Genomic DNA, 66204 nt, shown 5'->3' with positions numbered 1-66204 from the left:
TTCCCAAAGATTCATTGTGCAAAGTGGAAGAAGTCAGTGGCAAAGTCTACACATAGGTTGCATGTGCAGACAGAGTTTTCCCATCCTGTGAGTTGCTTCCAAATTACCACACAGAGACTTACATTAATTGTAAATGCTCAGCCAATAGCTCAGGCTTATTATTAGCTAGCTCTTACATTTTAAATTAAGCCATATTTCTTATTTACGTTCTGCCAAGTAGTGGTACCTTTATTAGCATGGCACATTCATTTCCTTCTCCCTCTGCATCTGCCTGGCTACTCCTGACTCTGCCCTTCTTCCTCCCAGCATTCTCCTAATCTGGCTCTCCTACCTAACTCCTGTACAGCTATTGGCCAGTCAGCTTGCTTATTAAACCAAGCACGGTGGTACATCTTCACAGTGTACAAAGGGGCTATTCTACAGTATGTGTGTCTCTTTATATAAACAGATGTGTGTACATCCAGAATAACCACGTTATATTGATGAAAAACCATTTGGGGTATCTAGGGTGCAAGGCTTTGTTTTAGGATACTAAAAATGTTCTAAAACGATTGTGATGATTGGTCACAGGTGTGAGTATGCTTTGAACCACCGCATTTAAAGGGTGCACTTCATAATGTCTAAACGACACCTCAATGCTGCTATCATTGCAACAAATATGTCTGAGAAATTAGCACAGGATGTCACAGTTACTTTTGCTACAGCAGATCAAACTGTCCCTCTTGGGCATTGGGTCTCGATGGGCTGAGTGCATTTATCGTCCTTCAGAAGGTGGCACTACTGAAATAAAGAGACAGGAATGGTACCTGCGTTAGAGAAGAAACAAACTCCTGGTCAAGAGAAAAGAATCTCTGGCCTGGGTGAGAGCCAACACTGCAGCTGGACTGGTTCAATTTCCAGGGAGCACCCCTGGGAAGGCGGGCTCACCTTAAGCCATGCTGAAGACATAGGCGCCATAACTAGCTCTTAATAGAATACTGTCCATTCCTTCCCAGAATCCTCAGCCCTAGTGCAGAAGCTTGCACAGACACAGAGGATCCTTATTTAGGCCCCCTTTGCAAAGTTACTGAGAAAAGGATAACTTCTCTTTTGCTATCTGTCGTCGAAGCTTGCCTCTTTAGGCCTTCCCTCAACATTGTAGGATTCCTTCTTCTTTCTCTTTCTCCCTCCCTGCCTTGTGGCTGTCTGTCAGCCTTGTGTTTGACCTTCATGCCAGCCAAAATGCAAGGCTCTGTCCCTCTCTCTTGTATTGGTCTTCTGCAGTAGTGGAGGTTCACAGCTTGCCTGTCTGTGATTTTCCTGCTGAGTAGTGATAAGGCTGCCCGTGCTTCCCTTTGAGTCCAACCTTAAATTCCTGTATTGATGAGACCAAGAATTCCAACAGGGGGCCTCAGTTTCCCCTTATCAGCTGGAGTACCTGGTTTGAGTTGTGGCATGAGCTCTTATTGAGTCACGGGGTTTGGGAAAGATTATTTTTCTGCATAGTTCCCTTATTCCTAAGCAGATGACATGTGGTGCTGTACAATAGGGGGGTGTGATGTTTATAGCTCTGACGGGGCCTGGTTAGAATAAAGCAGGGTGCATGCATGCAAATATTTGGCATAAATGTTGTGACACAGGTTAGCAAATAATTCAAAGCATAGCTTTCTGGTGTTGACTGAAGTCCAGAGTAGTGAGCAGCCAAGCACTTGCCAAAAGGAGAAAGAAAGAAAGAAAGAAAGAAAGAAAGAAAGAAAGAAAGACAGATCAGGTGGTGGTGCACATCTTTAATCCCAGCACTCGGGAGGCAGAAACAGGCAGATCTCTGTGACTTTGAGGCCAGCCTGGTCTACAAAGTTTCTTCCAGGACAGTTAGAGCTGTTACACAGAGAAACCTGTCTCAAAAAACAAAAACAAAGCAAGCAAGCAAACAAACAAAAACAAAAAAAGAGGAAAAGAAATGGATGTGTAAGAAACAGTTTTCCGAGAGAGTAACAACAGAGGAAGAAAGTGTTCCCCCTTGCCTCCCTCTAATGTCATGTCTGTATAACTGGGTAAACATGCTTGGGGAAAGAGACTAGATGCCTGCATTTACCTTTTGAGACTTGCAGTTAAGGAGTCCTCCAGCTTCTAGCTTCACTGCTCAGTAGCTAAGGTTCTTTACAAGGAGGCGATTGCACTTCTCTGTCCTGAGCCGCAAGTCGCACAGTTTCTTGTGACGGGAGAATGGAAAGGACGACTGAAGGATTAGGGTTGCTAACCGGAGCCGAAAGTGTCACCTAGTGATGGGAAGAGAGGCGAGGCAAGGACCTCCTTGAGGACCGGGGGCTCAATCCTGGGAAAATGACATGGATGATTAGCGAGATGGCTGATGTTGGGGCTCAGCAAGGGCAGATGGTGCCACTAACTGGCTGGCGATGCAGAGACCCTAAACCTACTCCCAGGAAAGGTTCTGTCTGCACCAGGAGGATCTAGATGAAGACTCAGGCCTTTGGCACTGGCTAATTATCTTGAGGTTTCTCACTTTGACTTCAGGTACCATTCCATGACCATTTCAATAATTGTGACTAACTTTTCCTCTTCAAAACCAAAGAAATTTTTTCTGTTTTCTCTTTCTTTCTTTCGTTTGATGTTTGTTTGTTTTAAGGTAGGTAAGATAGCGTCTCTCTGTATAGCCCTGCCTATCCTGGAATTCGCTCTGTAGACCAGGCTGGCCTTGAACTTAGAGATCTGCCTGTCTTTGCCTAAGTGATGAGATTGACAGCATGTGTCACTAGTACTGGTCTTTATTTTTTATCCAGAAATCATTTATAGATATTTATAATCTCTTTTCTAGATTAATAAAAAACCTGCGGGTTTGGTATCGAGAGAGAGTGTCTGCAGATTTACGCTCTCGTTTTCACAGGTCCACAGCTGCGTTCCACTATCAGGGTGGTAAATCCAAGGGGCCTGAGAAGCAGCTGGGCTATTGCAGCTTAGTGATTGTTTTGTGGATTTTGAGTATATAGAGATAATTTTATGGCTCTTTTCTAATTTGACTGTAATCATAGTTAATTGTTTACAGTGTAACAACCCCAAGCCCAGTGTTAGAATGAACTGCAGGCTACTCGATTTCTCCTCTGTCACTGTAAGATAAATCAAAGTATAAAAGAAGCCTCCTAAAGAGGTAGAGAGAGGAAGGAGATAGCAAAATGTGTGGTGTCTATTTAGAGTAAGAGCATGCCAGAGTCTGTCTGTTATCTTGTTTTGTCAAAGGGATTACTGCATACCTGTAATCCCAGCTCAGCTCTCAAGAAGTTGAGGCAGGTTAATCAGGTAGTCAAGTGTAGCCTTGGCTACACAATGGGTCATGGGTCATCCTGGGCTACTTGAGATCCTATCACACACACACACATACACACACACACACACACACACCATCACCACCAATAACAACAACAAACAGAAATCAAAGACAGAGAAAGGAAGAAAGGAAAGAAAGAAAAAGAAAAGCAATGTAGGCTGCTTTGGATTTTAGCTGATCTTAGGCACAGGCAAACATGTCTTGTATGTGCTCGAACCCCTAAATGCTTTGGGGCTGTTTGGAAGCTTGGATAATGAGTGCTAAGGGGTTGTATAAACAGAAGGCTGCGGTATCTGGTTTCAGATGTATTTAAATGGTACTTGGTGCTTCCGGGTCTGTAAAAACACACAAACACTGACCATTCTGAAGTGGAAAGGCATGAATAAACCGGGATACACACTGCACTCCCATTGAACTTCGTTGGTGGACTTCAGTTTCTGTGTCTTCTCCTAGGCATGGAACTTTAGGGGAAAAGGTGGATGATCTTGTTGGTTGAGTTCCTGAATGAGGGTGGAGGTTTGTGCTAGGACCCGTTAGGAAGGCCAGCTTGGTCTATATAGTGAGTTTCAGGAAAGCGAGCGCTACATAGTGAGACTCTGTCTCCAAAACCAAAACTGGGGGTGGGGGTGGGGGTGAGGGTGGGGGTGAGGGTGGGGGCGAGGAGTAGTGAAGATTTGCTGGACAAAGGGGTAGCTAGCTGACTGAAGCACAGAAGCGCAGGCCTTGTGTCAGTGTGGATCATTCAAACACTTGGCTCCTTTCTTCCCCTAAAAGATTTGAGATGAACAACCTATCATGTTTATTGTTCACTTCTAATTAATCTCAAATCCGTCCTATTTTTTTTTTACCTAGCAAAGTCTTCAAATATTCTGTTTATGATCCCCCCAGCGCTCAAGTTTTCTGTTTGTTCAATTTTTATTAAATCCGTTTATATAACTTTGGCTTTGTTTTCTCATATGACACCAAAACAATTGTAAACCAGGAATAGTTTATTTATGAATTAAATGGTGGCCTAGCCGCCATCTGTTGTTGATTTCCCACGAAGTGGCCACACTTCCATCTGAAAACATTGAAGTCACAGACCGCTGCTAATGATCAGTTCGGAGATAAAAATTCCTTCAGCTCTAGTCAGCGCCTGACATTCCCTAAGTGCCTTTGAGCCAGCACCGGGGATTAAATCCGTCTCCCGCTGTGCGCCTTCCGAAGTGGAGACTGACTTTCCCTGCCTAATACTGACCGCTGAGGAAGGCTGGATGAATCGGGACTGTTCGAGAGACTCAGGCTTTGTTTGTTGCCGGTTTTGCCTCTCCGCACCCGCTGTCTTCTGACGCTGCCGTCCCTCCGCTCAATCATTTTCCTCTGCAGGGGCACAGTGGTTGGGCCTCCGCACGACTTCCCACGTACAATGCTGTGGAAGCCAAGGGGGTCTCGGAAGGCTTAGCCTGTGAGGGATCTGTTTTCTATTTTCTCCTCCGGATTGAACTCATCTGGATGAGAACCCTTTTCCTGTTTACGGGTATTATTACCTGTGTGCGGTAGTTTGTCCGCACGGATTGTTTCTCCATGACATGAAACTGTCTGTGGGAAGAGTGAGATAATAAATGCAGTTTTCAGTGAGAAAACTCGGCGGCGGGGGTGGGGGGGAGAATCCCAGTGCTTTAAAGTGGTCTCCACTCTTAAGGTTTTAAAAAAAAAGAAAAACTCAAAATTCCGAATCTACAGTGCAAAGAAAAACTTGAAGGAGGGAAAGGAGGAAAGAAGGAAAGAAGGGAGAAGGAAGAAAGGAAGGATAGAAGGAAATTCTTGTTTCTTGTTCCTGTGGGTCCATTTGTATTCGTGCATATTTTTTACTCCTTTGAGGGTCAATTTCTCCACAGTTACTTTAATCACAGACCCCTGGCGTCACTAGCTCTTGTAGGATGGGGACCCACCACAGCTCTCAGGGGGTTGCGGTCTCTCCGAGGTAGACATTTAAAGTGACTTCGCTCGCGCCTTTCACACTCTGTTCTGACTTTGGGCAGATAGAGATAGCTGTTCTCTGGTTTTCAGTGAGGGATTAGCTGCGGAGAGAGAGGGTCATAGCGGGCTCCCGGGGCGGGGCCAAGGGCACTCCGTGGGTGCGTTGAGACTGTTTCTCCCGTGGGGACCAAGGGTTCGTCTCTGGAGCCAGAGCCCCGAGTGGAGGGGTAAAGGTGCGGGGCTGCTGTCGGGAGCTGCTGTGGGTTAAAGCATCCTAACTATTAGCAAGGTCCCACCTACCCACCAGTCCCCTGAAAACTCACTGCCTTCCGGGAAGGAGGAGCCGGAGGGACCGGGGCCACGGGGTGGAGCTCGTGTCAGCCGAGGTAGGAAGGCGCAGCTGCAAGCCAGGGCGCTGACCTCCCCTGAGCTCCTCCGGCAGCTCGCAGGATCGTCCCGACCCTGCAGGACTTGGCAAACTCCTACCTCCGCTCCCAATAGTTTTCCCCAGACTCCTCCCTCCGGGTCCCCCATCCTTCTCACTTTGCAGAATTCATTGCTTCTTCCAAAACCTTTTTGCAACACACCAGAGCTCCGAGTCCCTTAGCTGAATTCAACTTTTGTTTTTATTTCTCTCTCTGCCTTTTTTTGCCCATCTCATCTGATTGATGTGCGAAGGCTGATGCCTCTGCCAGAGCGAAAGGAATAAATAGAGCCTGCCTCGCCCAAAGGCTTAGACGCCTGGGAAGAGCAGCCAGCGCGGAAAGGACCGGGCTCCGCCAAGCGCGTGGACGGGACCGGAGGACTTGGACCCAAGCGAGCTGTGATTTTCCTAGGGGACAGCTCCCAGGTCGTTGTGCTCACTCCCGGAGTGCAGGAGACCGCCGCCCGGCTGCGCCTTGTCCCATCCTGCCGGGATCATGGTCTGCGGCAGCCCGGGACGGATGCTGCTGTTACGGGCCGGGATGCTGGTCCTGGCTGCCCTCTGCCTGCTCCAGATCCCCGGAGCTCGGGCAGCAGCCTGTGAGCCCGTCCGCATCCCCTTGTGCAAATCCCTGCCCTGGAACATGACCAAGATGCCCAACCACCTGCACCATAGCACCCAGGCTAACGCCATCCTGGCCATCGAACAATTCGAAGGTCTGCTGGGCACCCACTGCAGCCCGGATCTGCTGTTCTTCCTCTGCGCCATGTACGCACCCATCTGCACCATCGACTTCCAGCACGAGCCCATCAAGCCCTGCAAATCGGTGTGCGAGCGCGCCCGGCAGGGCTGCGAGCCCATCCTCATCAAGTACCGCCACTCGTGGCCAGAGAGCCTGGCCTGCGAAGAGTTGCCGGTGTACGACCGTGGCGTGTGCATCTCTCCCGAGGCCATCGTCACCGCTGACGGAGCGGGTGAGTCCTGAACTCTGCCCGACCTCTGAGGAGGAGTTAGTTATTCGCCTTTGCTCTCTCCTTTGCTCTTCAGATCACTTAATCCGATTGACCATCGAGTCCTGTTCTTTTACTTAAAAACAAACAAAAAACTGACTTTATGGTCCTTCCAAATGAACTTAGTCTCTTCCAACAGGTGATGTGATTTGTCCCCCACTCCTGACACTGAGTCTCTCCATAGCTCCCCTTCCCTGCCCATGCTGCGCATGCGGGGTTAGCGAGCCCTCTACACTTGACTTTCTTCTTCGTTTCTTGGTTGATTCTTTTGCATCCCAGTCACCGGGTTGCGTTATCTCTAGTGTTTTTGCCACTTCCAATTGTATGGAGACTTCTAAGGGAATGTCAAGAAACTTCTGACACAGAGATCTGCCAGTGACATGTATTTGCCCCAAACCCAATTTCGTCCATACTATCACCTTAAATTCTCCTCTGCTGTCAGCGAAGAGATGATAATGCCAGTCAGAAACAGCAATGGAATATTATTGCTAATTATCGTCTGTGGCTCGCTCCGGCCAGAGAACCGGGAACGTAGCCTGCAATAACAGGCCCTTTCCACATGCCCACGTGACTCCAGGTCATTCTGTAAATGGCACAGGGACAAATGGAGTCATGTTTTAAGCATGTTATCTTTATAGCCTTATGTGACTTTATTCTTAATCTCATCCTTAATCCCTCCCATACCCTATGTGTTTACAGTACTGGCACACTCACGCTTTCTCCACTAGAAAACTGATTTGTTGAACCCCTATTTGTTTTGCCGCTGACGGTCTAATCGAGGCATTCATAATCTCATGGCCTCTATCTCAGTCCAGCTCAGTATGGTCTATTTTTAGTAAACTCAATATTTCCCTACTGATTATCCCACCCCTCAGGTTTCTCCCTTCGTGTGCTTTAGAGATAACACTTAGGCAAACTGGTTGTCCTCTCTCAGACTCTCCCGGTATCAACTGTTTTTAGGCTGGGTCTCACTTGTTTTATCATTTCTGTTCATTTATTTCAGCACCGGCATTTCCTTCTGTTTCCCAGCTTGCTCATACTAGGCTCGTGTCTGCAGTTTGGAGTCAGTGAATCAGTTATTACGGGGCTGATTCGTTAGCTTAGTGTGGGCGGAAGGGAGAAGGTACAAAGAGCCGAAAGGCGAAGACGGAGCAGAAAGATCTCGCCGCTTTCTGGCGATCACTTTTCTTAGCTTAACACCATGAATATGGAAATTGTCTTCTGAAGGCCAATTGACAATCGAGAGCTGGTTTTCTAAGGTAATCCAAAAGAAACATTCCTTTTGCTGTTTGGCTAAAAGAGAACTCTTGAGCCCTTGCGCCGACTGCTGTCGCAGGCTCTGCAGACACCGCTCCAGCTCAGTGCCCTTGCTATCCTGGCTTGACAAACACCGTTAAAGTCAGCTAAATGCTAGCAGTCTTCTCAGGCCAAGCGCTAGGAGTGATGTATTTCACTCTGAAATGCATGCTCCCCTGAGAAGACAAACTTTGCTTCTGAGCCTAAATCTAGAGAAGGATGCAGAATGAGTGGGGTTTGGCAAGTCTAGGCGCTCTCAAGGGCACAGTCAATGGGGCTAGGAAGCAGTTTCTTAATTGTCCTTGAGTTACCTGTCTCCATAGACCAACTGCGGTACAATTGCCTTCTTGAAGCCCTCCAGAACTTGTGTAGGGATACTTTATCCATCAGGAGATGGCTGCTGGAACGCTTTAAACTTCCATAGTATTTGTTTTGCTGACACCATCTCTGGAAGACAAGCACCTGGGGGGGGGGGGGTTGTCAGGATGCTCCCATGCCTCCAATGTCATATGAAACAGGGACAAGGACCTGAGCACAGGGTTAGAGAGGAACACGCTGGCCCGAAGGGCCCCCTGACATCCAGTCTGCTGAAAACTGCACAGTCCCTCTGTTGGGTGAAACTGTCAGATACCTACAATTATTTAAAACTGCCACATGGAGCTGGAGAAAAGGTTCTGTGATTAAGAGCACCGATTGCTCTTCCAGAGGACCTGGGTTTGGCTCCTAGTACCCACCTGGTAGCTTAACAACAGTCTGTAACTCCAGTTCTGGGAGATTCAGTGCCCTCTTCTGGCGTCTGTGAGTACTGCACTTAAATGGTGCGCCGACAAACATGGCAAGACAGTCAAGCTTCGAGGGAAGAACCCAGTGCTGATGCTGACTCTCTACTCCATGGGCAATTCATACATATGGTGCACAGACATACATGCAGGCAAAACACCCATATGCATAAAAATTTTTAAAAACTACCACATGTCACCATTTTAATTAGTTTATTGGAATACAATAGTTTACCAAACAAGTTTTTTTTCTTCCTTTAGAATCTCTGTGTCTTAGCACTAGATCCTACCTAACCAGATATACAATGAGATCTCTAAAGAGTGGTACAAACCTTCACATGCCCGTGTCAAGAGGATTTCCGTCCATTCATGTCATGCATACGTGTGTTTATATGTAACAAGTTGCGACTCAACAAATAAGCTTAGGACATTTATCAAAACGAAGTCTGAATGAAGCTGACTGATGCTTCAAACTACTTCTGCTTCCAAAACACTGAGAATGCGCATATGTTTATAGAGAACACGTGACATGTCGGCCACAGCTAACGAGTTCATGCTACGTTTAGCGTATATGTCATGTTTACTGTCAAGTGGGGCTTTGAGCGCCACCGTTTGAGAGCTCAGCTCACCCTGGCTATTCTGCTGGTGATTTGAGATATTTAGGCAAATCTTTAAGATTGTCTGCTGAGTGAGGCTTAGAGATCAGGCACATGGGCCCATGCCACTCTGCCTGTTGGAAGATGATGTGACCTCTTTAGCCTTTGCAAGTAAGTAAAGCCCAGCCTGTCTGCATCCTGAAGGCAAGGGGAGGACTAGACAGAGTGTGGACCTTGGGACCTGTCACCTAGAGACCTGAACAAACTGCTGCTCCTGTTTTCCTGTTCTTATTGCTCTTGTATTGAGCTGACTTGTTTTTCCCTTTCATTGGTTTTTTGAGCTTGGTAATGCAGACACCATCTTGAACTCTTAGCACTTTCGCTCTGGGGAGCATGGTTTACCCCAGGATCCAACTGCAGAAGCAGCTTTTATTTCTCCTGAATATAGAAAATTAATGTTTCATTTCCTACAAATCAAGCTGGAGCTCATGCTAAGGAACAGATTTCTGTGGCAGCAATAGAGGGGGAAAAAGTGAGCTTGCCTGATGCCTGTTAACTAGAACTAGTCTATTGAGAGGGACTCACAAGCCTCTGTCTTTTCCTGAGGACCTAAGGGGTTAAAGGTTGCTGGGAGCAGGGGTGTGGGTTTATCTGGAGGCTCCACCCCTCCTTGAGTATCTGTAGGCTGGTGGCAGGGAAGAGAGAGATATTTTCTTCTGTACTCTGGCTACTGGGAAGTGGTCCATCCTGATCTAAGTAGCCCCTCACCCATGCTCCTATAACCAGTCCTAATTAAACTCACAAGTTCACCGAAAGGAATGACTTTTAAAAAATCGTATAAATGATAGGGTATTGTACAGCTCTTTCTAAAACACCTATAGTTGCTGTGCCAAGAGCTTTATAATTGCCCTTTAAAAGCACCCCATTATTGCTGGCTTCCAGTTAGGACCAACATACTCCCCGAGCGCTTGCACAATACAGTCTTCAGGCGCTGGCCTGGCAGAGCCCCGCCACCGTTCACATGCAGAAACGGCTATTTAATCATCTCTCCACTTTCCCAGGAACAGGCAGCCTTTTCTTTAGTACTAGCCCTGGTCGACAAATATTTGAGGGGCCAAATACCAAGAAGCGAGGATGTGAACAAGAACATGGAATGGAAAGAAGTAAAAGTTTTAAGTTAGAACTAGAGAGAAAAAACACGATTCCAAGGATCCTTCATCGTGTCGATACCAGAAGGCATTCTGCCTGGCTTTGGGAGAGAGTCTGTGTTACTAATTTTATTTAGCGATAGCCCAGTTGTGAGTGCTAGTGAAATCTTAGATTGTCCCTAACTTATTTTAATCGGTCACCTTTTGTCTCCCTTTTTTACCAAACTTTGAAATAGTTGTTTGAAGAGAAAAATTGACTGTGTTTTCTTTGGCCCTTGTCTTTCTGTTAGGCATTTAGGAAGAATGTAAGAGCCATTGTGTAGACATATAATTTTGAATAATGAAGCACTAACTGTAGTCAATAAATTTAGAGACAGTCATAGTTCAGAGATGCAGACTCTTAGCTGGTTTTGTCCTTCATTTTCAGCAAGTCACTTGCCTGACATTGGTCAGCATCGGTGTCTCACAAGGGGAGTGAATGGTTGGTAATTGGCAAGGCACAGAATGCATGCTTAATGACAGCCACGCCAGGAGAGGACTAGGATCCTTAGCAGTGGCCGAATAACAGCTGACTACACATACTATGTTCTAGGCATTGTCATATGAGTTGTGCATATGAGTTCTCATGAAAGTACTGTTACTCCTGTTTTACAGGAAAGACCGGCAAGGTACATAGAGAAGTGACCAGTCACGTGAATTCAGTGTGTGAGAAAACAGGGTTCAGACCAGAGTCTGTTCAACACTACTCTTCTCTTGCTAAGAGAAAGGACTTTGATTTTTTTTTTTAGGGGGGAGGGTTCTGTCTTTTGTTCATTAGGTTAAAGTTAAAGGAGCAAAGTATTTTCATTGTGTCAATTTATGGTTTAAAAGAATAAAAGGGCACCCAAGACCATGGGTTCTTTAAGACCATGGGTTCCCCGAGACCATGGGTTCCTTAAGACCATGGGTTCCAGCAGATAAGGGATGATTCTTTGGCTGCATTATTGAGATAGGAGAGAATGTTTGTTCCAGATTCATCTGACCCAGTCTCAGGCTCAGTGAGCCCCAGAGTTCAGGCTTCCCTGCTCTCCCCACTTACTCTTTTTATTTATTTATTTATTTATTTATTTATTTTTTTAAAGATTTATTTATTTATTATGTATACAACATTCTCCCTCCACATACGTCCACACACCAGAAGAGGGCACCAGATCTCGTTACAGATGGTTGTGAACCTCCATGTGGTTGCTGGGAATTGAACTCAGGACCTCTGGAAGAGCAGCCAGTGCTCTAAACCGCTGAGCCATCTCTCCAGCCCCCCCCCCCCCCCACTTACTCTTCTCTAGCTTTCTTTACGCTGTTGTGAGGCTTTGCTACTGTAGTTGTTCAGGTGTTGGATCTGCCTCCCCTGCCTTTCTTCCCGCCTGGTGGTCAGGAGGTATCAAGAACTACCCCTCTATTCACAATCAGGCTTCTTTCCTTCTCTGCCCGTCATTCTCTCTGGGCTCACCACAGCTGACAAGGATATTGAGAATGCAGCCATGGCTGGATCGCCTTTAGATCCACCCTATCTTCCTTGCTGTCTAGACTCACTGTTTGCTTGCCCGAGTCTCTGTTCTAGCCATGCGGGAAGACATTTAGGTCCCATGAAGAGTACTGGATTTGTCACCTGAGTCCCTCTGCCTCACTGTTCTCACACAGGCTCTTCCAGAAATCTCTGTGACTTCACTAGAATCTCTTGAGATACAAAATCTAGCATGCACCCAGCATCTACCATTTCAATTCAGGATAATTTTGATGGTGGAATTTCAGATTTTGACTACCGGAGAAATGATCAGAAAGCTCTGATTTTCTCTTAACAGTTCTGACAATTGAAACCTTTACATTTTAGAAAAACATAGAAACATCTCTGGCAATAAGAATATAAAATCAAGAAAATGTTCACCTTGGTTCAACTGTTTCAAAGAAGTCCCTCCCCGCAAGAAGCTTTGTTTTTGTCATCTCATATAAACCTTAAATGCTATTTTTTTTGTTGCTGCTGCTGCTATTGTTTTGGTTTTTGTGTTTTTGAGGCAGGATTTTTCTGTGTAGTTCTGGCTGTCCTTGAGCTCACTCTGTAGCCCAGGCTGGCCTTGAACTCAGAGAGCTCCACCTGCCTCTGCCTGGGATTAAAGGCCTGTGCCACTGCTGCATGACAAATGCTAAATGTTTTAAATGTGGACCAATATAATTCATTCATACTGGGAGATTATTTTATATAAACAGTATGCATTGTATCTCATCGTTCTTCAGGAATAGAAACACTGGTGTATTACTTTACAACTTGGGTACATTTATCATGAATAAAGTCTGAATAGGGCAAATGTCATCAAGTTAACGACTTACGTAAGATGCTTGTGGAGCCCGTGTTTGTTGTTTATTCATCTATGTGGAGACCTCTGTCTTTCCTTAGATACAGCTTCTTTGCATGTTAGCTTATGGCCATGGGTGTAGCTCAGTAACATGCACGAAACCCTGGGTTCTATACCCAGCATCCTAAGCCCTTCCCCCATGTGTGTTTTATATGACCTATGAGCAATAAGGTCAGAGGAAGAGTGCTGGTTTTGTCGAGCTCAGTAGAGGCGCTGAGCTTGTTTAGCATTAAGTGTTAATACAAGTGTGTGCAATCCTTGTATGAGAGTGTGAACTGAGTGCCAGCAAGAAGAGTCCATGGTTAGTTACTGTCTCTCAGCGTGGTACTCTGTAGGGGCACACAGCACAATTCATTAGAGGCTGTCTCCTAATTAGAACACAGAAGGCCATTATCATTACCATTTTCTGGAATTACAGCCTCGTGAAAAGAACCAGTGGCGAATCCTAATTATTGCCACATCCATTAACTGTACTGGCTTGAGTGATCTACCAGCGCTAGGCTTCCTTTCTGCTCAACTGTTCAGTCTGCACTTAACACAGGGCCTGGAGTTCTTTCTGGGTTTCCCAGAGACACGGTGCCAGTAGAGTATGACCCTGCCGGTCATTGACAAGGTGTATTTGTTTCTATCTGTCACAAGGTCACGGATGTTGGGTCAGTGCCTAATATTTATGTGCTTATGAAATGCAAGAACTCAATATTTATGAAATGCTAACATTTTGTGCACAAGTGATGAGGGTTCATGAGCAGGAGCTTTCAATCATGTCCAAGAAAGGCCCTCATCCTCACTCAAACCCCAGTAGTGGCGCTCATGAAGGACCGTTTCCTGGAGACGCCTGGCTCTCACCCACGTCAGGCTGTCATGGAGTCACGTTTATCTGTGAGTTCCTGGAGTGCTAACTTTGCTATCATTCTCTATTCTGTCACCTTGCAGATTTTCCTATGGATTCTAGTACTGGACACTGCAGAGGGGTGAGCACCGGTGAGTACAGGGTTGGCCCTGGCTTTCCTTTGTGGGGTGATCCATCTTTGATATGGTCTTCACATGTACGTTGTTCTTGCGGACACTTGCGTCCTGTTTTAAAAATAAACATAAAAGTGATTTCCTTATCTATATTGACTTTATGTTTAGTGTTAGTATATTAAAGTTGACCTCTTGGTTTACAGTTTGGTTTACAAAATGTTAATGAATATATAAATTCATGTAGTCACAGTTCAGGATAATTCGTACATATTATATATATTCGTTATATACATAATATATATTATATAATGCAAGTTTTACCTGCTTATCTCTTTACTCTTTATCTTTTTGTCTTATACTTATCTCTTTATCTCTTTAATACTTGAATAATATTCAGGTTGTTTTAGCTTGGGGCTTGCATAAAAGGAGCTACTATAATTATTCGTGTGCTTTTATATGAATATTAATGTTCATTTCTCAAGCGTAAATATCCAGGGATAGGATTGCTGGTCATGGAGGTAAGAGTTTATTTAACTTGGTTAAAGAATGCAAAACGGTTTTAAAAATACCTGTTCAGGTCTAGGGCTGTAGCTCCGTTGGTATGCTTGCCTCGCATGTATGGAGCCCTGGCTCCAGTCCCCATTCCCACATGCTAGTGCACGCCTATAATCCTAGCACTCAAGAGTTGGAGGAGAAAGATCAGAAGTTGAGACCAACCTGGGCTACATGCAACCCTGTCTCAAGGCAAAACAAAACCTCAGATATGACTATTAGGTTCCATACTACCAACATTACAGGAACTGTAGGCCTTCTGTAGTCTCATCGGTGTGCGGTATTGTCAGGTTTTTGTTTTGTTGAATTATTTTGATGTCTTTGTCATCTGATTGTCTTTATCATGAAAGTTGAGGGTTTTTTTTTCCCCATAATTCCTCATGTGGACAGTTATTTAGGACTGGATTCTGGGGAAAGGCAAATCAAACCAAACCAACTAACCCAACAAACAGAAAAAAAAAAGATAGGTAATAGTACTTGGGGTTCCATTCAAAGTCCTACAGAGAGGCTGGTCTTTCTAGCTTCCTAGGCTCAACTGCGTCGGGCTTATGCTCTCAACTAGTCTTCTGCAGGCGATGATTTCAGCACTGGGTCTATTTCCAGTCTTTGCAGTACCTTTTTATCCAGGTATGCCATCCCGGGGATGTATAATCCATCCTTAATTTTTCAGTCTGTGGAACATTGTTTAGTCAAATTCACACATAGCCACGGGCGAGTCCAGCAGCCTGCAGTCACTGATGCTAGGTCATGTCCCAAGCTCTTTCCTCTCTGTGAGCTCCCTGGTACTTTGCAGTTCCTTGGAGCATCCCATTTGGATCCTTGGTACAAAGTTAGGATCTTATTTTCTCCACTTTGTAGTTCATTTCCTGCATCCAGGGCCAAGAAGTGGATGGATAGGAACAAAACAAGATCTTCTAATGCCTTAGCCTCATTGGTCCCCTAATCAGGAAGGGTTAGGGTTTTAGGCTCACTTGACACACTAATACTGTTCCTGCTGCCCTGGGCTGGATTGCAAGAGATGGGGTCTCCACTTTGGGGGCCAGATCTACAATGCTCACTTCCAGACTGAAGGTTGTACGGAAACAGATTGGCAGATAAACGCACCGTCATCTGATGATGGGCCCGGTTTCCTTCCCTGAGCTTTCTGCTGCTGTTGTTTGAGCATTCCCATCCTTCATGCATGCTACTCGGGGTTCATTTGTTGAGAGAGAGAGAATGGGGTTAATTATTTCATCTTACCACACAATAAACCTTTTAATAAAGTGCAAAAAAAGTACAAATAAACCAAATAAGTCAGTGTATTTTTGTAGGTACTGTCTTGTAAAGACCACACACCAGGATAGTTAATGCTAGCCGTGTTCTAGAAGCTTCTGAGTCACATTGCTTTACCATGGCAGCTGCTAGTCAGCACTCCAGCACAGCCGTTAAATTTTGCCTGGCCTTGAATGGCCTGTGAATAAAGCCTGCCTTTTGTTGCCCAGCGCCTTTCTTTGTGATGCGCGAAATAGTTTTCAGTTTAATTGCTCACCCTCTCCACCACTAAACACACCGGGCATAATTCTTGTAGCCGTTACTGGGTATTTGGGTTGTTTCCCGTTTTTGCTACTGTGTCTGAAGGCTACAGAGTTGCTACATAGTTGTTTTTTTTTTTTTTTTTCTGGTAATTTTCACTGATGTTGTTCAGTATGCTATATTTTTCCAGGTACCTTGTAAGTGAAAAAGAAACGTGTGTCAGTTCCTGAGTAGGGTTTGAAGTACAGATGTTCACTCCTTGGTGACATTCATGGAGAATTCTCAGGTTGGCAGGTATTTGATCTCAGGTCCTGTCCAGCAAATGTAGCACCCCACCAGCCATTCACCTTATGGAATAGCAACCTATTTAGAACTATTTAGAATTTTTGAAAATGAAAACTTCATTTTAATATAATGCAGGGGTGGAGGGGGGATGGGAGAGTGTAGATGGGGCAGGCAGCCATTACTCTGATTAGTACTGTGTGCTCATTTCAATGGCCATGACTGATTTTCCATGCTTTGCTTCATCTCCCAGTCCCTCACCCTGATCCTGAGACAGGGACTAAGATCCCCATCCACACCCACAGCGGATTCCATGACAAGGCTGGTCTGCATGCTACTTTAGGCAGCTAGGCTGAGGATGCTCCATGGGGACCCATAGTGACCTAAACCCTGCTTTACAGGGGGTGCCCATCCTGGGTGCTTATTTAAAATAGCTTAAGTTGTGGTGATACCACGAGGAGCATTTCCTGTTACACAGAAGCAGTCAGACATTGTTGGTGCCAAGCGACTCTGAGCATCACTTGTTCTGTTGTATCTGTGTAAAAGAAACTAAAACACCCATTCGTTTAGTAACACAATTGGGCAGGCAGTCCTGCCGTGTGTGTGTGTGTGTGTGTGTGTGTGTGCGTGCGCACGTGTGTGCGCGCGGGCGCTCATGCTATCAATTTATCTGAAAGTCATGGTTAGAGCTTCAATGTGTTCATGAGCAAAGACATCAATAAAGAACATACAAAGCTGGATCCACTTGGAGCAGGCTGTGGTGGTGGATGCCTTTAATTTCAAAAGTTATTTAGAATTTCTGAAAATGAAAACTTTGCTGGGTGGTGGTGGCGCATACATTTTAATCTCAGCACTCGGGAGGCAGAGACAGGCAGATCCGTGAGTTCAAGGCCAGCTTGGTCTACAGAGTGAGTTCCAGGACAGCCAGAGCTACACAGAGAAACCCTGTCCCAAAAATAAAAGCAACAACAACAAAACCCAAACAAACAAACAGCCCCCCAAACAACAATAATAGCAATGTAACAAAAACAGATCCACCTGGAAAACTACAGAGGCAGTGCAGTGTTCCTGAGGTCGGTGTTTTCTGTCCCCTTTTCCAGAATGTTTCCCAGTATAATGGGGGCAAGGAAAACAACAGGGGAGCCAGAGTATATGTTGTTTGGGGGAGGGGGTGAGGTGGATTAGGGTGTTGAGGTGGGGAGGGGGTGAAGTGGAGGAGGGTGTTGAGGTGGGGAGGGGGTGAGGTGGAGGAGGGTGTTGAGGTGGGGAGGGGGTGAGGTGGGGAGGGGGTGAGGTGGAGGAGGGTGTTGAGGTGGGGAGGGTTGAGGTGGGGAGGGGTGAGGTGGGGAGGGGGTGAGGTGGGGAGGATGGAGGGGATGGGGGGAGCATTGATGTAGTCACATGTTTTCAAAAGTAAATGTAGTTTGTTCACACTCAGAAAGGCAGCAGCTGAAAAGGCTCATGCTAAAACAGGAAATGAGGAAGGCATGAAACTATTAGAACCCACATCAGGACCCCTCTCCAAAATGTCAAGCTGTCTGTGTCTGGAATTTGGGAAAGACGTTATTTCCCACTAATTAGTCTAAGTGCCTTAACACTTAACATTTTTCCCTTGTTTTCTTTGGAGATTATGACTCTGAACAGCTTCCAATTTGTGAACGTATTTTACTGTTATAAATCTACTATCATAAAAGAAATAGATGTTCTGTATTTACCTTGGGCGGGATGTGGAAAACAATTCAGGTCCATTCCGCTGAATTGCTTTGTCAAATCAACATGGAAAATTAAGAGGAATGTTTAATTCATTCAAGGAAAGGGTATGGTTTTTGTTTGTATTTTGTTTTTTGTTTTGTTTTGTTTTCTTTCTTTCTTTCTTTCTTTTTTTTTTTTTTTTTTTTTGATTTTCGAGACAGGGTTTCTCTGTAGCTTTTGGGTTCCTGTCCTGGAACTAGCTCTTGTAGACCAGGCTGGCCTCGAACTCACAGAGATCCGCCAGCCTCTGCCTCCCGAGTGCTGGGATTAAAGGCGTGTGCCACCACCGCCCGGCCTTTTCTGTTGATTTTGAGGAATGGTCTATGTAACCTAGTCTGGCCTCGAACTCCCTAAGCAGCTGAAGGTGAGCACGAACATATGATCCTCCTGCCTCCACCCCCTACGCACTGGGGTTACAGTTGGCGCCACCACACTTTGTTTTAAGCGTGGAAGAGGTACCCAGGCTTCGGACGTGCTAGCAAGCAGTCCAACAACTAAACTACAGTCGCAGGCCAGGATGTTAGCCTTTAAATAAACCAAAAATAATTCTCGTTTTCTATGTGTAATGACAACTAATGTAGAAGCATCAATATTAAAAAGACACAAACATTTCCAGGGAAGCAATAGTTGATAAATTCTGATGTATCGTTGTATGTGCCTGGCCCAAATGACTTCACTGGTCTCTCTGGAGATGGACGTCAGAGTGCACTGACCCCTGCTCTCCTTTCTGCGAAGTTCTGCTGACTGCCAAGGCTGGCTTAGCCAGGCACAGCTGGGGAAATTAGCATGGGTAAATTTGGTGGTTGGTTTTTACTCTTTACTATTTGGGGGCCCACCTCCCGATTTCACAGGGCTTTATTCTTACTAATTTATAGCCGTCCTTAGCTTGGCTTATTGTTGCTTGCCAGCTTTTCTTAAATTATCCCAACAACCTTTTTCCTTTTCTTACTTCTGTATATCTTATCTTCCCTCTTACTCCATGGCTTGCCGTGCAGCTGCAGCTACTCCCAGGCCCTCCTCTCCTTCTTCTCTTGCTCCTTCTCTTCCAGAGTTCTCCTTTTATTTATTCTCTGTGCCAGCCGGCCCTGCCTGTCTTCTCTCCTGCCTCGCTATTGGCCTATTGACCATTCAGATCTTTATTAGATCATCAGGTGTTTTAGACAGGCAAGGAATCACAGCTTCACAGAGTTAAACAAATGCAGCCTAAACAAAAACAACACCCCTTAAAATAATATTCTGCAACTGGTAAATGGTACCTTTTGTGATTACACTGTAGTTTCCAATGACCGGAAGGACTTCTCCCAAGCCGTCCACCACATGGAAACTGCCACTTTGAACCCATTCTCATTCTTTCCCTTGAAATGTTAGCAACATAGTCTTAGCGCTCCTGTCCCCAGGCACAGCACTTCCCAAGGCTCCTTGTCCTCCCTCTGCCTAAGGGTTCATTCCTGGTAGAATTCCTCTGCTCACAGAGCTTCTTCCTCACGTCTTTGGCCGTGATTCTGCCCAGTCTCCCAGGAAGAATAGCATATTTCTATTTCTTATCTCCCTATCCTATAGGCATTCCAAATAGAATGCACTTAGCAACAAAAACAATCTCTTAATTGAAATTTTCTACCTCAAATGAGGGTGGGGCGTCAGCTCCTTCCTAGGCTCTCAGCGTGAGAGTTTCAGAGTTGGTTTTAGTCCATCCATCCTCCTATTCTTCAAAGCGTGATGGAAAGTGGTTCCCCCAGGCCTCCTGCACACCAAGGGCATATCTAGAGATAAGGCAGGCGACAGCCCGGCATTTCTCCTTCCTTCTCGTCCTTTCTGCATGTGACATTGCAATTATGGTGGATCCCCTTTTGCCCCTTTGTTTTTTGACTTTAAGGCAATCCCAAGACACTTCTGGGGAAACAGAATCGCGTTGGATCATATTTTAGACAATTTGAATGACTCTTAGACCCCAAAACGTTGTGGAAAGCAATTTATTTAAATATTTCTGAAAATCTAATCTGGAAGAAACAAATGGAATTTCCTCTTTTTGGTGATGCAATGTTAGTCTTTGCAATCTTAAGCAATTTCCTTTTGCAAAGCACAAATCATTATGAATTGAGACCTTTATTACAAAATTTGAGGTTTGTTTTTATTAGCTGAGTTGAGGCCATGTTACTTTTGGTTTTCATAACTTTTTTCTGCTATCTAGGTTCATCAGTCAACTTCATCGTATTTTTCTCTAATCCAAAATAAAATCTCTACCTCTCTGTTTCTCTCTCTTCCTCTCTCTCTCTCCCCCCTCTCTGTCTCTCTCTCTCTCTCTCTCTCTCTCTCTCTCTCTCTCTCTCTCACACACACACACACACAATTTGCCTTATGCAAATATTCAAAAATAAATATTATTTTAAATATTTGATGAAGGCTGCCAGGTCACTTCATTTTATGGAGAAGTGAAGGGAATGTCTTGGTCTTGTGATTTTTAGGTCAATGGGATTTTACTAAAGTTTAGTTTAGAACAAAATGGACGAGTATCACGTGATGGCTGCCCCGAGTTTTGAGTGTCTGCACCTGTGCAGCCATCACTGACACGAGGATGATGAGGATTTTTGTCCTCCTTAGAGATTTCCCAGCCTACAGCAGCAAGGTTCTAATTTTCATGACTATAGATTAGTGCCGTTACACCTTTCGCATGTGCAGCTAGATCAACCCTACAGTGCATCCTCTGTCACCGGGAGCTTTTGCTTCCGAGATTTATCTACTTAGCTGTGTCAAATTGTTCTCAGTGTATGATGATGCACCTTCAAATGGCTGTAACACTAGTAAAATTAGAAACTGCTGTCTAGCCCTTTAAATATTGTTCCCAGCTCAAGAGAGTTATTGGTTTCTGATTCTGCAGGAGTTGTTCTTAGGATGCCCTCCCCTCCTCCCTCCTCCCACTTCCCGTTTTACCCCTGAGATCAGACAACTATGATTCTGCTGGCCTTTGTTTTTAACATCCCAGGAACAGTAAGACTCCAGAGATTATCCATCAGGTATCCTTTCGATGACTTTACTATCAGGGTGAGGGAGTGTGCTTGGCCCTAGGGGCGGACTCTCCGGATGTTTTCCCATCTCCTGTTTCTGGTAGGGTAGTGGAACAAACCTTTTGAAGTGCAATTTGTCTGTAGGCTGGTCCCCTTCAGAAGTTGCTGGGACAAGCCTGGCATCTGTCCTGTTGCTGTTTAGCTGATTTTTGATTTAGTGGATGGACTGTCCTAACTTCTCCTCACCTTCTACCCTGTTCTGCTGCAGCCATTCTCTTCCTCGGGCAGGCTCTACTTTGCCATGTAGCGATGGCGCTGGTTTCATAATCTCCATTTCGAGCATCCCACACTTTGGCTACTTCTGCTCTTCCTTCCAAATGATTCATTCTGAACTGTAGCTTACTTTCCTTACTCCTTTAAGACGACCTGCCCATCCACTGCCGTTTACCCTCTGTCCAGCCTCTGACTTCTTCCTTTATGTGAGATTGTATTGTCTACAGGAATATGTGGTTTTCTTGAGAATATTTTTAATTCCCTTTTTCTCGTTTTGTGGCAACTCCTCAACAAGAGTCGATGGAACGAATCCCTCAAATGTGTGACTGACACACTTCGGGAGAGAAGCCTCGCTGGAGAAGCAGTTTGTGTGGCAGTTTCCCGCTGCACAGTTTGTCCTTTCGTTTGAGGCATCAGTCTTACTCCTCTTTCTGGAGACATCGACAGCTGTGTCCCTTATCCTCATGGCTCGCGTCTGACACCATCACTCCATCCGCCAACCAGAGAGTAAAAGCTGCGAGAGAAAGGGCTCTCATCCTCCCGCTGACAAATTCATCATCCTGTCAACGTCGGTACCCTGTGTCCTTATCTCCTGTGCAGTGGATAAGTGTCCTGGCTTTCAAAGCCCCATTCTCCTGGTTTTTTTCAGGGCTCTGTCATCTTCTTGCCAATTAAATTCAATGGACCCTTTTATTTCTCAACTAACTTCGGCTTTGAGGCTCGTTTGACACAGAGATCACCCTTCTTCCCCCTTAGAATTTCCTGTTTTTCCAGCCCTGGTGACTCCATGCCCTCCTGTTTCCTCCCATGTTTCTGGATGCTTCTCCTTGGTCTCCTTTGTGTGCTTCTCTCTCTCTCTCTTTCTCTCTCTTCCTCTCTCTAAATGAAGTTGGCAAGAAGTAGTTCTTGACTGGGTGATCCTAACTCACTCTCTCGATGTGGATTTGAAGACCATTTCTACAGAGGACTGGGTCAGCCAGAGTACTTAGATGCATTGCACGTACATAATATGCTTCTTTTCCGTAACACACACACGCACACACACACGCACACACGCACACACGCACACACACACACGCACACACGCACACACTCACACACACACACTCACACACACACGCACACTCACACACACACATGCACACACGCGCACACACACACACGCACACACACACACGCACACACACACACACGCACACACATACACACGCGCACACACAGTTGCAGGTTGTCTGGGTGTCATGTTGTGCCCTCTGCACTGGCTTTGTTGTCCATAAGACGTCCTGCAGTCCTGGGACAGAGCCTAGAAGGTGGCACATGGCAAATAAATATTAGCCCAGCAAATACACGAACGCACCAGCGACTGGAAGGCTTCGATAAATGTTCTCCTTCCTTTCCCCACCTCGTGTTTAGAAACGCTTGCCTGTCCCAGGTTGTGAAGTAGAGGAAAGCACAGGCATGGTGTGGTATCTAGTAACAGATGTCTAAAACAACTCAAGGTATGCACTGCTAGTTGGCAGTGGGAATTATGTCAAGGTCAGAGTTGAGGGTATAAATCTTCGCATTGTATGAATTTATTTTGTGTCTCTTAAAAGCTTGCCATGGCTGTCTCCTAAGTGTCTTGGAGTGGAAGGAAGGGGGCAAGTGGAGCTTGGGTCAGATGTGCGCTTTTGGCACAAATTAAACCGCACTCTGATCTCATCGGAATGGTCAGTCAGGACAGAGCAGAGGAAATGTAATTACACAGAATTGTATTTTCTCCTAACCCTTACCTTTTGGCCATAACTCCTAAGTATAGACTGGAGATATTTTCTTAGAAAAATCAAAAGAATATCTACTGAGTCTTCCAAAGTAAGAATTGGCTTATGGGCTGTTGATATCCGGTGGGGTTAATTATAGTCTTACAGCTGTGATAGAGATCAAAATCAGTTCAAACCAAGGTCAGCACCAGTTGGAACTGTGTCTCACACTTAGGCTTCATCTTAGACCAGGTTGTATTAAACAGCAAAACCCAGGCAATACAAATTTTATAATTACATAAGGGCTTTAGAATTGTTTCAACCTTCCAAACCTGTATAAAAATAATATTCTACTTGTTTCTAATAAACGAGACTGATATCATGAGCAAACCTAGGTGTAGAAGCCCCAGTGGCTTTTGCTTCTCACAAGTCTCACTGCAGAGACCTTAGGTTGTGAATGAGCTCAAATACTATGGAGTAACTTGGGGCATCTCAGTGCTGGGGACCCCGCAGGTCTGGTTCGGTGGGGCGCTGGGCATGGTAGCTTCTCTCGTTTGTTTGAGGGTGATAAACTCTTGTTTCTATTAGCATAATAAACAATATTTCCAGCAGAGTGGCTGGAAGAACTGAGTGGGAAAGCGAGATGGCATAAAGTGTCGCCCACGGTGGAGTCCTGGCCATGGCCGCTCAGGAGATGAGTGCTGCTCTCTGCCCCACAGCCCAGGGAATTGTGTTCAGTTCTAGACTTTGAGGGGAATAATCTTCTAATATCAAAACTGCCCACATTTAATCTCATCATTCCATTAGAAAATCATCCCCTTTAATTAAAAGTTACCCTAAAATAAACCACCAAGGCAGCCTATAATTCCTTTATAAGATTTTATTCTTAATATATAATGTTTTTATGAAAATTTGAGTAATATATTTTAGTTAACCATCATAGAGCTAAAACTTAATAGTCCTTGTCTGATCAGGAAACTGGGAAGTGGAGAATACTACCAGTATCACTAGCAATCATGGTAGTTCTCTTGGCTCAATAAAAAGTTCAGGCATCGGGAAATGAAACATCATTTCACATCCTGCACCCCAGTTCCACTCGTCTCCCGCTCCCTCTGTATCCCACAAATCTGACACTGCCCTTGTAGTGTCCCCCACCAAGAAAACTAAAAGAGAAGTGATAAATATAAGATAAAAATAAAAACAAGTAAAATATACAAATAAGAATATTAGTTAAACAACATACAACAACGACAACAAACTTGAAAAGTAAATGAAAACCCCTACTTTGCTGTTCCATCTTTCCTGCCTCTCTATCCCCTCTTCATCTGTCTTGGTGGCACTGGGAGCAGCTGTGTACCATGCAGTACACACGTTTGTCCACACAGCTCTACTTGCAAACGTCCATTGTGTAATGTAATGAGTTGTTGGTCAGGTTCAAGGCCTCTGGTCTGGCACACCATCAACACTGGTCCCTCACCAAATGTCTTCTCGGATATCTTTCTGTTTCCCCTAGTCATGGAGATCCAGGGACCATGGTTCTACAGGGCCAGTCCTTCACACACTCCAGCAGGCCATCGATAGGGTAGAGGTTGGGGAGTGCCCACCCACAGCCCTGGATGTGTGCCTGGGTGGTAGCTGAGCTGATCTGACCTGGTCACTGGGACCACCCGCCTCCGGAGAGGGCCAGAGCCAGTTTACCCATGCCTGTGGTGAGGAGTGAGACCAGCTTTCCCACGTGCTCTCCTATAAGGGGCAGGGTCAGCTCTCCTGTGCTGGGATCATGAGGGTCTGCTATCGCAAGGTCAGAGAGGAGAGGGTCAGCTCTCAGGTGAGGGACTGGGGTTTTCTCTGCGTGGCCTTCACACCTCAACACGTGGTCCAACATACGATTCAACACCCGGTTCACATGGGCCTCTGCGGCAGCATGGGCAAAGGACATCAACACAGATAAAGGGCCATATTTTTATGCAGTGTAGCAATATTCCCTTGGTGGCCAGTGAGATTAATGAGTACAGTGCAGAGAAACAGCCCCAGTCCCCAAGAACATATTTACCCAGCTCATTTGCTCTTAGGGAATAGTCTGTGTAGAAGGAATACATACCACTATAGAAAGGCCTTCTTGAAATATTCCTAAATCACTTTATAATACAATTAAAAAGAATCTCTGCCTGTGAAGTTTGATGTAATACCTTTGTTTATGCTTCAAGCAAAGTTATATTGGTAACAATATTAAATTAGAATCAATTTAGTGACAGTTGGTATATATTTTTAACTAAATCTTTTTTTTATTAAAACAGACAATTTCTGAAGATTAGAAACGTATAGCTAATTTATCAATGTGTATTACTTTATTTTGTTTTTGCAATGCTGAGGATGAAACCCAGAGCCCATAACAGCTTGGTAAGCTTTCTAGTGATCAGCTAAAATCTTAGTCCTTGCAGGCACGATGCTGACACGTACGTATTTCTACAGAGAGAAATAGCCAACCTATATCTTTATGGGGATAACTTGTAAATTAAAGCTATAGCATTTATTGTTTTCAGAAATAATGCTCATTTTTAGGAGACCTTTGTAAAAATGGAAAAGATTAGGACATATTAGTACAAATCCAAATAGCTAACAAGGTAAGAGCTAGATAAATGTCTTAGTAAGGGTTCACTATTGCTGCGAGGAGACACCGTCACCATGGCAGCTCTGGTACAAGAGGCTGGCGGGCAGTTCAGAGGTTCACATGGCAGCGTACAGGCAGAGGTGGGGCTGGAGCTGAGAGCGCTACGTCTTGTAGACAACGGGAAATCAACTGACTGTCACACTGAGGGAAGCTTAGAAACGGTGTCAAAGCCCACCCCAGCTGAGACACACTTCCAACAGAAGGTGTGGCCCAGATTAAAGGTGTGCCCTCCAACCTCAGGGTTTGGATTTAAGACGTGAGTCATTCAGCCTCCTCCAACAAGACCATACTTCTTCCAAGCAGGCCACACTTCCGAATAGTGCCACTTCCTTTGCTTCCTATGAGATTCTGGAGCAAATACATTCAAACGATCACAGTCACTGTGTGTGTGTGTGTGTGTGTGTGTGTGTGTGTGCATGTGTGTGTGTGCGCATGTGTGTGTGCATGTGTGTGTGTGCATGTGTGTGTGTATGTGTACGTGTGTGTGCGCATGTGTGTGTGTATGTGTGCATGTGTGTGTGTGTGCATGTGTGTGTGTGCGCATGTGTGTGTATGTGTGCATGTGTGTGTGCATGTGTGTGTGTGCGCATGTGTGTGTGCATGTGTGTGTGTGCATGTGTGTGTGTATGTGTGCGTGTGTGTGCGCATGTGTGTGTGTATGTGTGCATGTGTGTGTGTGTTACTATGGATATAGCTCATGGCCTCATCAATATAAGCATATACATTATAACTGAGCTACATCCCCAACTCCGTTTCTCAGCAAAATCACTTTGGTCGTGTAGCTTTTCCTTAACAGTTATAAAAATATGCTCTTGGGGGGCTGGAGAGATGGCTCAGTGGTCAAGAGCACTGGCTGCTCTTCCAGAGGTCCTGAGTTCAATTCCCAGCAACCACATGGTGGCTCACAACCATCTGTAATGAGATCTGGTGCCCTCTTCTGGCCTGCAGGCATACATGAAGGCAGAATGTTGTATACATAATAAATAAATTCTTTTAAAAAATATGCTCTTGAAGATAGAAAATTATCTACAGTTGAAAATTTTGAGATCACCAGAGATTTTATGACATGCATATCTACTAGATAAAATGGGTTCAGGTCACTACTCACAGCTATCTTTTATGATTTATTTTGTCTATTAATGATTTTTATTTTTTTAAATTAGAATATAATTTCATCACTTCCCATTCTCTTTTCCCCCTCCAACCACCACTTATATTTCCCTTTTCTCAAATTCATGGCCTCTTTTTTTAATTGCTGTCATATATATGACATGTATAACATACATGTCTCACACACATATATGCATCCCTAAGTGTAGAAATACAGCCTTCTCAGTCTGTATCATGTTCCTTATCTGCATATTATTTCAGTGCTGACTTTAGAAGATATTTTTAATATATAGAATTTATACTTTCAAAAGATGTATATTCTCTCCAGCAGGCACAGAAATACCATTGCAAGGGATGGCAGCTCATTTACTCATGGAAGGGACTCTCTGGCTCATAGCAATTTTTGTTGATCTTGAGTGGCTTTCTGATCCAGGATCTAATATGTGGAAAATGCCATGCAGTCTGTGAAAAGCATACACACACCAAGAGGTCTTCCATGGGGCCACACTAGCTATCTCCGCATGAGAGAAGATAGCCTTACAGTGAGCCTACCATCAATCTTCTGAAAAGTACCGAGTACACCTCTCAGCCTGGGGTCTGCGAGTCTGGGCTCCCCATTAGCTCAAGCAGGATGGCCAGCAGCGGTACTGGGATTAGATGGAAGAGGTTGGGAACGTGAGAGCCTCCTGCCACCGAGTAACAGGCTGTGTAGACAGAGGGACAGCAAGGTAGTTCAGGAGAAAACCATCAGATGCAGGACTGCAGCAGCATCTCACCGCCAGGTTCATGCGGTCTTCCTTAAAGGACGCGGGCGGGTGAACGGAGATGGCTAAGATAGAAAAGTCACTTACCATTGCCTGTTTTCCAGAGCGCTGCAAATGTAAGCCCGTCAGAGCCACACAGAAGACCTATTTCCGAAACAACTACAACTACGGTAAGGGTACCTTCACAGTCCGCTCCCAGACTCTTGTGTCGGGAAACCTGTGTGTATGTTATATGTACGTGCTTGCGTGCACGCAAACGGGTAGTTTAAGCATAAGGCTTAAAGACCGAGGAGGACGCTAGCAAGGGTGTCCTCAGCTTCAGCTGATTAAAATGTTATCATGGTGGCTGCGTTCTTGTCAAATGCCTGATGGGTTTATCAAGCATTTTTTTTTTTTTAAACCAAAGTATTGAGTACCCAGATATCAGTTTCAAAGAAGTTCTCGTCTCTGGGTCGGTACCTGGATTGCAGCTGAGCTCCCCTGGAGTGATGAAGGACACTAGAAAGCCATACTTACTGGTTCTTGACATCCATCTAAGGGCACGGTTTGCTGTTTTACTTAACCAAACATTGAGATAAGGTAAATGCTAATTGAAGAGTCACCTGTACAAACAGAGCTGGCCGACAGAAGGGGAGGATGCTATCTCTACAGGGACTCTTTTAGGTGCTTTCCACATACTATCTCATTTAATTTCCCGACGGTTCGTGAACAGTCTTCTTATCCTGGTTTTATGAGTGATTTTTCGAGCCAAAGCTGCCCCTTCTTACATTATACATAACATATTTGGGGAACTGTTGGCCTCCAACAAACATCACTCTCATGTCAATAAAAATCACTGTCGTGTTTCAGAGAGGCAGTCACCAGAGTCCCTCAGCTGGTACAGGTCTGCCCTGTGTTACTGCAGTCCACAGACTTCTCCTAGAATCGCCTTAGAACAGAGGTTGAATATCCCTTATCCAAAATTCTTGGGACCAGAAGTGCTTAGGATTTCAGACTTCTATTTTGTATTTTGGAATGCTTGTGGATAGGCAATAATCTTTGGAATAGGGCTGAAGTTTAAGCCTGAAATGTGTGTTTCATAGACCACGTTTCCTGAAGGTGACTGTAGAGGCATCTTCAGTTTGACTGGGACCTGTCTCAGGAAGTCAGGTGTGGAATTTTCTGTTTGTAAAATTGTACTGGATTTGGCAGTGGGAATGCTCAGCCTGTGGATGAGGCCGACAGGGTCAGGCCACTCTCTGATCCTGAGCTAGTGAGTAGACATGGGTGGCAGAGTCCTCCTAAGAGAACTGTGTTATTAAAATAAGAATGTAGTCTTCCTATGCCTTATTTTAGAGGATATAGAGCATGGAGAGATTTATTTCAACTTCTGCAGTTTGGGGACTTGGAAGGAGAGAAATTTAAAAAACCATGACAGTAATATTGTTTAAGGATCGTAAGGAAAGAAACTCCTGGGGGTGGGTGAATTTGAATGCAACTTCTTCCCCAAGTTTCTCTTCAATGGAACAAATTTTTATCTTTTGCTTGTAAGTTATTTATTTTTAGACTCTGTACTTCAAAGGCTAGCCTTGAATTTGCTCTGTAGCCCAGGTTGCCCCTGAACTTCTATTCTTAGCCTTCCTGCAGTTGGAGTTGTGGGCATGTGCTGCCTGGCCCAGCTGACCGCTTATCTTCAGCGGAATCTTAGCCACTCTTGGTTAGTGAGGATAGACAGACCAGGGAGGGACAGACATCCCGGGGCTAAAGGTTTAGTCTGTCTAAGAATCAAATGCTGGACTCCTCCCCTTGTGCAAGCTGATGTGACTGCAGGGGAAAAAAGGCCTTCATTTTCAGAGAGCTAGCCTTTTAAGGATTCATAAAGGCTATGTGAACTTTTAAGTACAATTATGATAAAAAATAAAAACAATTTTGTACCAGGGCCTAGCAGTGTTGGGGAAGTGCTTGCTGGGCATGCACGGAACCCTGGGTGAGATCATTAGTCCCACTTGAAACTGGTTGTGTAGTTCAATGTCATCCTCTGGTACATAGCAGGTTGGAGGCCAGCCTGTGGTATGTGAGAGTCCATCAACAAACAAGCAGGCAGCAGCAGCAGCAGCAACACACACACACACACACACACACACACACACACACACACACTTTAAAAAAACACCAGCAACAAAGAATCTCTCCCAAGAGATGAGTCGTTTCTATGTGTCTTCACATTCTACTTCCAATGTTCTCTAGCTTCCCTGTGAACGCAGTAGCTGGTGGTACTCTTATCATTAGAAGTTCAAGCACTAATCACTACCAATCACTGAAGAGCTCTTAGAGAAGGTAGCTGAGTGAGTCTTGTGATAGGAGATTGGCTGTGGATCACAGCTGATATAAGGAGGGGCCTTGTGTGGGGGCTTACACCTGTAGTCTGTCCCGACACTTGGTAATAAAGCCACAAGGACCAAGAGTTCAAGGTCAGCCTCACCTGTACAGCAAGCCCAAGGCCAACCTAGGTTTCCCCTGTCACAACTGGGGGTTAACAGGAGGGAAAATATTCTCTTTTCATAGTCAGATACTAACCAGGCTACCCATGAGTCAAAGATTAGCTTTTGGGTAGAACTTACAGATTCATAAGGCAAAGCAGGGCTAGAAGGTAAACCATGGAACAGAAATATTTTTTTAGTATACTGACTTTCACTTGAGGTACTTGCGTGCATCTCCCGAGAAAACAAAGTACAGGTAGGAACAATTGGCAGTTCCTATAAAACCGCTGCCTTATTCTTGACAAACTCAGTAAAACGTTGTGAGTTTTACCCAAATTCCTTGGATAAGGTAGGTGTTGTGGAGAGAGGTGTTTTCTTTGGAGTAGGTGCATGTGCTAAAAATTTCTAATGGGAACAGCGGGCGCCCTGGGTAAATAAATCATTAGCTCGAGAACATTTGCACAGTGCACCCAGCGCTATTGACGGCTGGGTACTGTGGACCACATTCATTTCAGTCAGGACGCACACAAACACGGCTGCTAGCTGGGACTCCCCTTGCCAAACAGGCCAGGCAGGGCCAGCGGGGCAGTTCGGCTTGGTCTGCCACAAGCTCTCGTTCTTGCACTGGAACAAATGGAGACTCCGAGGACTGAACTAGTCGTGAAACAAAAATAAGGCTTTATCCTAAAGATTTACAAGTTGTGGAAAGTGAATCTCTGTCCTGTGCACGACTTAACGGTAGGCCATTAAGTTCCTGGGATCGAGTTGGAACATAGGTGGGGGAATGAGTTGCCAGCTTGTTTTGGATTTTCATGGAGGGATTTTTCAATCTTGTATCGATTCGAACACCTAAAATACCTGGGAGAGTCTGTGCATGCCTACCTACCTAGAAAGCCTTCCCAAAGTGGATTCACTAGGATATATTGTATTCTTCTGTGGACACTGTACTAATATGACAAGGCTTCCCGAGCAATGGCTGTTGACATTTTATTAATTGGCATCTTCACATTTTTCTTAAAAAAAAAAACTTTGCTGTAAAAATGCTTATGTATCAGAAGAGGAGATCTCCACAATATGGCTCTTCCAAAGGGAAGCAGAAGACGCGTACTCTGTAGATTCCCGGTCATAGAGTGTGATTAGCAGTGGAGGACGATTTGTCTTTGGACTGAGAAGGGAGGCTGGGTCCTGTAAGAGAGCAAGAGCTAGCATAGTACTTTCATCGCGAGAGGAGACGGAGGCTACTTCAGGATGGTAGTTTCTCCATGACACGGTAGGGTCATGGAGTGGTGGAGTCGCTGACAAAGTAGATGGAGGAAACAAGGTCTGGTAGACAACTTTCCTTCACGAAGAAAGTTCAGTCCACCTAAAAGACATAGAAAACATGGCAGTGACGTGAAAGGCCGTGCCGATGTCTGCATGGTGAGCTGAGGTGGAAACGGTTAAGAGATTGAAGAACCCGTTTGCAAACACTACCCAACAGGACTGTGTCGTAACCCTGAAGAGATCCCGCCTCGAAAAGAAATCAATCAAGGGAAGAAACAAAGTAGAGAGTGGAGTCCAGGCCTTTCCACAGGGTGGAATCAGTGTGAGCCAATTCCTCTTGGCAGCAATTGGTGCTGCACGCATGCACATTCATACATCCCAAGTGAGACTCTGGAGGGAAATTAGAACATTACTCAATCAATTCTGATTAGCTAAGTGGGTTTTTGAAAATCAAACACTTGTACACACACGCATGCATATATAAACACTAGTGTATGCAGATACAGATACTTTTATGTATTTAATTTCATTAAAGAAAAAGGTCTGCCTTACTTCTCCTAGTCATCAAGTATGAACTTGAAATGAGTTGGCTGGAAAGAATTCTCTTGGCTCTTTTGCAATGGTGTGCCTACTTTGGATCTTCATAGAAACCGGATTCCCTTTCTTTTATCCAGTCATCCGGGCTAAAGTCAAAGAGGTAAAGACGAGGTGCCACGATGTGACCGCCGTTGTGGAGGTGAAAGAGATCCTAAAGGCGTCTCTGGTGAACATCCCCAGGGATACCGTGAACCTCTACACCACCTCTGGCTGCCTGTGCCCCCCACTTCACGTTAACGAGGAATATGTCATCATGGGCTATGAAGATGAGGAACGCTCCAGGTAGTCACCCTAAGAGTTCAGGGTCGCGTCTACTTCCCAGGCATTATGTTTCTCTTTACACATCTTGCTGTGACGTTCTTGTCTTCTCTACTTCCTTGGGCACTGTAGCTACATTTTTAATTTTATATATTGGATAAGAAAGGATGTAAGTATAATTTGTGGGTATGGATTTTTCTGGAAAAAGGGATCGTAGCTTCATTTATTTCTAAAAGAGGTCCATGACTCTTTCCAACTCTCTGACCTCTCTATTCTAGAATAAACATATTTAGTCTTTCTTGCCACCAATTCCTTGACTTTTTCAATAACATACTTTGGTTATTCAAACGTGGTCATTTGATTTTCAAATCGCAGGTTACTCTTGGTGGAAGGCTCTATAGCTGAGAAGTGGAGGGATCGGCTGGGTACGAAAGTCAAGGTAAGATTAGATTTTATGTTTCAAGTGGTAACGCACTGGGGCTGGGGACTTGGCTTTGGCAGAATGCTTACGTAGCAAGCACACTCCAAGTTTCAGTCCACAGCCCCAGAAAAACAATAGTTCTGCTTGCTAATATAGTCTAGAGAAAACCATCTCTCATATAAATTAAATAGTTGCCCTCACCTTCATGAGAATATTAAGACCTGATATTCAGACACGTATGCATAGACATATACACATACATTGAATATTCTAGAAACTGGAATTGTCTTTAATGTCTATTCATCGGAGGATTGAATTCGCTGTATGTGCACCAAAGCTCTGACTGCAGTTGCCCGCCCTTCTTGTGAGACTGCCTATAGCTAGCCAGTCAGCACGGACTGGTGTCACACTATCATGGGAATGGCAGCCTCCTGACAATTAATTCATCTGCCATCGGTAGGGTATCACTTCCATCTCCATGTTCAGTAGAAGTTCCAAAGGACTGTTCTAATGTTAACCTAACACTTCATTTCGGGTGGGAAAAAGGAGGAGGAAAACACGCCTTTCCAAGAATTCTATCCAGAAGCTTTATCTTAGAGTCTTTGGTCAGGACAGGTGTTGTTTTGATCTCCAGTTGCCAGGAGTAGGGAATAGAAAAATTTTATTGTTTCTAAACAAATTGTTCTTTTCCGGGAAGGGAAAAAAATCAATGATAAATGAAAAACCTACCACAATGAGTAATGTACAGACATCAATTCCTATGAACAAGTCGCTGCCACTGTCATCAGTGAAGAGGGGATCCCGCCAAATTAAGTCCTGAGAACTGCATGTGGCTTTCGTATTTCATATTAAGATCCTAGAATCAATATATCAAAAAAAAATCAAGTAGTGAATTACTTATTAAAAAAGGTTTTCATTTTTTTATTAGTGAACTAGTACATCTTTTTCAAAGCGGAGAACGAAAGAGGGAAATGCTGAAGACTCCTAGGATGTGTGCTGGGGTGGAGGTGGGAATCGCACCAAGCACAACACACCCTCTTCTCTTGGAAGGCTTGGGAAGGATTTACAAGGAAAGCTAAACACCCCTAGGCAGTTGATCTTACACATCTGGCACTCAGCATGGCGGACACATGTGAGTTGAGGTGACCTATAAAAATGTGGAGGGCGCAACTTCATAGCTAGGGACGATTACTACCAAGCTCCTTCCGCCCTCGGCCTTTCGTCAGAAGCGCCAAAAGCCGACCGCCAGCGTTCTCTGCTTTCATCTCTCGTCAGTGAGCCCGGTGTTTAGTTGTTAGTGGAGAAATGGCTCTGCTTCCCAATACCGGGGTCTCTTCTCATGCTTTCAAGTCTGTTTTCTGCTTCCTAGCGCAGAACAAGCATTTGTCCTAAATTCCTGTACCAGCAGGAAGAGCGTCAGTATCTCTGCTGGCAAGCAGAACAAGCCTGGCTGGTTATGTTTCCCTGGGATGCATGGCTCGTCCTGATTCTAGCATGGTAGATTGACTTTCCCTCGCTCCCTACAGGGCAATCACAGTTTTGGATGTTCCAGACTGAGATTCACACACCTCTGGGAGACAATAAACCAGTAACTTGAACAAGGTTTTTTTTTTTTGAGATTATTTGTTATATAGCCTTAAGTGGATTGGTACTTCCAATTTAGCACAGGCTGGACTGGTACGTGTGATGTAGCACAGGCTGGACTGGTACTTGCAGTATTATTGTAATGTATAATACAAACCATTATTATAGCATGTATTATTATTGTAATGTATAATACAAACCATTATCATAGTATGCATTATTATAGTAATGTATAATACAATCCATTATAGCATGCATTATTATTGTAATGTATAATACAAACCATTATTGTAGTATATATTATTATTGTAATGTATAATACAATCCATTATTATAGTATGCATTTTTATAGTAATGCATATTACAAACACCCAATTCTCTTCCCTGTTTTTGTTTTTTTAAAGATTTTTTTAAATTCTTATTTGTATGTCTGAGTGTTTGTGTGTATACGTACGCATGAGTTCCTGGTGCCCACGAAATCAGAAGAGGGTGTGGGATTCCCTGGGACTGGAATTACAGATGCTTGTGAGCTGTCTCTTGGGTGCTGGGAACCCCTGGTCCTCTGCAAGTTTAGCAAATGTTCTTAACTACTGAGCCATCTCTCCAGACCCAGTGGGCCAATTTTTAATTTGTGTTTCTGCTCTGAGTCAGAAGTTTGGTGCAGGAAAAACTCTTCTGGCTAGAATTATTAGAATTCTTATTATAGATTTCCAGTTAACTCAAGAATGTTAAAAAGACTTTTATGGAGGATTTTTTTTTTGTAGTCCAATCAGAGTTGCTCTTTACAGCTGATTTTTCTTTGAGAAGAAGGTCATTTAAAAAGACTTATCACCATTCTCCCGTATACATGATTGTTTGCCTAAGTTCCAAAAAGACTTATCACCATTCTCCTGTATACATGATTGTTTGCCTAAGTTCCACGATAGCCAGTCATTCAAATCAAGATACTTGAATTGAATCTTGGCTATCTCCAAGATACCTTGGTGATAATTAAGGATCGGATTATTTTTTAAATAGGAAAGCAACAATATTGTGGAATAAATTCAGCCAAGAAGAAGATATAATTTAATAGAAAATAGCAATAGCTAACATACTGTTTGCCATTCAGTACATAATTCAGTCTTTAGAATAATCCTATCATTAATGTTACTAATCTCAATATAGAAATGATAAGAATGCCATTGAGTAAGTTTAAAAGGTCTGCGTGGTAAGCAATATTTTAGGATGAGAACCCGGGTCATCTAGCATTAGCTTCTTGCTTCTTAAAGTGAGGTCACTGAACCCACAGCCCAGGGGTCCCATTTCAGAGCTGCCGGACAGGAAGCTGTTCCTAGCAGGATCCTCTGATGATCTCGATGTTCACTGAAGTTTGTCAAGCACAGCTGTTCTTACCACTTCCCATACTTTCAAAATGTAACCTCCTTCCAATCCCTTATATCGTAAGCAAACACTATTGACATTGTTCATATGAGATAGTAGTAAATACGACTTTTCTTATTAAAACCAATGCATACGACAACACACAAACAGGCAAACAGAAACCTACAACACAGGCATTGTTAAAGCGAGGCAGAGGCAGGGTCCTGGGGCTTTGCTGTAATGATTAGCATTAGGACACTATTCTGACGACCCCTCGTGTTTCCACTATTCAAATCGGTTCACTTTGTGTATGTGTGTGTACATGTTCATGTATGTGCACTTGTCCATGCATGTGCAGATGGAGACGAGGGGTCACTGTCAGGTGTCCTCCTCAGTGGCTCTTTACCTTCCTTGTTCAGGAAGCTGACCAACCGATTAAGCTAGAGGCACTGACCGTGAGTGACCCATCTCTGCCCCCTGCCCTCAATGCTCCCTCAGTGCTGAGATGATAGACTTGCACGTTCCACTTGGCTTTTCCCCAAAGGCTGGGTACCAAACAGTAGGATGTTACACTTGTGCCGTCTCCCCAACCACGTAACTAGCTTTTAAAAGGTTATGTTGCACTAGGCGGTGGTGGTGCACACCTTTAATCCCAGTACTGGGGAGGCAGAGGCAGAGGCCAGCCTGGTCTACAGAACTAGTTCCAGGACAGCTGGGGCTGTTACACAGTGAAATCCTCTCTTGAGTCCCCATCCCCCCAAAAAGGGTTATATTGCTTTGGTCTTAAGAGGATGAAAAATAGCCCCCCTTTCAAAATTATCAACTTAAAACTACTCGAATATAAACTTGGAAAGTACAGATAGTGCCGACATCTGCATCGTTCACCAACGTGGGATTTGATTCCAAGTTTTGGTATGATGGCATTGCTGGATGTCTTTAGATGAGAGGGTCTCATCGTGTCTTTTGAGTTCAGAGTGTTGAGCTTTTGCAGTGTCCTGGGATGGAGATTTTACACTTTTGGAAAGGTGGTAAAACAGTTTAGAGATCTGGCTTTGCAATCTCCCTGAGCTGCGAACATCCTAGAAACGATGCCCTTTGTGCTACAGGCGCATGATTGTTGATTGTTTGTGTCTTTTTTTGTTTTACAGCGCTGGGATATGAAACTCCGTCATCTTGGCCTGGGTAAGACGGATGCTGGTGATTCCACTCAGAGTCAGAAGTCTGGCAGGAACTCTCATCCCCGGCCAGCGCGCAGCTAAGTCCTGAAATGCAAAAGGCCACACCATGGACTCCCTGCTAAGACTTGCATTGCTGGACCTAGCGAGGGAAAACTGCACGATTGCACTCACTGACGTATTGTTTACTACAGATACCGTGTGGCAACTGACGTTACTTCTGCATCCTCTCTGCTTCTTAATGGCCCGTGTTAGACCCTTAGATCTGTCAAAGATCCCATTTTACTAATCACGGGGAAACTGTTCTTTCTCGACAGTAATAGTAAATTAGGCATGCTGATGCCAAGGTCTTTGTATCAGTCCCCAGGCATCGGTTTCGTGTTCTGTATCCAGATTGAGAATGCAATATTGGATGTAATGAGAGATTTGTGGCAATATCGAAAGCCAGACATTGCTGTAAGACCGCCCTGCTGGTGCACGCCCAGCCTTGTTTTTGTATGCCTGTTGGGCATTTCCCTCATGCTATGGGAGTCCTAGATGTTTATTAAAGGTAGCATGGCAGCTGGAAATTAAATCCTGCACATGCAGACAGCACAGCACCAGGAAGCATTTATGAGGAAATGACACCCAGCATGAATAGTTCTCAAGATTGGCAGGAAGCAAAACAAAGAGTGTCAGGAGCCAAGGGAAGACGATTTTGCCTGTCTAAGAAGCATTCTGGGACCAGTAGCCCTTGGGCCATTAACAGCGGTGTTCTCTCTTTTGGTGATGTGTTTGGTCTGTGCATAACTATATTAATGGGCATTAGAGAAAGACTTATAGCTAGACACCTGCCATTATCACCATAGCTCTGCTTCCTTCTAAAGAAAGCCCACTGTTAGACGTCTCCCCACTTCCGTTCATAATGAATTTGGCTTGCTGTATTGACCAGAAAAAGACACTATTAAAGTAGCATGCATGTGCACCCGGGTCTTATTTTAAAGAGGTATGTGGCTTTGTAAATCATTGTCGTTACATATAGGGCAGTGAAGTGTGCAAACTTGTTTTTATTTTTTTCCCTTTGGGCTTGTGGTTTTGTTTCTGTGGTGTGTGTACGTCTGTGTTTGTGTGGGGGCGGGTCTACAGCTTCACACACCCAAGTCGGACTAGACTGGGCCGGCCCATTGGCCTAGGCATTGCATTTGCATTTGTACTGCGTAAAGCTCAGTCAGACTGTCTAATACAAGGAAGCACGCTGTCAGGAGAGGGATCCTTCTGAGTTTTAGACAACGACAACAAAATGCTTTTATTATTCAAGCTGCAGCAAGCCCCCGAGATAACATGGGAAAGCTGTGATGTTGCTCCTTCTTTCCCGCAGCGGGGATCTTTCGAGCATGCGCCAATCACTGGAACGTCTCATTTCCTGCAGTTTACACATGCGATAGTAGTAGATCTGGATTCCTAAGCTACGGTGTGCTGAAAATAAAACATGTATGAAGCAATGCTATGTATGTTTCCTTCTGTAAGAACCACCGTGCAGGATGAAATTCATTCTGAACAGAAGTTTCCCTTGTCGGCAATTAATAGCTCATCTGACTTCTTTCTTTTAGCAGCACAAAAGCATCCTTTTGTTCGTTTTGTTTCGAGTGGACCCTAAACAGCAAAATTTTCCCCAAATTCAGAAGCAGAGTCCCATGTTTGCCTGTAGGAGGACAGCCCAGGCTTGGCTCTACCATATGGTTGCTTTCAGGTACTTTGTTGTGTAGTCTCTGATGCTGGGGCAGGGATGTCTCCTCCTGTGTGCTCTCATCATCCTTTTGAGGAGAATTTTGTGTCATTAAGTAGGGGCAAAGTGCTGAGCTAGGGATGCTGGCCTCCAGTCCCTCCTAGGGTATCTGTCTTGGCTCTGGGTTCCCAGGCTGAATGCATCCATTCTTTCTGGTTGTCTCAGGGCTTCCACAGCAACCCTGGGGAAAGGGCAGACTTGGTTTCTGAAGACCTGAAGGATCTGGCATCTGGAGTTCCTAACATGCTATCAGTGTTTCCAGGGCACAGTTGATATTTTTTTTGTTTTGTTTTGTTTTGTTTTTTTGTTTTTCAAGACAGGGTTTCTCTGTGGCTTTGGAGCCTGTCCTGGAACTAGCTCTGTAGACCAGGCTGGTCTCGAACTCACAGAGATCCACCTGCCTCTGCCTCCCGAGTGCTGGGATTAAAGGCGTGCGCCCCATTGCCCGGCAGTTGAAGCTATTTTATGTGATGAAAAATTTACTGTTCTGTTATTTTCTTTTCTTATGGTCCTGAAGATGGAACCAGACCCTAGGAATGCTAGACAGGTTCTCCACCACCAAGCTACACCCCCAGCCAGTGATGAAATAGTTGGATATAAATGAAAAACCTGCAGATATCTTGTTTAGGGGCATAGATAGGAAAACAATGGTTTTTAATGCAGGGCTCTCACCTCTAATAGATTTATAATTCATGCACAATCGCATTTATAGACAAAAGGGAATAACCTCTCAGATTAAGAAGTGTTCTCGCAACCTTTCCTCCATCTTAGTCCTCTGTACTAGTGGTGTCTGGTCTTGTTTGTCTGTATGAGACTTGTCATTTCTGTGAACTCTTTCAGTGTGGCAACACCGTGAGTGAAGCATGTGCTGTTTTCCAGTGTGTTAGCTGCACCTTCACTAACAGTGCAGACATCTCAGAAGACAGCACGGCTGTGTCATGACAGTCAGAGACAGCACGGCTGTGTCATGACAGTCAGAGACAGCACGGCTGTGTCATGACAGTCAGAGACAGCACGGCTGTGTCATGACAGTCAGAGACAGCACGGCTGTGTCATGACAGTCAGAGACAGCACGCTGTGTCATGACAGTCAGAGACAGCACGGCTGTGTCATGACAGTCAGAGCACGGCTGTGTCATGACAGTCAGAGCACGGCTGTGTCATGACAGTCAGAGCACGGCTGTGTCATGACAGTCAGAGCACGGCTGTGTCATGACAGTCAGAGCACGGCTGTGTCATGACAGTCAGAGCACGGCTGTGTCATGACAGTCAGAGACAGCACGCTGTGTCATGACAGTCAGAGCACGGCTGTGTCATGACAGTCAGAGGACAGCACGGCTCTGTCATGACAGTCAGAGCACGGCTGTGTCATGACAGTCAGAGCACGGCTCTGTCATGACAGTAGGTTTCTTTTTTCTTTTTTAAAGAGATTTATTTATTTATTATGTATACAACATTCTGCCTACATGTATGCTGCAGGCCAGAAGAGGGCACCAGATCTCATTACAGATGGTTGTGAGCCACCATGTGGTTGCCAGGAATTGAACTCAGGACCTCTGGAAGAGCAGCCAGTGTCTTACCTTTGATCCATCTCTCTAGCCCATATATTTCAATTTTAACTATTTTCTCTATGTGTGTGAATGTTTGGCATGCACTACGTGTGTACCCAGTGCTCTCAGAGTCTAGAAGTTACCTCCAGGAACTGTAGGTACCAATGGATGTGAGCTGTCACATGGATGCTGGGACTAGAACCGGGATCCTCTGAAAGAGCAGCCAGGGCTCTTAACCTACCTGACAGTCAGGTTTCTAAGCAGATTGCAAAACCATTCTATTCCGCTATTGTCACGCATGTCTCACTGGTGTCTCTCGATGGCCCTTTATGCTCACCTTGGACTCCAGTAAAAGCCAGGTAGTGGTGGTGCATGCCTCTAATCCCAGCACCTGGGAGGCAGAAGCAGGTGGATCTCTGTGAGTTCAAGGCCAGCCTGGTCTACAGAGTGAGTTCCAGCAGAGCCAGGGTTACACAGAGTAAACCCTGGCTTGAAAGACAAAAACAAACAAGAAAAGCCACTAAAAATTTAACGTACGTGACTGCGTCTCAGGAAACCACGAGGCCTTTAGAGTCTATTGAAATTTCCTTAAGAAAAATTTGCTCGCCTTAGGATTTTAGTTTTCTCAGCCAGGCAACCACAGAGCTGTCATACTCATGCTGAAGAAACGAGGGGAAAATGAGTCGCGGGCGTGTATTCTGTTTTCCATGGCTTCGTGAGTGTTCACTGTATTGTGTATAGTGAAACCTGACTCGGTGTCCATGGCACAGTGAGCGTGGGGGGCGGGGGGCGACAGGCCCGTGTCTCTCCACATCTGTTACCTATTAAGGAGTCAGATACAAAAGTTACGACCGCCGTGAGTAAACAGCCCTACTTACTGCCTTCTGCAACACATTATTTGCTATTACATTTCAGCAGTAAAATGACTTTTCAGAAAGCATTTCAAGGCTGGTAATTGTTTAGCCCTATGGATTTTAACATTTTAACACAGAGAAAAGCACTAAAGAAGATGATAAAAACGAAGCCAAGATTTTTAGTCGGGTGTCACTGAAATGCGGCTTCGGCTCCCAGCTGCATTCCTGCTAACCAAAATAGTGTAGGCAATGATGGGGATCTCTTTGGGGTCCTGCATAGCTGTGGGGAGAACTATACGAAACACTTACACAGGTCCTCTCGGTGCCTTAAACGTTTACGGTATGAGTCCCACTTCATGAAGGAATTGGAGATGCGGGACTTCAGACATCTTCAGTGGCAGAGAGGGGCTTTAGAATCTTAGTCTTCTTTCCCCAGGTTGTATGTTTTCTGCTGTAATTGCTAATAAAAATATAAATGGGCCTTAATATTATTTTCAAAAAGCACAGTGAACAGCGAGTGGGAGAGCTGCTGACAGAGCCAGGAAACCTACACCACGTCGTCCAGCATTACCCCAAATACTGTCATTTCACCATCCACGTGGTCTCCCCCAACTCTGAAGCCAAAATTTCAGTGCAATTGTTCTAGTCCTGGATGGCTGGGTAAATGAGCCAAGTGGTTCTTTTGACATTGGTATCTTTGAGATAAATGAGTTCGAGTTAGAAAATGGTTATATTTCTTTTTTGTCTTCCCTTTGAATTTGGAAAAAGTCTGAAGCTCTGGTATTTGGCAAGGCTTGGAAGAAGGTGAAGTCAAAGGGTGGTGGCAGCTACACAAAAAACTCAGTGGTTGTCTTCCAAAAGGGAGGGGCTGTCGTGTCCCAGGCAGATCATTACCTTTATCCCTCAACCATCAGGGGCATCACAGTCTAAAAAGAGAAACGGTTCCACATGGTCTATTTTCCCAGCTTGTCGTTCAGGTTCAGCATGTTGTTGTAAGACAAAGATGTCTTTCTCTGAATAAAATGCAAGCCTAAAGTTTTCTGCTTGGTGACTGCTGCAAACTTGAGTTGTTGGCTCATGGAGGAGGAGAGGGTGCGATGTTTCTGGTCAGTTTGTCTCGAAGGAAAGAAGTGTGGACTGCGGAGGATGCTGATGCAGAGATGAAGGGCAATGTGGACAAGAACTTTGCAATACCCACAGGGATGTGAGGGTGAGCCAGCTCCCACTGTATACTGGCTCTATAGTCACATGTTGGCATAGCGACGTGGGAAGGATGCTATTGCTGTAGGCCAGGCTAGGCCCTTCTGCAAGAGGAGTGAGGGGGAAGCATGAGATAGCTCAGAGATGTTAGTCTGTGATGGAGGGGCAGAGTAATTCACCATACTGAATGGCAGATAAAGCTCATAAGAAAAGTGGACTGGATTCATTCTGATGTCTATTTCTCCATCATTTGAGTGTTTCTATGGAAACCATAGCTTCTTGGAGGTTGCACTCCTATGTACTGGTGTAGCTGGAACCAATATTTCTGAGGGACAACTGAAAAGGCATAGAAGTTTATTTTAGCTTCTTTTTAGATTTTTGTTCTGTTTTTGACTTTGTGGAGTTAGGGTCCATTGTGAGGCAGAACATTGTGGTCAGATCATGTGTAAAGGAAGCTGTTGCCTTCACAGTAGACAGAAAGCACGGAGTATAACCATCAAGGGCACACCTCTAGGGACCCACCTCCTCCAGCTAGCCCTGATCCCCTAAAGTCTTCGGAATGTCACAAAATGATGTCATCGACTGGGAAATGAACCACATGGACATATGGGGGACATTTTATATTCATAGCTGAAGAGCAATGTTTGAGATAAAAAAAAATTCTAGAAGAACCCGGCAGAAAAAGAAATGAACACAAAATCTCAGCTGAAAACCTTTCCCCAGGACACAGAATTCGAGGAAATGTCAAAGCCTTAATGAGAACCATGAAGGCCAGAGGAGGCGTACAGCTGAGACCACACTGGCCTCTCAGCGCACTGAGCTCTTTCTGTCAGGGCCCCTGCACCTCCTCTGCTTTCCCACCTAGTACTTGGGTGATAACGGCAAACAAATGGCTGTGTCTTTATGTTAAGAACTGCTAGGAGATCAATCGTGAAGCAACTATTAAGAAATAATATTCCTTAAATCCATTGATCAATATTCATCTAGCTCTTTTAAATTTCCTTTAGATCCTCAGGTCAGGAAGTCTGGGTCTGTGTACACACTCCCGGAAACTGCCAACCGTCCTCTTTCCTTGGAGACAGTGCCTGGCATTTAATCAAGACCTTTATCCTACAACTTGAGAAAGCTTTAGGTCAGGCACCTGTAGCTAAGTTCCTCGTTTGCTGTTCTCAGGCTCCACAGCCTCCTCCTGATCAGGAGGGAATAGCTGAACAGAGGAGGAGCATCGTCGATACTTAGTAAGTACTGAGATCATTCTGTCTGTGCCTCCCGCATCTGAGAGGTTTGTAGTTCCTGAACAGGGCTCTAGCAAATGCTTACTAAGTCTGGAAGGAGATGAAATTCCCCAGAGACGTTGCGCCACTGCCCTGAGCTCTCTCCTGTAGCTTTAGATGCCAGACTAAAATCAAGTCCCCAGCTCAGTCCCAGGCTCATTACTAAAAAAGCCTTCTCCTTCCCTCTCAGCCAGGAAGGTGTGTTTAAAAAGCAGCAGCAGGAGTGGTGGCGGCGGCACACACACACCTTTAATCCTAGCATTCAGGGGGCCGAAGCAGGCGGGTCTCTGAGTTTGAAGCCAGCCTAGTCTACAGGATGAGTCCCAGAGCAGCCAGGGCCACACAGAGAAACCCTGTCTTGAAAAACAAACCCCAAAACAGCATCAGGAGAGCGCTGCATACTTGTGCAAGGAACTGGAGAGCTGTTTCAGTGGGGAGGAAAGCTAGTGCCTCTTACGGAGGACCCAGGTTCTGTCCCAAGCACCCACAATCTCCTGGAATTCCAGTTGCAGGGTGTCTGACCCCCTCTTCTGGCCTCAGGAGACTCCTGTTTGCACAGGGTACACAGAAATTCACAAAAACACACAGCCATAAACATAAAATAAAATCTTAAAAAGGAGAAAAACAAGTCCGTTGGCTAATTTGCTGCAGTTGTCTCCACAGCAGCCATAGTTACCAGAGGAGAGAGAGCCTTAACTGGGAAAATGCCTGCAGAAGATCTGCCCGTTGACAAACCTGTAGAGCATTTTCTTAACTAGAGATAGGAGGGGCAGCTGTGTGCAGTATCACCTCGAGCCTCGTGGTCGTGGGTTCTAAGAGAAAGCAGAGCGAGCAAGCTGGTAAACAGCACTCCACCATGGCCTCTGCATCAGCTCCTGCCTCCAGGTTTGAGTTCCTGCCTCAGTTTCCCTCAATGGACTGTGATTCAAAACATGTAAGTCAAATAAGCTTTTTTTTTTTCTCCAAGTTGCTTTCGGTTGGTCGTGGTGTTTCACCACAGCAATAGAAGCCCTAATAAAACAGCAAGCAAGACCCTTTCTCAGGGTTACAGTTAAAAGTTTGGTTTTCCCCGAGAGTCACTGTGTGTACCCTGAGGCAGCAGCTAGAGACTGGTTGGAAGGATGCATGTTCCCAACAAGAGCTGAATTTTTGTTGAGATGCTTCTAGATGTTTTTTCATTTCCTAGGGAGTTGCAGAAGTACTAAAACTATATTAAGACAAAGTGTTTATGTTCAAAAAAGTACAGGCTCTGCGTTCCGAGCTGCAGACTGAAGAAGGGTCTCAAGACACAGGCTGCTTTTTACTGCATTGGGAAATAAAACTAAGTCATAAAGGACTTGAGCTAGTCTGTATTGGAAAAACATGACTGCTGAAAATGAGTTGGAAAGGGAGCAACCTAAGCCAGAGGTGGCAAATTTCTCTACATAGAGTCCCACAGAAAATATTGAAGGTTTTGTAGCTCATCAGGTCTGTTGTCGCAAGTATTCGGCTCTGCCACCACGACTCAGAACCAGACTCTGGTAACAAGGACAAGGCTGTGTTCCAATGAGAGTTATTTTCTAACTGGCAGGGGGCAGGCTTTAGCAGACAAGCTTTGGTTTGTTTACTTTGTGGGTCTGCATTATTTTATTGTTCTTTGGATTTAATGAAGTTAAGGGTGTCGGTGGTATAAAAAACTTGATACTGGGGGAAAAAGGCTGTGGGTGAGTGGTAAATGCTTGAAGTTTTAGCATTACAGATTCAGTCTGTTGGGTCAAACGTTGTTCACTTTGGAGATCTGCTGAAAATGGAGGGCTTAAGGAATGTATCAATTCATTGTTTCCTTTGTAGCTTTTGTCTTATTAAGTAAGGGCCTGAAAGAGTAAAAGTCTCTCTAGAGGATGTGATTCCAGGAAGAGAAAAATGAGAGTGAAGAAAGTAAGATGGCAAGTGTTCAGTCCTCCACGCTTAAGAAATTAGTCATTGTGACCATTTGCCGCACAATTATACTTTGTTCCCAGAAAAAAAAAGTATGCTTTCTTTGGTTTTGTTTGTTTGCAGTGCTTAGGATGGAACCTACTAGGTTGGTTGCAAAGCTAGGGAGGACAGCGTCAATGAGAAACACCTCAGGCAGAAAGCACATGCTTCTTCTGGGATGAAGCTCATAGCAATAAGACTCACGCCCTGAGTACTGCACAGGGTACCAGATGATGGCATCTACACAAGAGACAGGAGCAAGGGTTAATATAGATACGGTAAATGCTAAAGTTTTTGGTTTCCTTTCATTCATGTGTTCCCTCCCATTCACTCTAGTTGGATTTGGACTTGGCACCCCTTGTCTTATACGTGTGTACTACTGTATAGGTGTTTGGGTATACAGGTGTGTGTATTAGTGCTCAGAGAAGCCAACGGAGGACATTAGGCGATCTGTGTTGTCACTGTCTGCTTATTCCCTGAAAACACGGCCTCTCACTGAGCCTGCAGCTAGGCTGTTGGCCTGTACACTCTAGAAAGCTTATCTCTTTCCCCCACAGCGTTGGTGTTTTGATCATGTGTGTGACCGGAGGATCCGAGCTTAGGTCCTCCTGCACCCTTACCCACAGAACCATCTGTCCAGCCACCACCACTTGTTTGGCATGTTGGGGATATTAAAAAATGATAATAATTATGTCAGTTACCATTTTCATTATTTGTTGGTTTTTGCAGAACTGGGGATCAAACCCAGGTCCTTACACATGCTGGGAGTTGTCAGTTTTTAAAACCGCTTATGCTCTCTTCTTCAAGTTGCTGAAGTTTAAAAGAGTGCTTAGGAAGTCCCTGGAGCACTACACGGCTCTGTGTGTTTAACCCATTCCCTGTGAGCTTGATTTACAACTGCCTTTCTTGCTTGATGGATCCCACATGCCCCATAATTTAAACATCTTAATTTGCTCTCACTGGAGTGCCCTTTTATTTGGATGTAAACTGATCCTGGAACAGCTTCCAATCAGAAGTTTGTGTTTGATATGCTGTAGCTTGGGCTTAAGTATAGTCCTTCTAAGGTTCATTCTGTGAGGGGAAGGATTGAGGCTCCATTCCGGCTCTAATTCACCTAGCTCAGGTTAAGTTAACCATAAAATATACATTTTGGCTGGAGTTGAACTTGTCACAAATAAATAAATGGTAGAAAACCCGAACCACTCAATAGTGAAATGCAGTCTGTGCATGCAAATACACAAAGATCTGAATTTATAACTATTATTTTTATTAAGAATTTTAACATATTTTCAATGAAAAACAAACAAGGATTTTGTAGCGTAATAGGTCTCGGAACATTACTAAAGTCTTCTCTTTCAAGTCAGCGAAACACACAGAATATAGAACCAGCGTTGATCTGCCCCACTGAGAAAGAATACGAAGGGCGATAATTACCATTTGTAGATAATTCTAGAATTTAATAGTAACCCCTCCTATGAGCAATGTACGCTGCAGTTTTTAGCACAAGAAAATGTCAAATTACATAAAAGAATTGCTGAAGTTGTAAAAGTTAAAATTTTTTGTTGTTGTTTTTGTTTTTTGAAACAGATGCTTACTATGTAGCCCAGGCTATAATCAAACTTGTGATCCCCCTGTCTCAACTTCCTAAGTACTAGGAGAAAAAACTCTATTGTTTTGTTTGGGTTTCTTTTTGTCTGATCTATCATCTATCTATCTATCTATCTATCTATCTATCTATGCTTTTATCTATCTTTCATCTATCTGTCTGTTCCTTCCTTCTTTTATTTATTTTGAGATTAACATTGGGCTTTCAGTCATTCTCTACTGAGAGGGCATGTGAGATTTAGGGTTTGAAACTAGGCCATCAGTCCTGATAAGACTTCGGATGCATTGAGAAAGAAGCTGATGCAGGAGAACCTCAGGACTGGTCTGAGCCTTCAACGGCTTTCCCGAGGATCGTGGTGGGGCATGGAAGTGGATGGGAGGGGGAGAGTTCTTGTGGAAGGCGTGGCCACAGTGGAACCAGTCAGAACCAAGAAACAGTGGGAATGTCAGCGGGAGCACCACCCCAAACTCTGTCATCCCTGAGATGGCCTGAGGGGTGTGAGCTGGGCCCCCAGCTGTCCAGGGTGGGGAAATAGATAGTGACCGCACAACAGTACCCCGAGGAAGTGGGATGGTCACGGAGGATGACTATGGGTTACAAAAGGCTGGGTGTGGTGGCGCAATCACCGAAGCCACTGTACCCCAAATTGCTTTTGTGATGGAGCAACTGATATAGGTGATGAGACCTTTCATTGCTATATTGGACTTTGGTAGCCTTTGAAGACAAATAGTCCCCTGCTATATTATTTACCTCAACCGCTACACTACCAACATGCTTGGCAAGGCGTGTCGGCTGACGCAAGAGTGTCATAATTTTGATGGGGGTGGCCATTTGCTTTCTGATTGGTTTTCAGATTTGCCCCATAGGAGGAAATGCGTGTTTGGTACTGTAAGCCAGGGCAGAGACCTGTGACTGCAAGGGTCATAGGCCCTGGTGGAGGAACTGTTATTTTCATTTTGCTAAACAGGAGAAGTTTAAGTTGTAAGGTATAACAATGTAGCACATTGCCTTCTAAACACCCATAGATGCTATAGTTTTGGAAGGAAACTTATGGTATATAGGTACCAGTTACTATGGAGATTTGAGCCATTCAGACAGCCGAGAGTGACTCTTGCTGGGGCCCAATGATCAACCAACATGGAAAATGATCAGTGCTTGTAATACTCCTTCCCATGCTCAGGAAATATGGGAGAGAGGACAGAGAAAATGCTAGAAACAGAGGAAGGGGTGGGATGTTATATAGAACTGCTTCCTCTGCATTGAACTCAACATCTAGGGAGCTCTAAAACTTATGGCCCCGCAGCCCCCTTCCCAAGGCGTTACAAATTGAGAACCATTCCTAGGAAGAGGTGCATCCTGGGTAAAAGCTGTGTGGAGATGTTCAGGGCATTCCAGGGGTGCCATGTTTAGGGGTTGTCCTTTATGATGGCATGGGCTTTGAGAGCTCAGCTGTATTAGACTTAACCATGCTCCTGGAGGAACCCTCTCCAATTGTATTAGTTACTTTTTAAATCCTGTGACAAGATACCTGGCAAGAAGCAGTTAAAGGAAAGGGAGATTTCCTTTGTTTCCCAGTTTTAAGAGACTGGAATCCCTCAGGGCAGCAGAGGCCTGGGGTGGGGCTGTGAGGAAGTTGGCTACAGTGTATCTGCATTCTGGAAGCGGAGGGAGGTGAATCCTGGCACCCTCTTGACGCTCTATTTTTTCCTCTTTTTATTGGTCCAAGACCCTAGCCAATAGGCTTGTGCCAGTGAAAATGGAATCTGCATCTGATTTCATTCGTGACTAACAGAAAATTCTGATTTGGTTGTGATAAGTTTCAGAGGCTTACTGGACACAGAGAAATGGGTTAGATCAGCCTAGTAGCAGTTTGTGAGAAGGGAGCCAGACATAGTGTAGACCATAGTTAAAGCTCTCTGAAAATGCCTTCAAAGCCATGCTAAGAGGTGTGTCTCCTTGAGGACTCCAGACCCAGTAAAGATAACAATGGAGATAATTCTCAGCCCTTGCTAGTTAGTCCAATAATTTCAATGGTTTTGCCAAACTAAGCTTAAATGAGACAGCTTATTTGGTCTGTCACTGGTGCCCTGTCTTGGTGCCCAAGGAAAGTCATGCTATAGTTAGCTGCTTGGAGGAGCTGCGGGCGGAGCAGATGGGACTGGGGAAAGATCTGGGCGATACAAGGGCAGGCATAAAGAAAGGTGGTGTTGCCGGGCGGTGGTGGCGCATGCCTTTAATCCCAGCACTCGGGAGGCAGAGGCAGGCGGATCTCTGTGAGTTCGAGACCAGCCTGGTCTACAAGAGCTAGTTCCAGGAGAGGCTCCAAAACCACAGAGAAACCCTGTCTCGAAAAACCAAAAAAAAAAAAAAAAAAAAAAAAAGAAAGGTGGTGTTAGGGAGTTGCTTTTTATGGCAAAATGGGGTAGTGGCAGAATGCTATGCTCAGGTTTCTGTTTGCACAAGCTTCTCTGGACTCCGCAGGGAGACTCGGGGTGGGGTGACGGCTCGGTTAGATAAAGGAGGTTGCTGTGGTATTTCACGGGAGACATGGGGTGGCTGGGTTGGCAAACAGCAGTGTTTATGGAGGGATACGGGCAGAAATAAGGCAGATGGTAGAATGTGAGCAGAGGACTAGCCGGTGGGCTGCGCAGCCTGCTGAGACCAAGAGTCAAATATGGGAGCCGCTGGGCTGCCGGCGCTCTACCTCCATCTACAGTGAGAAGGACTGAGGCAAAGAAAAAACCTGAACCCCAAGGAAACAAACTTAATCTGCCTTCCTGGTTTCCTTTAAATTTAGTTGAAAATTCTGATGTGGTTGTGATAACTTTGAAAGACCTAGCTATTCTGCAGGATTGGGTGTGGGCAGTCATCTATACAAATCTGTAACTTGGAAACTGCAAAAATTCAGAAATCAGCGACGAACACTTATGAAATATATACAGTTTTTCCTTTGCCTGGAGCTCCTCTCCCCCTGTAGTCTGAGTCAGAACAGTGCCTTTGAACTGGAGGAAGCAGCAGACTGAACTGGAGAGGGAGGGATTTCAGGGGAACTGCAGGATTCTTGAAAGACGGTGGAGGCTGGGCAGAATCGGGTTTGCATCAGTCACACAGGATGAAGTTGTACTGGGAACATCCAGGAGGGTATTTATTAATAGAATATCGATTGGGATTTATACGTACATGTATCAGGTGACACAGGACAGGATCATGGGTTCAGACATGACTCTGTATCATTTAATCCCGCTCGAGTGTGCAGGAATGAATCAGGTATGTGAAGCATGTATACATGGCTATCTTCATAAATCAGACTTCACCTTTGTGATCTGAGCCGCTGCAGAAACAATTATGCAATTGCCACTGAATCATTGTAGTCAGCAAAGGGATTGGTTTGTCAAACACACATGAGATATGGCCAACCTGTGTCAGGGCTAATGCTTTGACTTTCCGAGATTCCAGGTAGGAAATGTTTCCCTGGAGTTGAAGGTGTCTTCTTGTTGTTATTGTTGCAAACAAACAAGGAAGAAAGATGTTGGCTAATCCCACGTTCTATTAAGTGTCTTGTGTAATCAAGTAGGATCTAGGGGTAGAGAGTCCTGACACACTCTTGGAGGCGGTGTCTAGAGTGTTAGCAATAGTTCTAAATTGCAGGAAAATGAAGACATTATACATAAGGGAACAGAGGTTTATTATGCTATAATATGTTCATTTTCCTGGGGAAACATGGATCAATGTTCACAGCCACTACTCGCAAAGGGCATTAAAAAGGTGTATATGTGAAAACAATGTCTTTATTGAACTTCTATTGAAGAATAGGATAGGGGAAGAAATCTTGAGGTTGCATAGCCTCTAACTTCACCAAGAGGTACTGGATCCAGCTTCCCACAGGGAGCTACAAAGTGTCCATCAGAGGACTGGATTCCATCATACTTCATAACCCCCTTCTTATTCTCTTTTGTTCTTTGGTGAGTTAGTCATCTATGGGTTTCAAAAAATGATATTGTGTGTACATGATATTGTAGTGTGCAATTGTAGAGGTCAGAGGACAGCTTTTGCGTTGGGTCTCTCTTCATCCTTTCTGTGGGTTCTGAGGATTGGCCTCGGATCACCAGCGTGTGCAGCAAGCTCTTTTGCCAGCTGAGCCGCCTCCCCACCTCCATCCATGGAATGTGTCTGAAATGTTTATATTGAAGCCTAGTAGTATTTGACTTGATGTCTAGTCCAGAAAAAATATTTTTATACTATTTTTCTATTTATGAATAGAAATAGGTTAATTTAAGGTATCAGAGCTAGTTAGGAAAAAGCCTAAGTGATAGGCTAAGCTTTTGTAATTAATAAAAAGTCTCCATTTAGGATGTGGCTGGCAGGACAGAAAAAGAACTATGTGGTAATGGTAAGAAAAAAATGTTAGGGAAAGAAAAGGAAGGTAAGACTATTATAGTATTAAAATAAAGTAATTCAGAAGACCAGAAAGAAAAGCATTTTGAAGCATTCAGCTTGTGCCTCTTGCAGAATCTTAGATGTGTGAGCTGAACTGGGCAGGCAGACAGCTTCTCTGTCAGCTATGGAGGTTACAGCCCTTCTTATCTCTGCCTTTGACTTGTATGCATCTTCTATGTTGTCCAAACTTTAAGTCGGTTAAAAGTAAATATTTGTACCTTGAAATCAACACTGTTTAATACCGACAACTTGTAGGCATCAGTTTTCTCCTTCCATCACGTGACCACTTACCAGGGGTCCAGCACAAACTTCCCAGCCTGCGAGGTGTCCTTACCCACTGAGCCGTCTAAGCAGTCTTCCCTCTTCATCTCCTTGTTGCCCTGTGGAGCTATTGTTAAAGCTTGAAGAGTGAGAAAATGAACACATTTTCATTAGCTACAAATGGAAAAAAAATGAGTTATGTTTCCTTGCCGCAAGATAAATTGTAATTTGGGGAAACTACTCAGATTTCTCTGTCTTTTGAGCTCTTCAGTAAGTGCGTAAGATAAATGCATCATGGCTAATTTTTCTCTGTTAAATAAAACTAATTGCATGTGCAGCCTTGTTGACCTGCCCTATAGTGCACAGTTGCTTTGGTATGCTAATTGAACTGTCAACAATAAACGCAGGAAAGGAGGCACTTAAAGCTACCTTTTGGGGCCCCAGAACGTTCCCTTCAAGGCCGCCTGCTGTTTCTCCCAACTAAGCATGAAAAGCAATTAAGAGAGGTCTTGTATAAAGGCAGTCTGCTGAATCAATGGTAAGCTGTATGTTGGAACTCACAAAAGACACACAAAAGGCTTGCAAATCTTCTCAGGACCAGACTGGGTAGTGGTGCTTATTAAGAATGTGTGGCCCAATTAACAGAAAAGCACTTAGCCAAAAGTTAAATGGCCCTGTTGCCTTTTGCTCTATAAACTGGTGTCTAGCCTTAAGCCTGAGAACTCTGGCTGCAGACTTCTTTACCATGGCAGAAACACAATGAATCAGATAGGAAGGAGCCTACTAACTACTCAGTCCTGGGCCAGCTGTTAACGAAGAACTATACTGAATGAATACATACTTCTTTGTTCTAATTGTGGTGGCAGAAAGGTTACTAAGTTCCCACATGTGAGGGCACAAAAGATACTTTGCTAATGTTACCGCTTCAGCGGGCCACCAGTGGAGGGGAAGGCTACCAGTCTGCCGACATTTAGACTAGGTTAAAAAAAAATCTACCCTGGCTCCCAATTGCCTGTGCCATCATTCCATTAACTGAAGTTGCTGGAGCCTTTAAAAGGGAAGTTATTCTGCTGTTACTAATAGCTTATAATTTTGACTTATACTTAACTGCTTTACAAAATTATTCATAGACTATTCTAGGGTCTGAAGGACACCTCAGTTTTCAGTGTTATTGAAACACTTCAGAAGATGATTTACCCCTGAGAGTTCTCACACCCCTAGCACTGATCGCTGGCGGTGGATTGCGCGCAACAGCAGCGTCTGGGTTAACCCAGGACAGACCGTGAAAAATTTGCTTACAGAAATGAAAGGTTTACTTAAAGTTACCAGTCAATATTTTCTTAAAAATAAGACATAAAAAATATTGAAAGTAAAAACTTGAAGGCTGCTAAAAATAGAACAGTTATTTAAAAAGTTATTCCTTATAAAAGACATTGTAAACTTGAATATAATTTATTATTATTATTATTTTTTTTTTTTGGTTTTTTGAGACAGGGTTTCTCTGTGGTTTTGGAGCCTGTCCTGGAACTAGCTCTTGTAGACCAGGCTGGTCTCGAACTCACAGAGATCCACCTGCCTCTGCCTCCCAAGTGCTGGGATTAAAGGCATGCGCCACCACTGCCCAGCTTATAATTTAAAATGATTTTTATTATGCTACATATATGAAGATAGGTGCAAACTTTAACATGTCTGATCAGAGTTTTTAAAATATCATTATCTTCTAGAAACCTAGAATTTTCGGAGCATGTACATGTATTCACATGTAGACACATTATTTCTTAGAAGTGAGAATATTTTTATACATCTGACTTCAGTTATAAGACTGTGGAATGACACCTCATGGTTATCTAAATTTTGAAGGATTATTTGTGCTATGTAGAGCATCGCTCTTCAGTGGCTTTACTGAAGACAGCAACAGTCTCTGTTCTGCCAAGTGGAAGCAATTCCCATGAGAATGGGCTCCTTGCTTCCGTGTCTCTGTTTTAGGGAAACTGTGGATGCGTCTGGCTATTTTTTTTATCTTCTTCTTCTTACAGTATCCAGGGAAAAGTGATTATTTTTAGCATAATTAAAGTCTACATCATACAACATGATTTGAACTAGGAGGCTGTGCCAACAAAATGGATTGGACTTTTCTTTCTAAAGCCAAAATGATTGCACCCACATCTTAATAGTCTCACAGAACGGGTAAACATGTTAACCAAACCGCACCAGTTACACTCATGCTTGGAGCACTTCTGCACTTAGTCATTGGACCCAGTGAAACCTGGTGACTCAGCAGGAGGTTACAACTAGTAGAAGACACTTTTATTTCTCTTTTGCATGTATCATTTTGATTTCATCCTTCCTAATAAAGTTGCTGTGACAAGAACAATTGGTATTCATAACTTTCTTTGAAGTTACTTCCCTCACTTAGTGATTTGGAATAGCTATAAAGGTCGAGAGATCAGATTCATTTCAAAACATCCCTAAAGGAGAAAATGCCTTCTATCTTACAAAGGAGGAAATGTTATATCTTACTTGGTGAAGGTTTGTTTTGCATATCAGAACAAAGTTTGCTGGACTCCTGAGTTCCGCTGGAGCCTCAGTAAAGGGGGTATACTGCTTACAAGCTCTTCTGAAAATATTCAGAGACAAAACAAAAAGTCAGCAGGGGAGAGAAGATCAGTCAGCCCAAGGCATCGCCCCTGGATGCTTGTCATCAATTAAAGCCCAGCTAACGATCAGGCTGGAATGCCCCAGCAGCGCTGCACCATGTAAAATATTGCCAGCTGCGGTCAATTATTTGATTTCCCCATGAAACTCAAGACTCATGTAATCACTGCTAATATGGTAAAAATTGATGAAGTGTGACATGCGGTATGATTTACTGATTGCAATCACCCTTAGGTACCAGCTCAGATGTACTGATTAGTTTGCAGATCACAGAGCCTGAAGCAAGACTGACCCACGTATTTCTAATTGTGCTTTCTACCACATCACAGACGACGGGCGAAGAGAGCTGTGGGCTAGTCACCTGACAGTAAAGTATCAATGGTTAAGTGTTTTTAAAATATGTGTGTGAACGGTATTTAATAAAATAAGAAGTGATTTATGTTTTGGTTTGGTTTGGTTTGGTTTTCCAAGATAGGGTTTCTCCGTGTAGCCCTGACTGTTTTGGAACTTGCTTTGTAGATCAAGCTAACCTAGAACTCACAGAGACCTGCCTACCTCTGCCTCCTAAATGTTGAGATTAAAAGTGTGTGCTGCCACCACCCAGCAAGAAATGCTTTTGATAGAATAGAAATGAGCAAAACAGGGCTCAAAGTTGTATGTACAATAATTCTAGTTATGTAAAAGTCTGAGCTTTAAAACACCCACGCACACACACATTATTTTCAATCTTGATTTCTGTTAATTCACATGCTGGTCCAAGAATTACATTTATCCATCTGCCTATGATTTGGGAAAGTTGTAGGGAAGAGGTTGTTAAAGCCGGAAGAAAAGGGAAATAAAGCACCCACCAAAATAGGAGCCTGAGATACCAACACCTCCATTTTCATGACTTGTGCCAAGAAAGTAAGGCCCTTGCTTCACGTAGGAAAGCACTCCTGTTATCTCTGCTGAGGGCAATAAAGACAAGGCTGTATAATCACGACATGCTCCAGCAGGTAAACTCAGGAGTGCTCCATAAATCTGCTGCTTCCAGCTTATCCTAATCTACAACCTAGGAGTGATGGCACGACCTTCCTAGAAGGACGGTTACACAGACAAGCACAGAACACCCCACCTGGCCATGCTGAACGTTCAACAGGTGTCACCCATTTTTATCTTCAGAGACTGTCTCACTTTATGTGTACAATTTTTTGTTATTGTTGTTACCATCATCATCACACCTATTATGTACATATATGTATGTGTGCCTGCCGTGGGGCATGTGTGTGAAGGTCAGAGGACCCTGTGGGTCCCGGGTAATGAACTCAAGCCATCAGGCTTGTCCCGTTTGCACTCTGAGCCGCCTCTCCTGTCCTACACTTGGTTTTCCTGTAACCTGGAAGTTTTCAATTTTGAATATAGTAGGTAAGGAATATTTTAAAGGTGATTTTGAGAGCACAAAATATGATCATAGGCGTAGATCAGAGTCTGGAACATCGCTCTAGGTTCTTCTGTACTGAAACAAAGAACTGGACCGGGGTCACATGGATAACAGTACAAAGACAGCTTGTTATGGGAGTCCCGCTGAGGGTGGGACTGGGTCAGAGAGCTGGGCAGTGCTGGTGGTGAGAATCATTTTCACAGTCCCTGCATTTGGAGAGCACAGGCTTTTCTCTTGCATGCTCTGTCTCTTACACACAGCCATTGGTTGGGCGTTTCTAGCCTTTTTCTGTTATTGGTTTCTTTTGTGTGGTAATCCTGACATCTCTTCCTCTCTGCCTTACTCTTCTGCCACAACTGTGCCCTGAGAGCAGAAGGAAAGTGCTCAGTGTTTGTTGGCTGAGGTTTCTGTTCCACCAGGTCCCACAGTCATTCAGTCCCTAAGAAGTACACAGAGGTCTACATTAATTATAAACTCGTTGGCCTATTAGCTCAGGCTTCTTATTAACTCTTATTGCTTATATATTAGTCCATAATTCTCATCTGTGTTAGCCACATGGCTTGGTACCATTTTCATCAAGGCAGTCACATCTTGCTTGCTCTGTGTCTGGGTGATCACTGCAGACTGACCCTTTCCTCTTCCCAGAATTCTTCTATTCTCATTGCCCTGCCTATACTTCCTGCCTGGTCAACCCCCTTCTACTTCCTGCCTGACTATTGGCCAATCAGCATTTTATTAAACAAGTACAAGAAACAAATATTTACAAGGTAAAACCATTGTCCCTCAGCAAGGGTTCTATAATGTTTTCAATGCTGATGAGGGGTATAAATCAGGCCTAAGAGAGACCACAGAACTCTCTCCCGTGTTAGCCGTTAGTTGGAGAGGAGGCTTTGGATTCAATATCTTAGAATTTTGCTGAAATCCCTGCGTCAAAAGAAGTTTAGTTTGAAGCTGTCATATATACTAGATAACAAAAATTGTATGTATTCAAAAAATAAGATCTGAGTGAAGTAACACGATTATGACAACCAATGGGCCAGAAAGACCAAGAGACAGGAGAGCCACGACCATGCTTGTCCTAGGGACCATCCTGTGTAAAGCTGCTCCCAGGGTATGACCCCTTGGATAGTGAAAAAAAAAATCAGCAACAACAAAACAAAATCCAAAACAAACTGATGGTTATATATTGAGAATATGGCATAATACAGAAACAGTTTTAGATAGGAATCCAATGATGGAATAGGAGAAAAAATAATAATTTGAGGTTGTAGTCATTGAGTACCAACATAAAGTTACACCTACTCATGGATTTAAAGATAGGGCTTATCCTTGTATTTAAGATGATATTCACTTTTTTCTTGTTTTAAAAAGAAGTTTTAAGTTTTTTGTTGTTTTGTCTATTAGCAGTTTTTAGGTATTAATAGTGTATTTGCAATGGCATTCTTTAAAAATACCTAGTGGTTTTATCTTATTTGTATAAGGGTTTACGTTGATGCATGTGCACTACACGTATGCCTGGTACCCACAGAGGCCAGAAGGTGGCGTTAGATCCCCTGGAACTGGAGATAAAGGTGGATGGTTGTGAGCCATCTTCTGGGGGCTCAAATGAACCGGGGTCCTCTGGAAGAGCAGCAACTGCTCTTCACCTCGGAATCACCTCTCCAGCCTGTTAAGGTATTCCCAAGGCTGCAGAAGCTCAGAATGTTCCAGGCTTATGTTAGAAAATAGCCCTGGGTGCATCTTGAGAAGGAAAAGCAAACACAAAATATTCATGTCCTTAAAACAGCTCATCCATCAGCATTACTTCAGATGTTATAACTGATACGTGTCCTAGATAGCCGTACATTACGTATTTTAGCTGGAGAAGGTAGTTGGACTTTTATTTTGGCTGCCAGCGCTCTCTCTCTCTCTCTCTCTCTCTCTCTCTCTCTCTCTCACACACACACACACACACACACACAAATGATGTGGAGACTTATTATTAATTATGAAAGCTCAGTCTGTAGCTTAGGCTTGTTCTGCTCGTTCTTACAACTTAATCCATTTCTATTCCATCACATGTTGCCACATGACTCACGACTTTTATCTCTTCTCCTGTATGTCTGCTCTCTCTCTGTATCTGGTTTGTGACTCCACATTTTTTCTTCTCAGAGATCTCTCTGTCCAGAAGTCCCACCTAGCCTCTTTTCCTGCCAAGCTATTGGTAATTCAGCTTTTATTAAACCAATCAGAAGGCACTTTGGCAAAGACACATCTTCACAGTGTACAAAAAGTTGTTTCCACAACAGAGAAGTAAACTATAGGTCCAGGAAAATCCCTGAACATTTGGGCAAACACTCCTAATGTTACTAGACCATGTATAGGGCGATTCCCAGAGCTAAGGCTGACCATAATTCCTTTGGCATTTGGCATTCCCATTAACACTAATGACTACATAATTCCACTTAGTAAGGGGTTCTAACTTATTTTTTAATTTTTATTTTATTTTAATTTATTTTTTAAAGATTTATTTACTATGTATACAACATTCAGCCTCCATGTATGCCTGCACGCCAGAAGAGGGCACCAGATTTCATTATGGATGGCTTTGAGCCAGAATGTGGTTGCTGGGAATTGAACTCAGGACCTCTGGAAGAACAGTCAGTGCTTTTAACCACTGAGCCATCTCTCCAGCCTATTTTATCTTTTTTTTTTTTTCAAAAGAAAACAAGCTTTTTTTTTTTTTAATCATACCCAATCCAAGTTCCCACTCCCTCTCCTCCTCCCATTTCCTCCACCCATCCCTCTTAACCTACCTCCCATCCACTCACTCCCCAGGGAAGGCAAGGCACACCACCCTGGGGGAAGGTCCAAGGCCCTCCCCACTCTACCTAGGCTGAGCAAGATATTCATCCAAAAAGAACAGGCTCCCAAAAAGCCAGCACAAAAGCCAGCACAAGCAGCAGGGACAAATCCTGGTGGCAATTCCAGTGGCTTCTCTATCTGCTCCAGTCATGCAGCTGACAGCCATAATCAGAGGGACTAGTTCCATCCCATGCTTGTTCCTTCCCAGTCCAGCTGGAGTGGGTGAGCTCTAGCTCAGGTAGACTGTTTGGGTTCTAACTTATTAAGGCAGAAAATGAAACCCATGACTGGGTTGACAATTAGCACTTTTACTGGGTTTAACGAGGCACCATAGGCACTGTGCTGACCATCTGAGGTCTCCCAGGTGGGGCTTTAACAAGGGAACACTGGAGAACATCAGCCTTCAAGAGAAGCCATCACTGGGGCTGAAGGCTCAGTGGTAGGGTCATCCCTTAAAGTGGTTTTCCTTTGTAGAGGGGACAATATCTGTTTTCTTAGAACCCCACAGAGAGCACCTCTTTGCTGCTGCACTGGCTTCACACAGCTATGGCAAGCATTATTATTGCCATTGTTAAGGTTATTTATTGTGTCTATAGTAGTTTCTCCTGGTCATTTTGGATAATTTCTATATGCCTCCCTGGCAGTGTTCCTTCCTTCCTTCCTTCCTCCCTTCCTCCCTTCTCTCCCTCCCTCCCTCCTCCCCTCTCTCCCTCCCTCCCTTCTTTCCTCCCTCCCCCTCTCCCCCCCTTTCCTTTTTGTGTTCACCTTGACGAACGTCAATGGAGAAAATGCCTCCATCAGTCTGCTGTAGGCAAGTCTGCAGGGTATTTTTTTTAATGAGAATGACTGAGGCGGAGAGCACAGTTCGCTGTGGGCAGTGCCCACCTTGGGCAGGTGGTCCTGAGTTGGGGAGGAAAGCAGACTGACCAAGTCAGTAATCAGTGTTCCTCTACGGACTCTGCTTCAGTTCCTGTTTGAGTTCCCGCCCTGACTTCCTTCAGTGATGGAACATGATCTGAGAATTGTACGATGAAATAAACCCCCTCTTCCCCAAGTTGCTTTTGGGCATGGCATTTTATTACCTGATCATAGAAGTCCTAACTAAGGCACAGGCCATCATTACATTTTATGTCCTACCTCTGTCTGTGATTTACGTGGACCTTCTGGGATGTGCTCAGTCTCTCTGGTTTTGTCCTTGAATTTTAAAAATCATCCAAGCATAGCCGAGGATCTCTAGAGTTCAAAGCCAGTCTCGTTTACAAGTGTGTCCCAGGCCAGCCAGAGTTACACGCTATACCAGAAAAGCACAAACAAGTAAAATAATTAAGAAATATTGTCTACTTTATGTGTATGAATGTTTTGTGTGCAGATCGGTCTTTGCAGGCCTTGCATGATTGGTCACAAGAGGTCATGAGATCCCTGGGAGCAGAGGTACAGACAGACCCTTGTGAGCCATCATGTGGGTGCCGCGAATCCAATCAGAGTCTTCCCGAAGAGCAGCCAGCTCTCAACTGCTGCGCTCTCTCTCTAACCCCTAAATTCTTTTTTTTAAATATTTATTTATTTGTTATGTATACAATATTCTGTCTGTATGTATGCCTGCAGACCAGAAGAGGGCACCAGACCTCATCACAGATGGTTGTGAGCCACCATGTGGTTGCTGGGAATTGAACTCAGGACCTTTGGAAGAGCAGGCAATGCTCTTAACCGCTGAGCCATCTCTCCAGCCCCCTAACCCCTAAATTCTTTCTACTTCCATTTTAGAACAATCTTTTAGGACAAAACCTCCATTTAAATCCTTCCTTATAGAAGACATTTCCTCTTTAAAAACATTATCGAAGATATATTCTGTATCTGGAGCAATTTGTCTTCTTACTTGATGGTTTCTTCCTATCCTTTTCTTTTAAAACTTTGGAAAACGTTTAAAAAAATAAAATAATTTTATTCCAATGAGAACCCAAGAAGTATTTCAGGAACACACAAAACGTAGACAGTGTATCTTAAATATCTAACAACTATACATACAGGAAAAAAAAACTTGTTAATTTACCAGAAAAAAATTTGTTTTCTCTTCCCAACAAACTTGAGTTAACTGATTTACTAAGAATTCAATCCCTACTATAAGAGGCACTTGGAAACACTCTTTGTTTATTTAAAAGAATTTATCTCTCCGTTAGGCATGCAAGAGAAAGAAAGTGCAATCAAATTCTGGCATTTTTGTCTAATTTGGGTTATCTGCCTCAGAATTAGTTACTCTGTTGTTGCTACAGGATACCAAGACCAAGGCTACTTTAAGAGAAAGAACTTATTTTGGGCTCACTGTTCCAGGGGATAAGAGGTGAATATGGCAGTGAAGCCTACAGGCATGCTGGCAGGGCTCACAACTAGGAACGCACAGTCTTTACACTTCCCCCAGCAAGGTCACATCTCCAAATCTTCCCAAATAGTACCACCAGTTGGAGACCAAGTGGCCCTTGGGGGTTCCAGGGAAACCTCCCAGGAGGTGTGATGGTTAATTGCTCGTGGGGCGTGGCTATAGGCTGGAGCAGAAGCAGTCATGACCTGCCAGCAAGACTTCGGTAGAGCGCTTGGAGAGATGGAACTGAAACAAGGAAATCATCAGGAAAATTGTTCAACTCCAGTTCAAGACGCCTCTTGTCTTCTGTTTTCATTTCCTCTCAGTACCCTCGGAATTGCTATCTTTTTGACTAGAGTACTGGGACTGCGGCTCAGATCAACTGGGCTGCCAGAACCAAGACTTTTTGTCTGAAAATTCAGGTTACACAATGATCTTTCTGGCTAACTTAACTGTTTTAATTTCTGTGAATATTTACCTATAAGTGTGTTTGGTACTATGAAAAGAGATAAAAACGTAAACCCATGTAAACGATCTATCAGGATACATTTAAAAATCACAAATTTTATAGGTTTTATTTAGTCTTATCATTTTTATTTAAACCATTGGTCTGATAGTTTCCCCTTAGTGTTAAACAACCCTTAAACCATAAATCAAAATTTGTACCTCAAAGACATGACATAATCAAGAAAGAATTTTAATTTATTCTTTGACAAATTCATAGATACATGTATCTAAAATGTATTGTTTTTGTTATGTGTACAGGCATGCGTGTGTGTTGTGTATTTTGCATGTGTATATGTATGTGTGTGCACTTGTGGGGGTACCCATGAGGGGAATTAAACTTCCTGGATCTGGATTTATATGTTGCTGTGAGTCACTGAGTTTGGACGCTGGGAACAAGACTCCAGTCCTCTGAAAGATCAGGAAGTGCTCTTAACCACTGAGCCATCTCCCCAGCCCCAAACATACCCATTTTTAATACCCCCTGACTTCCTCTGTGAACTCATGGCTGTGACAGCCACATCGTGTCTAGGGACAGCTTACCACCACACTCCCATCTTCCAGGTCTCACAGGTTTTCCTGCCCTTTTCCCCATGATGTCTCTGAGCCTTGTGTGGGTTGGCATAAATGTCTCATTTAGGACCGAGCACCCAAGAGTCACTTATTCAAGAATTTGAGCAGTTCTGAGTCTCCGAATGGGTTGGGCTCTAGAAAAAGCAGTTTCTCTCATGAAGGCCGAAACACTCATCTATGGGTATAAACCATAAACACAGAGAAGGGAGTTTAATGAATTAAAGCATCTCTATCTTAGAAACATAGTTGCTAACCTGTACTGAGAAGGCTCTGTGCAGGTTGGGCCGGCATTAGCAACTTTTTAAATAATCTTTACTTAATGATCTCTAAATGGTCTTTTTCTTTCTTTAATTTGCAATTAGACAAGAACCTTGAAAAACATCTTGGATCGTTTTTCTCTGAACACATAGGCAGACAGGCAATGACTCATACTTAGTGACACAATTGCAATTTAAAGGTGGTCCCAGAGATGTGATGTGTTAGTTATCTCTCTCTCTGGTAAGAGAGTACCTTATCCACTCCCTCCCCTTACATGCAAATATGTGGACCAGAAATCTGAATGCTATTGTGTGCTGGGATTATATCCTCTGTAATTTCACTGTGAAATGGAAATTTAATACAAAATTTAAAAACACTCTCCCCACACACATCCACCCTTTTACATATATCAGAAGCTTCCTAAAAATCTTACATTTCTCACTCAGGTGCCCTGAGTTTAACTATGCCTGCCCCACAGAATTAAGTTACATAATTAAAAATAAATATTTTTAAAAAATCTTACGAGTATCATTTTTTATGTTAAAATATAGAAAACAATAGCGCAGTAATTCCTCTAGTCAAGGGATTTTAAAGGTGCATTATTTGGGAGTGTTTTGATTAACCAAGTGTTTTGTGTCATTTATTTTTATTACTTTGACTATAAAAATTGAAATAAATTTTTAATTTTGTACTAAAGTGTGTTTTGGAAGCACATTCTTAGAGCTCAATGAAACTTTTATGGCTCCGTGAATGTTGTTTCTAACAAACAAGTAGAATGTCAAGGATTTATAAAGCATATTTAATAGCAGCAGTAATGACAACTTAATAGTTCTTGTTCCTATTTTTTGAAGTCTATCTAAGAGTCCCTGGTAGCTGAGCCTGTCCTGTGGGGCCTGTGGTCCCCCTTGTCCTGCTTCCCTGAGTCTTTCATATGTTGGTTGTTGAACACAAAAAGATGGCGTCCAACAGCTGAGTCTATAGGGCCTAAGGTTTGCCTGAGCTTCCGTGGGTGTCAGGATGACTGGCTAAGGAAATGGTAGCGTGAGGAGATCAGGGAACCACGCTGGTGAATTTCCTGAAAGCCTCAGTTAGCCTGTTGAGAAACAGAGCAGGAGTTCCTTTCCTTCTCTGGGTAATCTTGCCCATCTTTTCATAGCTAACATACTTCTGACGATAATTTTCCACTCCTGTGGTGACACTCCATCAATCGTCCTGTGTGTGAGGACCTGACAGAGTGCTGGAATCTTACACAGTGAGTTCTGATCTGCAAGGGTTAGTACTCCTGGCAGACAGTTGGTAGTGTTTTATCTGCATGCCATCTGGCTTCCTCCCAGACCAGGGGCCAGCAAACAGGATAAGCGCAGGTCTTTCTGTGGAAGGTTATCAAGGTCTGAGGGTTAATGGTAAATCAAAACAGACCCTGGGCTTCAGAAGGGGGCTGCTGTGAAGTCTCCTGTCACAACCAGTCTAACCAGGCATAACGAAGACCCCTCCCCTGACTTCAGGTCTCTCCTTGATACACCACGGGGAAGAAGTTAGGGGACTGGGAGAGGACGCAGGTTCTCAAAGAGGCAACTTCAACTTTCAAATGCTAACTCCTCATTGCTGCTTACTTAAAATGAGCAGTAACGGGTTCTAGATTGTCACACCACGGAAGCTTTAAAACAAAGGCCTCACCTTTTCCGACCATTGGTCACTATCCTGTGTCTGCTGATAGGTATCCAGCCCACGGGACTTCATGTAAATGTGTTCACAATCTCCATAGCTGTTTCTAGGCTCTGCAGGTCAGAGTTCTCTGCCTCTGAGAACTGTGTTGCGTGTCTAACCACCTAGCAGCTGAGCCGCACTTGCGTTGCGGTTCAGGGATTATCTTCTGCGCATGTCTGGGGGCAGTCCTCGGACTGTCTTCCTGGTGTCTCCACCAGCTATCATTTACTTCGATTTTGATTATAAATACCAAGGCAAAATGGAAGTTGTTCTGGAATTCTCAAAACAGATAGTTTTGTGGTGGATATTCCTTCCAGAGACATTTGGAATAGCATGAGGACTCTTTTAATACCGGGGGACTAGTCCATCCCCTCTTTCTACTCAGTTACTATTGCGCCGGGACAGCACAAAACAGGCACTGGCTACAGTTTATTGTTACTTAGCATGGAGACAGCCTGGTCTTCAGGTTTTTTTTAAAAATTTTTTTATAAGGATTGCAGGTCGTTAGTGATTCTCCCTGAAATGTATGGCTTCACCACAGCAACCACGTAACTATGGATTCGAAGCCAATTTTGTTAGAAGAAAGCCTTGGTAATTCTTCCAAACAAGATAAAAGTACTCAAACTTGAACTGGTCAACCTGTAATTTCCTTAAATATAGGAGGTTCTATGAGCAATGACATTATATGATTATTCAAGTTAAAAGAAAAAAAATGCCCTAAATTGAATCAGCAGGCAGTAAATAGAAGAAAATTTAGCCATAAAAGATAACTGTTTATATTACTTTATCCAAAGATAAACTTCACTAGTTAAGTCCCAAATCAGTGTCTCATTTCCATTGGGGAAAAAATGTTTTTTTCCATTGTCTATTTTGGTTCTTAAGAAAGGAAAATAGAAAGACGGCCCGATGAGGTGAGGGTAACGCTTCAATCCACACCTGCCCTGCCTTCTCTCCCCACAGGGTTCAGCCTGCTGAGTCTCTAACACTTGCTGCTATTAATACAGCTCAGCAGAATGATGCCTTTGTCTGAAGACATTAGCAGGGTTGTAGTCGGGTTCCAGAGGACTTGGGGGTAGAGGCTGTGAGGAGGCCTGTTGTCCAGGGCCCTAACCTGAAGGGTTGCTAAATCTGTTAAGGGGGAAGGCACCCAGCCAGGCATCTCTGAACCACAAATGCAGTTGCTAATCTAGGTGTCCACGATGCTTGGAATAAAGCCCCTTACCACTCTGAATTTCTACATTTATATGTCTTAATGAAGTGACGATAGAAATTAAATATGCTTACTTAGATTCTATGTTTCTGTCCGTGACTAATTTAGAGCCATGTTATAAAGTTATCTAGATATTTTAAACAAACCAGGAAGATTGTACCCTTTACAACTCCCCAACCAACCCCCATGACAGAAGAAACATGTTCTATGCCAGCAGTTGTCATTCGAAGGTAGTGCGGTGTTTTAACACTGTGGGAGAAAATAAAGTGACCAGAACCACCACAGTCCAGCTGAAACCAACCCGGGAGTCTAAATTCTCCCCAGCTGATTCTAAGAAACGTGAGGAGAAGAACCAAGGAGAGCTGTAGCCACCAGGCTCTCAAGCTTTAACTTAATGTCAGAAACACTAGGAGCCTGTCTCCCAGGATCTGCACTCTGGGTCGGAAGGCCAGCAGCGCTGGGAGCTGTTTCCAGTGACACGTGCTGAGAACTGTGGTTATGAACGGAATCCAGGGTCATTCTGTACCTGCGAAGGCTTTCTTACTCCTAGAAAATGGTCTGAAGTCTTCCTTGTTTTCGTGGTGGGGATTGGGCAAGGGGCTCCGAGTTAGTGCCAACGGAGCTGGCACGCAGGAAGGAGGTTTTAAGGAAACCGTTTAGGTAAAATGTGATAAGTATTCAGGAGAGGGAGACCCGAGTACATGCTGGTAGACATTTTCTGAGGAAAGCTTAAGGTGGGGATACAGAAAACTCTAGCAGCTCTGAAAGAGTTAGAGGGGGCGGGCATGATTGCTAAAGGGGGTGCAGGTACTTGCCGCCCAGCATGGTGACCTGGTTTAATTTCTGGGACCCTCACAGCCGGAGACCCCCACTTCCCCAAGCTGGTCTCTGACTTCTTAAAAACATGATCATGTCAGAAATTGGGTCTGACAAATATCCCATAAAACAGAGACAGAATCTGCTGTGGATGTACCTTGAACCTAGTTTTTGAGGAACAGAACGTCTGTCTTTGACTAAGACTCTAATTAGGTAAAACTCAAGAGTTGTTTTCTTGAGTTTGGGGAAGAGGCCAAAGTAAGATTTTAAAATAGCACGGAGGAGCCAGGAAGGTCTGT

The 66204-nt window shown here is 44.1% G+C and overlaps 1 protein-coding gene across 1 annotated transcript; it reads left to right on the top strand.

The window, feature by feature from the left end:
• Positions 1-5931: 5931 nt before the first annotated feature.
• On the top strand, positions 5932-38133 carry Frzb (frizzled related protein). The gene is made up of 6 exons (XM_041639800.1): positions 5932-6679; positions 13858-13905; positions 27649-27714; positions 31941-32145; positions 32497-32560; positions 36634-38133. Exons 1-6 carry the CDS (start codon positions 6202-6204, stop codon positions 36742-36744), a joined length of 972 nt encoding a protein of 323 aa, XP_041495734.1. The 5' UTR covers positions 5932-6201; the 3' UTR covers positions 36745-38133.
• Positions 38134-66204: the final 28071 nt, after the last annotated feature.

This window comes from Microtus oregoni, unplaced genomic scaffold, assembly GCF_018167655.1.
Source record: "Microtus oregoni isolate MIOR12 unplaced genomic scaffold, Mior012 000060F_ref0000265, whole genome shotgun sequence".
Lineage (NCBI taxonomy): Eukaryota > Metazoa > Chordata > Mammalia > Rodentia > Cricetidae > Microtus > Microtus oregoni.
This window is presented reverse-complemented; position numbering and strand designations above follow the sequence as displayed.

What these genes read in the sequence shown, in the direction of transcription:
- Frzb (XM_041639800.1), top strand. Translation starts at nt 6,202, where the DNA reads ATGGTCTGCGGCAGCCCGGGACGGATGCTGCTGTTACGGGCCGGGATG. An exon ending in CGTCACCGCTGACGGAGCGG is followed by an intron (nt 6,680 to 13,857) that starts GTGAGTCCTGAA and finishes GTCACCTTGCAG; the next exon opens with ATTTTCCTATGGATTCTAGT. An exon ending in GGCTGGGTACGAAAGTCAAG is followed by an intron (nt 32,561 to 36,633) that starts GTAAGATTAGAT and finishes TTTGTTTTACAG; the next exon opens with CGCTGGGATATGAAACTCCG.